We start from the raw sequence: 72089 nt of genomic DNA, 5'->3' as shown, positions 1-72089 counted from the left end.
CAGTCTCATGAACTTTGACAAGAACAGTTTGTCTTTAGCTCACATTAAGTGGGTCGTGGCGCTTGTTCAGTTGTCCCAAGGTCTCAAACTGAAACTGGTTACGTGAGGAGTTGTAAGGATGCTGCTCACGCGATGAGATCTAGTCCAACTTACAGAAGACACCAGATAGGACCCCACATGCTTCTCTATTGCATGCAACCTACTGTATAAAGGTCCCTAAAGGGGACTTAAGGCTGATTTATACTTCTGTGTCGAACCTACGCCGTAGCCTACGCATAGACACACATCCTAAACTGTAGCCTACGCCGTAGCCTTACGTGCACCTCTTCAAAAATCTAACAGCGCATCAATTCTATGTGGACCGCAAAAGCTGTGATTGGTCTGCTAGAACACCCATAGACTCGGTTGACAAAGCAGAACTATAAATAAAAAATGACGCATAGCCTGTGGCCTAAAGGCTACAGTGTAGGACTGATGCAGAAAAATCAACCACCTTGAAGCCTACTCTTACACTCTTAAAATTAAAGCTTCCAGAAGGGGGTTTTCACTGATGCCACTGAAGAACCATTTTGGGTTCACAAAATTACTTTTCAGTTAACAGTTCTTAAAAGAACCATTATCTTCTTAGTGTGAAGAACATTTAAATAATCTGTAAAAAAAATTCCGCTAAGAACTTTTTTTTGTGCAATGGAAAAGTTCCATGAATATTAATCATTGATGCCTACTCTTAGGTAGGATGTTTAACAGCATCAATGGATCCATGAAGAACTTTAACATCCATGGATACTTTCCACGGCACAAAATGTTCTTCCTAGTGGAAAACTGGCAAACTGTTCTTTAGATTATTAAAATGTTCTTCACACTAAGTAAACTAGTTATTTTAAGAACTGTTTACTGTAATGTTCTCTGAAATGGTTCTATAACATAGATATATATTGGAACCTATATGTTTAATGTTTTAGTGTATTAATGCCTGAAAATCGCATAGTACACCTTTGCAACCACTTAGCAATGCCCTGGAAATCATCCATAGCACGTGATGGCAACTTCTGCATGACAAGCACAACAGATCTCATCTAGTTTAATGCAATGAATAATTTCTTCTGTAAGCAGGGGGTTGGGTGGGGAGAGAGAGAGAGAGAGAGAGAGAGAGAAGAAAAGAGCAAATTAACTCGTCTTGTCTGTGTCAAGCCCGAACAGAGCAGATTTACAATAGTTCTTGATGACAGTAGCACTCTAACGAGAGTGTTTGATGATTCTTTTGTTCTTATCTAAATTCAATTGTACATTCATTAAAGTTATCTTAATTAGCCATTCGGCTCTGTTATCTTAATTTGTCTCCCCAACATATTCTGCATTTAGGTAATGAAGTATTCATAATGAACTCATGGTTTGCTTAATTAAGATATCTTTCCAATTGTTTTTGAAAAACCTTGAGCTTAACTTTGAACACGTCTGTAACCACTTTCTCTAAAATGACAACACTTTTAAGAGCCTTGTACTCTGCTGATAACCCCATATCTTATCTGAATTGACAACTAAGTGAATCCTGCAAATAGATTTTTTTTTTTAAGCTACATTTAAAATGTCTGATTCAATTGCATTAAAAAATTGCACTTTTATTGAACATTCTAGTTGATAACCTTAAAGGTCTAACAGTGATTTCTAATAGTGGAGTCAGTTCAACTGAAGACTTTCACTTCAACAACAACAACCTTTTTCCACTTAAAATAATATTTTGTGCGATTCTTGAAACATCAATGCCAGCAAAGAACCTTTACAGGTTCTTCAGATCATTAAAAAGTTCTCCAAACTTCTGTCTTTTATCACATAAAATGGTTCTTTCATAAACTTTTCACTGAAAAGTTAATTGGAAAACCAAAAATGGTACTTACTTCTATGGCATTTGTTTCAAAAACCCACTTTTGGATCCTGACAGTCACAAAGTGTCTATATATATATTTTTTTAACTATATGAGTGGAATATTTAACTATATTGTTCCGAAAGAGCATGGCTGAGCAGATGCAAAAGTGATCGATTCCACCATAGCTGGTGGAAGAAATGCTGACAAACAGTTTTATAATAGCTCAACTAACATTTCCGGATCAGGTGCAGAGACCAAAAGGAGGAGACCGGAGGTCATTTAGGGTGATGGCAGACACACAGAGTCAGAATGCAGCTTTGACACAGGCTTTGGAAGGCATTCACCCCCAGCTAACCTGATCTGTCCAGATGTGAGGACCCATGGAGGTGGGCTGCACATCGCCGGAACCAGTCAGCCGCTCCACGCTTACTGCATTCTGTCAAAGAGGAATCTGATACTCGCACACAGTTTGCAAACAAAGCAGGGTCAGAACGGGGGCTACCTGCAGGGTAACGCATGTGCTATATCACTCAGACACAGAGGGGGAGACAGAATGAGAAAAGACGAAAGGAATTATATACTAAATGAACAATATTATATATCTATACTATTCTGATTAAATACATTTGTGACCAAAAATACAAAGCACTACATGAAACACAATTATTAATATACAGTATGAAAAATATTCATTTTAAAAATCGAGTAATTATTACATATAACAGTGTCTACTCATTTTAAGATTATTTTTTTTTAAGATTATCTTTAAAGTGAGTGTTTAATGGTGGCGAAATGAATAAAAAAATAAATAAAAAAAGGAGAAATTAGCACGAACAATTACATATTCTATATCGGCTGATATAAATAATATTTAAATATTGCATCCTTATATAGCATTTATGGAAATACATGCATCACAAATTTAACAACATTTCAAACTTAAAAGTACATTAATTAATAATATAACATGCCACTGACATGTTGCCAGTTACTTTATGTTTTATACATGTCAGGTAAATGCCATACTACAATAACATGTGAAAAAATATAATATAAGTAAAAAATACTAAATCAAAAGGTAAAAAATGCAATATTTATTGCAGACTAAAGAAGACTGCTGTGAAACCCCATTCATTTCAGTTAATTACCATTATATATATTACTAAAATCACTCTAGATCATCTCATACTAATTTAAAAGCTTTTAGGGCTGGTATTTTAAGTGCCAGTCTTATTAAAATGCTAAAAAGAGCTAATCCTATCACAAAAAAAAAAAAAAAAACAATTCATGGTGCTTGATGTACTTTAAGTCCTTAGTATTCCACATGTAGGTTATCTGTGCTCACCAGTATGGCTGCATTTGGTGGAGTGTTTAGGATCTGTGGGGCGAGCGGGTAGGCAGTGTTTTAAAGGAAGTCATTTATTCAGGCAAACTGGAAATGTGGAAGAATGGAAACCTGAGCATTCTCTTAAGATGACCTTGTAGATAGAAAGACCTAAAAGCTCAACAATGGCTAAGCTTGTGTTTTTAATGGCACACGTGTGCAGAGGAAATACTTTTATTGAGCTTTGGGAAAACTCTCATGAAGCTGACACAAAAATACAAAGAAATAGAAATGTTCCCAATGAAAAGTGAACCCATAGAAAAGAACCCATTAGGCCACAAATGCGCCGAAAACAAAACAAAGCATCAGTGAAACATATTAAACAGTTTAAGCTTAATTAATTGCATCATCTAATATTTAGCGTTTAAAACAATCCCTAACAAGAAGGCATTTCTGCCTTCCTAGCACTGTAATAAATGTCAGTTTAAATCTAGAAACCATTTATAAGCGAAGGCAAGAGCCTAATTACCTTATTTCTTTAGCCTAACCACAAATCACTACACAAAAGACTACAGTAACATTAAATGTAAAAAAAAATATACATATGTAAAGCAGGCTAGAATAATTAAATTATTTAATGTGAGACAGAGACGCTGCTTACACAAAGGCTCAATTAGGAACTGAATCTCAAGCACATGGAACGCAATGCTCAGCTGTCAGCAACCATTTCAAAGCAATCCTCTATCCTGACAGAAACCACTGTGGTCATTAGCTCACTGTTCAGTTCCACAAATGTTCAGTTTCAGCGCGGGGAGACAGGCAGCATACTTTCTACTAAAATACTTTTTCTGTCTTTTCCTGTCACAAATCAATTAGCCATGTGTGCAACTACTCATATACCATTTAAGAAAAGTGGAAGCAATTACATAGAATAGTTTAAGTGACTCCATGCGTACAGCATCCATGAATAATATTAATAAACCCTGCAAAGGCCACATTGTAAATGGCTCCCTGAATTCCGCTGTTATGAATATGTCTTTCATGGGACTTAATTTAAGTAAAGTTAGCAAGAGATTATTCTGATTGATCAACAGATTGAACAAAGGTTTCTGAATGTCCACAGAACACCAAAAATGGCAAGAGCTTTTGAAAACTGACTGAAATCTGATTGGACAGCTAATTCTCAGGAACCATCCCAAATGCCACCCACTTGCAGTCCTCCAAGTCTAAACTTCTGTGAGATAACGTACAAATTAGGTAATCTTACATTTTATGAATCAATATTGCCATGTGTAAATTAACCAGCCATCCTTGAAATCCAAACACAAGATTACCTCTGTAAGGATTTTTTTTTTTTTTTTTTTTTTTACTTTGGTTTTTGATTGCCTCCTTCCTCAAAAGCAATCCAATTTTACAAGTAGCTCTCTGGAGCTGTGTCCAATGTGAGCCACTCGTGGCCAAATGTTAGCGGCCAGCTCCAGCTTATGAAAGGTGTAACGTTACATTATAAATCTACACATGGAAAATACAAGCACTGCATCTGAATTCTGCGGTGAAAGGACATCTGTCTAACGTTCACTATATCCACTCCTAATCTTTGTGCACTGAAGCTAAACAATAAATTAACAAATGTCTAACACAAACGCAATGGTTTCATCTGAGCAACATTCTAAAAGTAAAATAAAAAAAGAACAAAAAGGAAACACTCAGAACCTTAGCAACCCCTTAACAACCAACAACAATGATCTACAAGTTCCATAGAAACTATGAATAATCCTAGCAACCCCCACAGATCTTTAGAAACTCCTTAATCTACAATGTTCTAGTAGCTCCCTAGAAACTATGCAGCACCTAAGCAACTGCCTAATATTTTAGAAACTCCTTAGCAACTACCCACAACCCTCTAGCAATGTCTTGGAAACATGTTAACTAATCTGTTTTGTATAAGGGGGCGTGTCCTACAAAGCATTTTTAGCCACCTGAAAAAAAGGCTAGTTGTGAGCTTTGGCTGCTGATATGGAATATCCGAGGAAGTGTAGCATCTGATTTTGCAGTAGTTTATTTCTGAATATGAAACTGTCGACACAGGGTAAAGCACTGTTTTATTATTATTTTGTTTCATTGTTGTGCTTCTTCTTGTCATCTGTTGCTGTTGTACAAGCAGGATGTGGCAGTTGGTCGGTGTTGTATTTGTCCCACCCCTCCCCCAATGTGATTGGACGGCAAATGATGAGCATTGTGTTGTGTTCTCAAATTGGAACGTTCTTCAACTTCAACGCTTGGCTAATGTGAAAAAAAAAAGACGCAAAAACATCTGGAAAAATATGTTAGCATCAGCAAAAAACGCTTTGGTGGACACACTGCCTAATTCTACTGTACAGTTTAACATATTTAAAATAATGTTGAATTATAGAATAGGGCAAAAATAAAATTCCTATAGATAATATTTATATCTTCAGTGATACTGTTCTGTATTTAATCAGTTTTGTTATCTTAATTCAATGCATGCTGTTCTGTAAAGCAATAGTTGTGTAGCCCTAGCTGCTTCTGTTAAAAGCGTGAGTCTATGTGAAGTCTTTGAAAGCAGAACAGTCGAAATCCCCTGATAGCTATCTGCCAGAGCAGCACTTTTCAGACAGAGGTGAATGGGACATTCGTCAACATTAAACCCTCAGGAAGAAAGGTCATACATATCTCCACAGAGCTACTAACAACCCTCTTTCACTCTTAATTAAGAAATCCACAAAGGGAATAGTGGACATTAAAACTGTGCAGTGACACACATTCAAACATCTGAACAGCTGGTAGATATGTATTTCTACTTAATGGCCCAGAATTTAGCCAGCAGGCATGAGTGAGCACACTCACCCTTAACTAGTCCCTCTGGAATAATATGACCACATGGAACCATCCTACTGTCTGTCAGCAAAACCATCCCTCAATGAGATAATCACCAATGCATTTATATTACGATTCAGTATGCGTGATGGCTGATCAAAGTCCTGCTGTATTCCAATCACACGATATGAATATTGCAATTATCTTAAAACTATAGAAAGCATCTAAGAAAGATGGTCTCATACATATGCATGGAGAGCAGTATGTTAATTTTTTATTTCACTTTTTTCATTCAATTAAAGAGGTAAAGTACATAAATTTACCATAAATATATGAACAAAAAATAAAAATGCATCGATCAAATGATTAAATGAAACATGGAAAAATGTATGAATTTTGGGATATACTGGGAACATACATAATATGGTTCAGTTTGTTAACATTAATTAATGCATTAGGTATAATGAACTAACAATAAAAAATAATTATTCTGCATTAATATAATGTTAATTTCCACATAATACATATTCATTTGTTATTATTATTTTTTTGTTATTTTGTTTTTTGTTATTCATTATTATTTCAAGTTGTATAAATAAATAAATGAATAAAACTTTAGTTAATACTTTATGAACAACTATCATGAAGCAGCCACCTTTGATAAATTAACACTAACCTAGATAAAAAGAAAATTAAAAACCTGTTAGAAATAAATATATTTTATTTTACCATCTAACATTATAAAGTTTGTTAGTTAATGGTATATTAAACATATGTTATTTAATGTATAAGGAACAAATAAGAATGAACAATAAACAACGTTTTTCATAAATTGACTTTATTAACATTAAGCTAGATTAGTAAATGCCATTCAAATGTTAATTGTTCATTAAAAAAAATGCATTAAGGTTAACAAATGTAATGTTTATGTAAATAATTACTCATTTACTAAAAATAAAATAAAATCTCAGTATCCCTGGTGAAAGATTTTCTTAATTTCTTCTCAATTAAAAAAAAAAAACAGCTTTTACAATGTGTGCTACGTACATAGATTACGGCTTTCCTGTATAAGCTTCTGGGATCAATTCTTGTTTCTCAGTAATGTCTTGAATTTACAAATTTTCATAGGATTCGACATCAATGTCTGTTAAAACATAGAAAATGCTCTTTCTCACTGATAGTACAAACACTATCATTGTATTTCTTTTTCACCTGAGCCATGATATTACACATGGGCATAACTTACTATTATTTCAGGTCTCAGAGCACATCTACTCACGCTTGTTTGGCCTGAAGGGCTTGTGTCAGGATATCCCTGCGTCATCCAATTTCATAACAGCTGGATTCACCAAATTATATTGTCTGTACGTTCAACATCTGCAGCCATCCATCACAGCCTCAATACCAGGGCAATAAACCTGATGAAGACAAATAAAGCTAAAAGAACCTAACATAAGCCAAACAAACAGCAAAAACATTATAAATTACAGGAAAACAAAGGGTTTTAACTCACAGTTAATGTTGGCAGAGAAGTCTTGAGACCTGGGATACACCATCCAATATCCTGTGAGACAGAGACATGGACCTGGATGAGAGTAAAGCCCATGAAATTGTGTGTCTGATGTTAGTTGTATATGCCACACCCATTCCCGATTTCACACACACACACACACACACACACACACACACACACACACACACACACTCAAACACACACAAATACACACACACGCACAAACACAAAAGATGAGGGGACCCTCCTAGTTACAGCTCTAATTTAGGCTCAAGGCTGCAGGTCTCATGGGCTGATGATGGTTTAGCCCCACCTGAGTACATGCTGACGTCAAGATGCTCTTGAACTTGGGATTAATGTCAAACCCTCAGTGTATTTATGCATGAAAAAAGAGGAGGTGCAAATTGAGCTCTGCAGAAATGTGTGCATATGTTCCCATGAAATAATGTGATACATCACATATGCAATAATGGCACTTCATGCGAGAGATTGCAATCCCTCTAACTCTAGTAACCACTCGGAACACTTTAGCCCTAGAAACCACCGACATTGTTCTAGTATTATTTTCCCTTGTGCAGAACCACAACATTCTCTAATAACTTCCTAGAAACCAGTCGGAACACATTGGCAACCACCCATAACAATCTAGCATTCTAACATCTTAGCATAGAACCCTAGCAACCCTCTAGAAACCACCAACATTCCAACAACTCTGTAGAAACCACTCAAAACACTTTATTAACCTCCTAGTAACCATCCACAATGCTGTAGTAACCCAGAAACTATGCACAACCTCAGCAACCACCCACAACATTCTAGAAGTTCCCCAGACAACACTCAAACCACCTTAGCAACAACCTAGCAACCACCCACAACACTCTAGTAATGCCCCAGAAATTCATCTGAAAATGTCAAAATCTAATTTATTTCAATAGTACAGTTTTACACATTTAAAACAACTTGAATTATAAAACAGGGCATACTTTGTTACAACTAACATGGATGTGTTCAGTGCTATTATTAACGATGCTTCCTGTGAGAGAGTGGAATGTCTGTGATGTTAGCCAGACTCTGCAGGTGAGTGCTCGTCTGGACGGCCAGTCTGCATGCGGGGGGTGGGGTGTAAGGAAATATGCAGTGATTAGCATGAAAGTCAGACAGAGAGGGTCCAGCTGACTGTGTCCATATGGGTGTGTTTTATCCATTTTCAAGATTTGCAATAAATGTATTCCACAGATCGCAGGGTCCTTCATCTGGACTGTTACTCAGAATGGTGTTCGGTTCCAAGAGCGGAGCGGCATCCAAGTTAATCATTCCTATCACGCAGAACACAAAAGTATTTTATTGCTTGAGCACGATCAGTACAAGAGAGACCACATTTAAATGACGTGACCTTTATATATTCTTAATGCAATTTATATTATTTAAAAAAAACTGCATTGTATGAAGAAAAAAAGTGAATAATGAAATAACTGCCCACTTCTCATTGCCATAACTAATACACACTGTGTTCCAGTATAATCAATGCAACTTATATATTGACAATCATCATAATTTTGATTTATTTAAATGTCTTCTTTGGGAACACATAGCAACACTTAAACATGTAAGAGATCCTTTTTAGTTCACCAAAAAACAACACTTTATTACATTTTGGTCTGTTTGTCATTTGGCTTCAGAAGACTTGTACTTTTTTATGTGTTTATTTCTATTTCTATTTTATTTTATTTTTACATTCTACCAAACATCTTATATTGTGTCTCATAGCAGAATAAAATATCGCATGCATTTTAAACAATATGGGAGTAAGCAAATTATTACAGAACTCTTATTTTGGGTAAAATAACCAAAGTAGGACAACAGTTATTCAAAGTTTTGGTATTGCAGTTATGTAATTTTGACTGTTAAAATTACAATAATTGTGCTGTAACTGGAAATTGTGTGTTTAATAATGAATGACTGAGGTTCATGCATTTTCATAAATACACCATGTTATTTAAATAGCATGAATGGAATTGTTTCCCCATGCTTTAATTTATTTTTCACATAAGCATGCATGGCTACTGAAATGTAGGCTTGTGGAAAGGTTTAAGCTGCTGATTAATATCCAATCTTTGGACCTGATCCTTTTAATCAATGCAAGCTCATTTGAATTTTATAAAAAATGAATATGCACGAAAAAAATTTAAATAAATAAATAATTTAATAGACTGTTCATTTCTCATTATAGCAACTGGGTGAAACAATTTTCTTCAGGAAATGTTTACTAAGAAAAATATACTGAGGTTACCACATTTAGCCACAGTAAACAAACACATCATCATCTACCCCACCGTTTTTATGGAGTGGTGGAACAGTCTATTGCAAAAATTGCAGAGCTAGTCTATGGAATATCATTAAAGCATTATTAAACAGATTACTCCTGGAAATAAGAAAAAGAGATCTGGCTGGAAGCCATTTATAAAAGTAAAACCGAACTGAGTTTTATGTATAGTTTAATCAAACGCACATATGGTCTATATACAAACACGTGACCTCTCATGCGGCTCTCCTAATGAAGGATGAAAAAACAAGCAGGAAATCATTTTTCTGATTGAAAATGCTTGGAATTTTTCACCACCCTTGCAATATTAATATGAATTAGTCCGGTGACACTAAATGAACGTGAATATGCAATTTTTTCAACCCATAAACGTCAATCATTCCTGTGGTAGACCCTGTAACCTTGACTTGTAAACAGGCAAAAAAAATTATAACAAGCTTTGCTCTACTGAAAGCCATCCTGATTCTAATTTGAAGGTCATTTTTATGCACAAGCAGCGTAACCCGGGGTCATTCTATTTGGATTTCTTTAAAAAGCTGTCAGCCTTTGAGGAAATGCATTTTCTTTTTTTAATGGATCATATCTGCAGTCTAAAATGTATGTGTCCTTCTCCGCCCTTAACTTTTAACCTTTATGAAACATTCAACAGGAATTTAAATTTAGTTTCAATTTAAGGTTTGCCTGCAATGGCATTCTCCTCATGATTCCATGGCAATTATCATGACTCACAGAAAGCGCTCCCAAATTCTGTCATCATTTACTCACCCCCACGTCATTCCGAACTTGCATGACTTTCTTCTTTGGAACACAAAAGACGAAAAAAGAGGAAAAGCCATTGAATATGTGAAAATGTATTTTTGAGTGGACTATCCCTTTTATCACTGGGTGAATTAATGTTTTGTTGTCCTTTAAGTTTTTCAAGGAATAAGAACGCTAGATATTTGTACTAGATATCTGTCCATATGTGAGTGATCACACAAAAACAGCATATGAAAAGAAAAACAAAAAGCCCCGACATCCTCCTATATTCCATCCGGAGTTATTGCTCTGTTTATTATTGCAGGAAGTCAGGCAATCAATGATGGGAAATAAGAGCTGCTTCAGGACTGCATTGTCCAATAACATAGCATAGGCCTAATAAGGCACCGTCATTGCGATGTGTATTTATGTGAATGCATGTCCTGAGATCAGCAGCTCTTGTGGCTATATCTGATGAACAAGAATTATTTCACAAATAACTTCACAAAAATAAAGGACAAGTAACACATTGAATTAAATGTGAAATTTTGGAGTACAAAAAAAATGAAAAGGCATTTTCTTGTAAATGTGCATTTCTTGGAGTATTCTTTGTTTAACTTTTAAAAAAAAACAGCAATAACTTTTCTTGCAATTATCACAATACATGTACATCTTTCAATTCAGACTTCTTAGAATGATCTATATTATCATACGTTTATATCTCACAAAAAGATATGAACTCAGAATGCTAGAACAATTGTGAGATAGAAGGTCACAAAAAATAAACAAAGAAATTAATAAAAAAATAAAAATAAAATAATATATATATATATATATTGATGGGAAGTTTAAAAAGGGTACCTTCTGCAGAAAAATGAAGGGATTCCCCGGTCCCTTCACCTCAGCCACAGGATATCCTAACACAGGAAGAGGCTAAATGTTGCCATGACAACAGTAGCAAGAGTCACCAGGGTTACGGTGGTATCTTCCTGTACCAGACCAACAGGCTTCAGTCGATGACCTTTTATCCACGGAATAGCATGATGGCCTGTGCTGTCTTTTCTTGTTCCTTCTGCTGGCACAGGCTGGACATCTGAAAGTATTCAGTATTTAAATGATATTTGCTCAGCATTTTTGATGTTATAGAGTCTATTAAAAACTAAAGGAAATTACAGTTTATTGTAAAAAAGTTCAAGGACAGCATGGAAGAGGAAGTCAAGTCAAGGAAATGAGAGGGAGGAGGAAAAGTGATGCTGTGACAGCAGTTAAATGAACCCTTTTGCTGGAAAGGAAGGCAAGGGTGAACAATAATGGGTCTGATGTGATCAGTTCATGAACACCATCGACCATAGGAGTACATTTGACATCTGACGTAAATCAGTCACATTAGATAACCAAAACAGAAAGATCTGTCTCTCAACAGAACATCTCCCTGTTTCTGACCTCTGACCAAGTGCCTGCATGGAAAAAAGTAGGTACAACTACTTAAAAGTCTCTAATAATTTAAACTTTACTTTCCTCAAAACACTGTGATCAGGTCATTGATACATGAATGAACACAATAAAAAAGTGCCACTGGTATGTAAAATGTAGTATTGCTTTCGCCAAAAAAGTTATGACGAAATATTGTAGTCAACGAACCTAAATGCTGCAATCCACCTGTCACTCAAGTGGCCACGCCCTTAATTATGCAGAACTTTAAGTCTAAATATAACTTAAACGGATGAGTTATAAAAAAAATCACCCCCCTCAAAATTAGGCAAAATTAGCTATCATCAATTTTGCACCAGGGTGTAAACGTGTTTTTTTCTTCTGTAACGTTGGGCATTTTATCATGGGGAGTCTATGGGACTGACTCTCTTTTGCAGCCAGCCTCAAGCAGCCAGTCGATGAATTGCAGTTTTAGTCACTTCCATATTGGCCTCACGAGAGAGAGCGGGAGGCAGTACACTGACTTCTAATAAAGTGAGTGTCTTTTGTTTCTTCCCCACTTACCCACCAAATGTATGTGTTACAAGGAGTATGAAATTCTGTGAAAAGGTTCTTTACAGCAGCAACAAATGCACATGCAAAACTATCCACTGTAATTACGACAGTGACATTTTTGTGACAGTAAGTTCAACTGAGCCCAAAAGTCGAAAAAATACATAGAGTTCTTTTAAATACTTTTGATATAAGGCCTAACCCCTAACCTAACACACAGTTACCATCGTGGAAATATTAGAAATATTCTTGTAAATCTAAATCTAACTTTGTGTAACTATTGACACTTTCATATAATAATGAAAAAGATGCTTTAAAAAAAAGATGCCTAAAATCAAGAAATAGATGCTAAAAATCATTACGGAGCTGACAATTATATTCATATTAGGTGTACAAAACATATTAGGTGTAAAAAGAGTTGACGATGAAACAAACGCGGAGAAAGTTCATTGGAACTCTAGAGCTCATAACTGAATGGCAAATTAGTGGAACGAGCCGTGGGAGATGGAAAATCTGTCCCTGGATACAAAAAAAAAAAATGTTATTGTTTTTAGATCAGTGAGGTGTTAAATGAGGGAGGAGTACGACTACTGTATCTCTTCCTCTTTCTCTCTTGCGAAAGTGGTGGTATATTGCACAGGTGGCAGTAGTTAACAGCAGGGGTGAGCTGCTCTGTTTTTACACACTCTTTCTGTTTGTCTTTCTGCCTTTCACCTCATCTACACTGCTAGTGATGCAACAAACGACACACTTCAGGCCATAATCAGTTGAGCTTTAAAATGAAATGCATGCTGGGAACATTAAAACTCTTAAGAACATTGTTCATTATGAAACTAATATAGGCTACTTTTTCTTAGGTGCTTGTTATACAGTGCCCATCAAGTAACAAGAGAGAGGACAAAAACTACTACTTCGGACAACTGTGTAAGCAATTGCCTTTCAAGCAGGTGTTGTGCTGATGATTTGCACAGACAGGGGAACACTGATTACTCTGTCCATCAGGAAAAACATCAGCGGCAGGAGTGGTAAAACTATTACATGTAGGTCAATGTGTGTTTGAGAGGGGGTAAAGCTGGACTAACGTTATTCTAACAGCTCTCAGGTCATTAGCGCTCTGTGGGGAAACCAGCGGGGGAGCATTTCACAAGACCAACCTCAGGACAGACACCTGAACTCGTACCCATGAAGAGTCATGGATAGCTGTCTGACCAGTGGCCCATGGATCTCTGTGTGAGAACAGGTCAGGCTTATATGGAGTTTCCATTTGATTGTCTCATCTGATAAAGACAGAAGCACACAGATGTATATATACATCATTCTGAGGTTTCAAGTCCTATAGCTGTTCTATACCTATACCTAACCCTAACCCTAACCCTAACCCCTAACCCTAAAAACAGAAAATTTAACTTTGAATAAATGCTAAATTACTATCCAATGCTGATCAGCAAATCATACTTAGTATTTTAAAGGAATAGTTCATCCAAGCATAAAATTATTTCAGATTAATATTTACCTTCCCCCATGGGATTCCAAACCTACGGTTTTATTTTTTTCCATGAATCAAAAGGAGATATTTTGAAAAATATTTTATCTTTTTTTTATATATATATATACATGCTAAAATAATAATAATAGGCATAAAAGCACCATAAAACTGCATAGAACTTTTGTGCTCTATTCAAAAAAAGTATTTTAAAGCCATAGAACAGCTGTTGTGTAACTGAAAATTCAGTAGTTATTAACTGAAAATTAAGAAAAGTCTCAAAAAATCAATGTATCATCACGAGTCGCAGGGTTTAATTTTAATTTGTCTGTGCATGTTTTTTTTTTTTTTACTCTAATAGATTCTGTTACCATTTGGCATGCATTCTATGTCTGAGAGACTAAGATGACTGAAGCTAAAAATCATAATTTGTGCTCTACCGAAGAAACAAAGTCACCTACATCTTGGATGCCCTGGGGGTTAGCAGATAAACATCAAATTTTCATTTTTGGGTGAACTATCCCTTTAAGCCTGCATTCATTCCAGGCGTATGTTAAATAAACACTACAGGTTAAAGAACATTCCAGAACATTGCTCCTACAGCATCTGGATTGTTCAGTTGGATAGGTTTCAGTCATTTAAGGCAAGACAAACTGAGCTCCAGCACAATGGTGCCTGTCTCTTGAACCACAAGCGCTCGGACAGAACGTTTCCCTGACATTGACCATTCTCCTCACTTCCTGCACGTATGCATGATTTCATCCGTCACGCCTGGGCCCTGCCACCAACATCTGCAGTCCTGCGGGAGCTGCAAACACAATATAAACCTTTCTGGAGCACAGCTCTCTGGGGACGGGCTACACTTTTGTCCATCAGACCCAGTTTCCTGAGGAGAAATCTTGAGCCTGGCCACTGAAACCCAATCCAAGTGTCAGCGAAGTACAGAGTGTCTCCACCTTCTCTCCCATGAGACGCTTTTTTCACTGGAGTTTAGCTAGATGTCAACATTCGGAACTGCTCTTAACCTTTTGAGAATGAGAAAGGAGAAACCTCATCACAAAACAAAAGCCTATGGTGCACATCAGAATAGGGTGATTCTTCATTTAGGGGTGATTTGTGAAATATAAAAATGTAATAATAAAAAAAAAAAACTTTAAAAAAGGTTTTCAAATAATTTGTTCCTCTGTGTTAAAACATGAACCGCATTACCAAAATTTATTTTATTTTATTTTATTTTATTTTTATGGCCATAACAATTGATCTTTTATATATATAAGATCAAATGTTATGGCCATAAAAAAAAAATTAAAAAAAATAAAGAACATTTCTAGCAAACACCACAAAATTCATATTTTTACAATAAATGTCAATAAATTCAATAAAAGGCTTTGTTTTTGAAAAGGCAAAAAATATATAGTTTTTAAGAAATTATTGGCCATTGAAGATGCAAGAACAAAATTAAACTTATTTAAGCTCGCTAGACATACATACAATAGTATCACTAAGTAACGCGAATGCCAAGCCATACTAAGAAAGAACCTTGGGAGCAGAAATATACAAATATCTAGTGGAGATGACCTTTCCAAACTTAGAAATGCTATAATAGCAACAGCCAAGATAATGTAGAACATACAAACATCTTAAAACAGAGCTACCAACCAGCTGCAGACTAGAAGCTTCACGGATCAAAGCACTCTGGAAAAAAGATCAAGGAGTCGCACCTTTATGAAGGGTCAACATATGAACCAATATACAGCCTTAAAACCCTTTAAATGGGAAAAGTTACTCAGGGCATCAAAAGAATCCAAAAGTCACAAATTTTACTGTGTAGACAGACTATTGGCTGCTGGCTCATGTTCACATACAGACAGTGTGTCTTCAGAGTTGGTAGGTTGGGAATAGCTCTGTCACACTAGTGAGAATATACAACTTAGTTTAGGTTACTGGCACTAAAACCAGTCTGCCTATAATAAGAGCCAGCAATAACACATTTTGTCAGATAATCACTGTATGTAATATTGTCATAGACAATGACATGAAATAGCTTGGGAGAATAAACAAAGTAATAACGGCAATGCAATTTTGGTCCATATTGCATCAGGACAGTAGTGTATATCACAAAAATACATTTAAAATTGTAAAAAAAAAACACAAGAGCAAATTATTAATCATAATAGCTTTTAGTGACATTTTAAATATAAGTATAATTTAAAATAAATAAATTAAATCTATTTTTTTTAATTGTATAATAGCATTACTCCACCATATACAAGAAAATGAATACATAAAGTTTTAGAGAATTTATGACTAAAATAAACTTAGATTTAATGTAATCCTACATTTAGTATTATTATTATTACACATACATATAATAAAGTCCATAGTACTCAAGCTGCATTTGAAGAATCATTTTCTCGATGTTCGATTTTTTTGCCAAGTAACACTCACTACACATGCTTGTAATTGTAATGCTGTATGAATAAAACACTAAAGATGTTTTGATAAATTAAAAGCTCAATGTTTCTCTTGGTTTTCTGGCATTTGTTTTGTTGCTTTGTCATAACCGCAGGGTCTTGTATTACACATTATTGTTGCTTGAGGCAATATATACTGGTATCTTTGGCATATTTGACCCCTCTCGATGGGTACATGCCCCTTCTGAAGATGGCTCTCGTCAAGCTGACACACTGGATGTGTCGTCTTAAAAAAACATATTAATTACCAACCAGACTCCTGAGTTCTGTTATTCAATACCTTCATCTCTCATCATGAAACCGTCAGCCATACACACACACACACAGTGTAGCTTAACTACAGCCAAAAGCCAAGCATTTCCATTACTCCATGACCTTTCCTAAAATACCATAATGGAAACCACAGGCTGTTTAGCATTTGCATACTAGACCAACATAAGTTCAGCCAAGAGCCTGTAACCTAAACACCAAACCTATACCTAGCCACCATGGAAAACTCTACAGTAATTACCAAAACCAAATACAAACCGTGAAGGAGACGGGAATCAGTTTAATATGGGACTGATGTTCTCAAGTAAACAAGTTACCACCGTGATACCAATCTACTTTATCCAGGTCTCGGTAATCCTGAGGCCAGGCAGCTTTATACTGGACAATACTACCACAAATCTGTTATTATTCTTCATGGTCTTCGGAGAGAAATTAAAAAATAAATTCACATTTAAAGGTAAAATTGAGCCAGGACGATCCTGCCCTGTGAGGACGAAAAGAAAACAACAACGTTACGAATAAAAAGCCAAGAAAAAAGTACAGTCACCTCCACATGTGAATCAAGAAAATATAAACATCAAAATGACAAAATGTCTTCTTAGTCAAGCTGAGGGCTAGAAATCGCAAGGTTGAAGGTTCAAATCCCACGTGGGATGACTGTGACCTGAAATGTCCTTGAACAAGATACCTAAGGATGTTCCAAGTCACTTTGGATAAAAGCATCAGTTGAATTACTTCACCCCCAATGACACATATCATCACGGCAATAGGACATGTCTTCACTCGTAACACAGGTCATCAAGACAGCAGAGGGAGGAAAACACCTGTATGTTTTGATGTTAAAAGGAGCTGGATCTGGATTCTGGTGTTTGAAGTTCAAGTAGAGGCGAGCGGTACAGATAGTGGAGTTGATTTTGGCCTGGTTAAACTCTGACGGCAAGAGAAAAAACAACTTTGGGTGTTTACCCAAACCAGGGTATGTTTGGATTGGATTGCCCTTCACTGTGAGCCTCCAGACAACTGGAGTTTCCCCTAGTCAGTTTCCTCGTCCTCTATCGTGTAGCGGGAACGATCTGCCAAGATTTTGTTTTTCTACAGTGAATCGTGGACGTCCAAACAAGCCGGAGTGTAATTCATTATTTGCTATCTATAAAACGCCACATGCATGGACACAAGAACAGGACAGGCTGTGGGTCTTGCCCTGGCCCAGTTTTTCAGGGTGCCTGAATGTGTTAGACATGCGTGTGTAGCATTAGTGAGATGCTTGCTCTCCGTGTGGTCTGTAAGATTAGACGAGCTTGTATGGGTCATACAGTACGTGCCTGATTTGGTTTCCCATGGATCTACTGATACTACACCCAGAGTTCCTTTAGGGAGCTAATGACCAATCAGCACTTTCATTCAGCTTTTGTTCTGTGAGTAGCCTACACTGTAAACCCTAATGTTGTCTTGACTTAAAAAATCAAGTAATGTTGACTAAACATTACTTAAAATTTTGCATTTTGGCCCTTTCACTTAAAAATATGAGTTCATTTAACTTATTTACCTTCAAAATGCATAAACTTAAGATTTGAAGTGTTGTGAGCTCAAAATCATGAGTAATCCTTTGGAAAAACTCAACATCACTCTGTTCTTCCTTTAATGTGATTGGCCATAGGAGGAATTCTGCCTAGCAACAAGAGAACAAAAGCACTGATTGGTGGATTGGTGGACATATTTTGGCTCTCTCTGTAAATTAAAAGAGAAAGCAGTATATTTCACAGTCTGTGAATAGCTAAAACATTACAACCATTAATAAATATCAAATTAAAAGAAAGTACTGAAATCTGTTCCACAGACACCCTGGTCACTCTCATGAGGCGTGGGTTACTTTAAATATGCAAACACATGGACACAAGCTCCTCCATTACCCCAAAGGCATTGTGTGCGAGGACGGTGTCGACAGTATCACACTAACTGCTGATTGGATGTCTTCGTGTCAGCATAGTTTTCATGTCTGTGTGTCTTCAGTGTGTCTGTTTCCACTGACGAAGAAGGTTGGAGTGTATATGTCTGACCACTTATTTTTATTAGATGTAAACAGTATGAGTGACGTTCTAGTCAGTTATCTCTAAGCTTGAGCGAGGCTCTGAAGATGGACGGGTTAATTAGTCGGGTCAGGGTCTCTCCTCAACATTCCTAAGGTGACATCCATACTGCACAGGGTTAAAACTTCACCTCAGGGCTGATATACTTTTAAAGTGACACGTGCAGAGTGTCATCTCAAGGTTTGAGTCTCTACAGCGCAAGTCTGTTTGTCTGTAATTGTATTCAAAAGAATAAAGGGATGTGATGCAGGAAAGTGATTGGATCTGCTCCAATCGGCTGTCTGAAGCCAAACACAACTGATGTCCGGTCTTCAAAGGTGATTTGTTTTCATTCTTTGTGTTTTATTACCTCGCACAATCCTAAAAATTAAAATAACATCTGGAGCAATAGATAAAATTTAATCAATTCATAAATGTTAATTGTTTTCATCTTATTAATCCATTGGGAAATAAACATACTGTATTAGGCATTAAATGTTTGTTTGGTGGTCTCTAAAGTGCACTTTGTTTTAGATCATTAGATTTGACATTATGGTTCCTTGGAAGCATGTCTGAAATGGTGTCCTTAGAAAACCTTAAAATTTTTAAAATAAATAAATAAAAAAACAAAATAAGTAACATTTAACTGATATCTGAAATTTCTAAAAGAAAAAATAGTTACATATTTGAAACTATAATAATTTGGCTGTGAAGTCACTTTCTGAGCCATAAGACACAAAAATGTAAAGCTAAAAATCAAATATTAAGCAAAACATATTGGACAAATATATAAATATTTGACCTACAACATTGCTGTAAAGTCACTTACTGACTGAGCTGTAAGGCACATTGCGTGTGTGTGTGTGTGTGATTGCCAAGTACATTAGCGTTAAGTGTGTGTAGGTGTTGCGTGTTTGAGAGTGAATTATGTGATAGTATGTCTCCTAGAGTCGCAGTAGCCAATTATCTCGAGCTATCAGCATGTGTATGTGTATGCTTAAAAGCAAAGTCCTGTATCCCATCTGCAGCTCTTATATAAAGTGGTTGATGGCGTCTTTCAATGACCAGACATGACATGAGATGGACACACAACCCTGCCGTGTGTTTGTGTGTGTAAGAGAGAGCCAGAGAGTGAGAGGGGTTGATTAATGGACAGACTCCGGCTCAGATGTCACTCAGGATGCAGGTGTGAGTCTGATAAGTTGACCGCATCCACTGCAAAGCCCTCTCATTATCCTCTTGAAAGAATGAGATGGAAGATGTGGAGGGAGCTACTTCAAATGAACTGGACAATCTGTATGCCAGTTTCTTAACAATAAAGAAATTCAGTTAGGAAAGGAATAGTTAAGACAAAAATGTTGTCATCATTTAGCGATTTTGTTATAAGTTATACTGTATCACTGAAATAAGTCAGAAAAACAGCACTAATGATAGTTTCCTAAATTAAATCTACATAGCGTGACAAATAGCCTAATATTATTTTATTTTATTTTATTTTATTTTAACAAGAACAAACATTTGTGGAGGAAAAACACTACCACCCTGAAGCAAAAACTTTTTATTTTTTTTGCAATCCACATTCAAATATGAGCAACACCTTTGCCAGACGTTATGGCATCACCTGAATAAACATACTAAAACAACAGGTGTAAAGACACATTTTAAAAGTCCTGATGGTTGCCAGCTAAAGGGTCACTAAGAAAGTAAACTTTTAAGAAAGTCAAATCACAAAACAGGTCTCTTTAAAACAACAACAGCAACAATATAATCTCCAACATTGATATTCAAGTCCAAATGATCTAAGGCAGGCCATCCACTTTTGTTTTCTTAATGCATGGCAACAACTGAGAAAAAGGATTTTTTCTTTTGAAAAAACATTTTCTTCTGAAAACTAATTTTAAATTACTCTGAGTTTAGCAGAACAGTGGGGTAGAACATCAGGTTTTTCTCCATTTCGGTCTCACTGTCCTTCAAAACGCACAACATCAGCTTTAACAATAAAAAGGCAATTCACTTTTGAGCTTGTCACAATGATAATTTCCTGCCAAGTACATCCTGTTGTCTGCTCAGCCAATGAAACAAGACGTTAGAAGTCACGTTTCAAGGATCAAGCTCCAATAAACCCCACAAGTTACATTTCTATGTGATATTCTCAGAACGCCGACATCAAGTGAAAGAAAAAAAGCGATGATGATTGTGCCGACTAATCGTTTTTTGCATCTTAGCGTAACCATGAAGGGCAGACAAACTGTTTAACGCCATTCATCTGTGAGGTATTTGGCACAGACGTGGACTGGAAAGTCTCTGCTATGACTGTGATTGTATCCTTCATGCTTTCTAAAGTATGAAATGACACTTTAGCCTCTGTCAGATTAAAGCAAAAGCAGAAGATGGGTTTGATAACCTTTAACTATAATGAAAACTTTGCTCACATTCAATGTTTTTTGCCCTTCTGAATGTCCATTTCCCAATTTATGCAGCATCTGGCCCAGTGTTAATTTCGTTGACTAAATATTTTCGTCATTATTTTCGTCACGAATATATTTTTGCGGACGAAAACGAAACGAAAACTAAAATAGAAGGCACTGATGGAGACTAAAACTATGACTAAATTGATTGACATTATCGTCAACGAATAAAGGACGAGACGAAAATAGACTGTGACGAAAATCAAATCAGCAGACGGGAGAGATGCGAGGAATGAGCAAAAGAACCGGCAAAACAGAACAGACTTCATGAGAGAAGAGAACCAATCAGAGCCTGACTTATTGAGACGTGAAGCGAAGGTTTTCAGTTTTTAAATGAGCTCCCGGGAAGTCGGCATTCGAAGAGGTGATGTCTAAAAGAGCGACAAAATGTCCACAGCTCACTTCAAGTTTGACGACAAACAAAACAAAACAAAGCGTAAAGCACGCGGAGCGCTCATTCGTGGCAAGAACACAACCAATTTGAAAAGACATTTACAGACGAGCCACCCGGACATTTTCTCAAATGTAATTTCACAACGATGTTCTTTTGTTTATTGAGCTAAGCAAAATTGGAATAGTGCAGTGCGTAGATGTTGTAGCATTAAATATTACGAACTGAAAAGTACTGTAAAATAGCCCCTTCTTCAAATTAGATGAGAGCACAATACTAATACGTAATATCATGATAAATACATTTGATTAATACTAATGTTTAGTATATTTTATAATGTTCTACTTGTTGACAATATCACAAATATTTCTATATTAGTCATGTGAAACATGAATGTTCACATCCTATCATTATACATACAAATCTAGCAATATTGTAGTATTTAAAACATACAATATTGCTAGACAAATTAATACCTTATAAAATCTTGTTACTTTTTTTATCCACCTAGCTGCCAACTTATTAAATATTTACTTTAAATGTATGCACTTATTGTTCAGCTCAGCTGTAAGCTTTAAGGTCCTGGACCTAACGTTATTTTTCTTTTATTGATGGTCATTTGGCAGCTAGTTATTGTTTACATTATCATGACAGTGTTTGTTGCTGCATAAAAGCTTTTGAATCGAAATAAAGACACAGTTGTGTTGAAATAAAGTTGAATTTGTGTTTTATATATTTTGGTTAAGTTTGTTTCCTATACCAGCTGTAAAATCTGTTATTGGTCTTATTTTAGTCGACTAAAATACCAAGCAATTTTAGTCGACTAAAATACCAAGCAATTTTAGTCGACTAAAATAAGACTAAAATTAAAACAAATCAGATGACTAAAACTTGACTAAAACTAAAAAGAATTATAGTCAAAAGACTAAGACTAAAACTAAATTAAAATTTCGTGTCAAAATTAACACTGATCTGGCCTTTAAATAGGCTTTGGATCTGCATTGCTTGACTGGAAGGGCTGCGTTTGGCTTCAGTCCCAGAATGCATAGCGCTCTGCACAGACTGTGCCAATGAGGACGTGTTTGTTTTAAACAACCTAATATCGTAGGTCAACTCCTGACACTAATTTACCATATTCTAAGGCTAAAAGAAGTTTTTAATGGAGATGTTCCAGGAAAAATGCAGGTTAATGCAGGACTAAAATAACATAGGTCTGGACAAGCTTTCCTGTTATGCTAATACGGTTCTTTTAGTTAGAATAGTGACTCCTGATTATATTAAACACAACATGTTGGTTATACAGCACGGTTAGATCTTTAATCACGGCTGACACACTGGACGGGTTTTTCTAGACCTGATTAGCGCTCACGGTTTTGACTCATCCTTCAGAGTAAGTTATTTTGGTCATTTTGCACAATGGTTATTTAGCTCTTCTGGCAGGTTAGGCCTCTGTGTGGCGTCTGGATCCCTCACGGCTCAGGCGCTGAAGAGCGGAGCGGTGATGACCATCTGCAGGGACTTCAAACAAACTGCCATCTGCTTCAGATTACCGCAAATAAAGCGGCCCACCAATAAACCAGCCAGAGAGAGAGAGAGAGAGAGAAAGGTGGCATGTGTACGGCTCTCATCAATCACTTTCACTTCTTCTTACAATCTAAACAGATTCTCAAAACTCTCTCCCATCTGTGTTGTGGCCGCAGTTGCTAATTTAATTCTATTTTACTTGTTGGCACTCGGAGTGGAATAAATGCCTTTAGTTGAATGTGCTATTGTTTAAAAGTATGGAAACAACTAAAAGTAATATACAGTATCTATCAGTCTGCTTGGACTCATATTTATCTCAGTGAAGGTTCTCTCAACACTTACACGGCAAATGGTTGTTCTGGTGCCATTTTAGGTATGGTAATGGAAATGAAAACATGTGTTCGCTCTCAGACATTCATTAGCGGTGATAAATTAGTGGTTAGCGAGCTCCTCAGAGATGAGATGTCTCATTCTACCATCTCCACAGACATCAGAGTCGTTGCTTACTGACTATGATCCTGGAGCATAATGAGGCCAACAAGTTCATCAAAATTACCCAGTGTGAGGAATGAAACAAGCCTCAGATCAGACAAATACACTCTTCTCTTGCTTCTGTACACTGTATTTGTCATACACTACAGTAAGTTTTGACTCCATGTGCCAAATTACACACGTGACATGGACTATGGACTTTGTGAAGTCCACAATCATAGTTTGTCTCGTTTGTCAATTTGATCATTCACAAGGCTACTCTATAGTGCCCCTATTGTGCACTTTTATCAAACTTCATATTTTGATTAAATGCAAATAGATCTTTTTTTATTATTATTTATTATTTATTAAAATGGATGCTTCTATTCAATAACGATGCATTAAGATGACCAAAAGTTAGGGTAGTCTTTTACAAAAACAGTTGTTGTTTTTTAAATCATTACTATTCTTAATAATAAAAAAAGCTATTTTAAATTGTTGTTGTTTTGTTTTTTACTTTGTAAATATAATCCTGGTTTTCACAACAAAAAAAAATTGCTAAGCAACACAACTATTTTTAACATTAATAGTAGTAGTAATAATAATAATAAAATGTTTCTTGAGCAGAAAATCAGCATATTAGAATGATCTCTAAAGTATCATGTGACACTGAAGACTGGAGTAATGACTGCATCATAGAAATTATTGTTTGAATATATATATTCAAATAGAAAACAGTTCTTTTGATCAAATAAATGCAGCTTTGGTGAGCAAAAGAGACTTTAATAAAAATAAAAGTAAAAATTAAAGCCTGTAAAAAAAAAAAAAAAAAAAAAAAAAAAAACTTGAAAAGTATTATTCTATAAATTCACTATAAATATAATCACATAATTTACAAAAAAAACTACATCAGTAAATCACACCAAAGCTGCAGGACCGTGAAAGCAACTCATTTATTTGTTTTCCACCAAGGAGCGTTTACCTGATTAAACAATACATTTCTTTTGGCATTGTTAGCTCTAGTTTAATCAGCTGGGGTTATTCTCTTCTGTAACATTCATGCAAATTCCACCACACAGTAGATTTAAAACGTTTTTTATTGTTTATTTTTTTAAAGGGCTTTTTGGAAGCTTTCCTCAATAAAACAGAACAGGTCTTTGTTTTAAAAGTTAAATGAAATTCACCTACTTCTCATTATTTGTTTTTACAGCATTATGCATGCAGACACATATACCCAAACATAACATTAAAGAGCTAAATTTAAGTTTCATGTCCATGCCTTTCTATAGCTTCGATACTCAAAACTAATAATGCACTCTATATTAAATGAGAAGGTTTGATTAAAACGCACCTAACAGCACTGACGTGTGGAGGTGTTTTATATAGAGTGTGACTCAGCAGTACAGGTTTAATTGTCTGGGGTTTGGAACTTAAAATAATTGCAGAGATAAAACATCTGAACAAAAAGTCTTGACCCTTATCAGCTGACTAACAATACATCCAGCGATCAGCCTGCCTTGTGCTGTCTGATTTCATTACACTGACAAAATATGAATGCAACTATTCATGCCTGCCTCATGAGCAAACCTGCTGGATTATATCAGCAAAAATAATCAGAATAAATCAGAGCCTCAAAGAAAAAAGAAAAGAAAAAAAAAAAACCCGCCTCACTAAGAAGCACATACCCATGATTCTCCCCAGTGGGAAAACATACAGTATCAAAATAAAAGTCTTTACATTAGATAAAAGTAAATTAAATGACCCTTTATAGTCATACCCGGATTAAGGGGAAACATTACTGATTCCAGTACTTCTGAATCAGTTTTCAGATAGGATTTATTGTCAGCAACACACACCATCGTCCAAGGATAGATAGATATGGTGAAAGGAAGAACACTGCATGTAGAGGAAAAGTAAGGGATATTGTAAAAGACAATCTGACACCAGTTTTGCGGTGTTCTTCAGAAACTTGCTACCAGTCAACGTGCTTTTAATTCCTGCAGGGTGAACCTGATCTCTGTCTTGGCTCTGGCCTCGGCCCACAGTGAGTGGGTGAGAGAGTGTATCAGTGATCAATAGAGCACAAGAACACACTTACAGGGGTTTACTCAAACACACTCTAGAAGCTGTCACAGAAAACCTGTGTCTTATGATGTCTTAAGATTTATAATTGCTGTTTTTGTGTAGTGTTTCAGTACTTCTTTAACTTAAGATATATGAATCTGACTATATTTACATATCTAGAAATGAGGTTTCCACATTCCATATTTCCACATTTAAAGTCAAAATCAAATGACAAACAAACTGTATTTTTCTGTCACATGTTTTTGGATTTTTCTCTTTCTTTTTTTCCAGACTGACAGCTTTCAGCAAAAGCTTCTGCTCTATTATTCGCTTCACAAAAAAGAGAGCCTTCTTTAGCAAGGCCAAAAAATACAAATGATATTGTGACTGTATTCAATTATCAGCATGGGAAACCGAATGATTATGATAGCAAGAGGTTTGAATGAAATGATCTCTGACATGCACTGAGAGGTTCATTGTGGTTTCCAGATCGCAGCCATGAGAAGTCGCCCAAAACCTGTCACACTGCACTAGTCTTCCACAAGCTAATGTTCCTAGAGTTAAATCTGGGACAGAGTTTATACACTCTGCACAGCTTTAAATCGTGTTAGTAGTTGATGTAATATTTTTTCATTATGTCAACATGCTTGCTGAACTGCATCAAATTATAATCTTATGCAATTCTGTCTACGGATGAGTCAGGCCATCTAGACAGGCTAAAATGCCTTAATGTAGGATTTGTTTTGTTACAAACAAAGTTTTTCACTCCACAAGACATTCAATTATGTCATGTGGATTACTTGTGGATAATTGTGATGTTTTTATGAGCTGTTTGGACTCTCAAATGATTCATACTTTGGACTCTCATCTCATTTGGACGGCACCCATTCACTGCAGAGGATTCATTGGTGAGCAAGTACTGTAATGTGAAATTTCTCATTCAAAAAAATCTGTTTGAATGAAGAAACAAACTCATCTACATCTTTTATTTATTTTTTCAGGTTACATTAGATTAGTGTTATTGCAGATGTCATTGTTTCTCTGTGTTGAGTGATCCTTGAAAATGTTGTGTTGCCCTGCCACAACCTTTTACCCACAAACCCTGGGAGCACAGGGTTAAAGGTCAGGTTGATGGTTTGTGAGTGGAGTTGATTGTCAAGTTATTCAAAATATGCGAGTAAATTAAGTAAAAAAATAAAATAAAACCCCAAATCAGTCACAAAGAGCCAAAGTATTTGATGTCAGCGACACAAGCGGATTTCCCAGAGTTCCTACTGACCCTACATCAACAAACGTTTAGCCTTCCGCATGCTCAAGACGGGGCAGAACTGAACGCAGATGAGTCCATGCAGGAGCTTTAACTCAATCCCCGTCCATCTGACCCTTGAATTAAAAAAAAAACCCCATCAGCTAAATCAGTTCAGCTAATTATGAGTTCAATACTGAGAGATTAGTTGCTCTTTATTGAGGATTTAGCATTTTAAACAAATGTGAATGTCTTACCTAATTTATCTATTCATAATGTAAAACTGTATTTTTTCCCGCTGTAATCACATTTTTGAACAGTGTCTTAATTTTCTCTCTCTGTTTTGTACTGCAAAAACCTGTAAAATGTATGTTTTTTAAAGTAAAACAAAATAAATATTGATGAGAAAAAAACATATACTTTTATAGTATTGTTCAAATTAGTTTTTATTTATGACCCACCTTATAAATTTATGGAAAACAGTATTTGGAAGTTTCAAATGTGATTATATTTTATACATTTTGAACAAAATATTATTATTATTATTAGTTATGTCCATTACGTGCTTTGTGTTACATTTTATTGCATACTTTAATGTTGCGTGTTGATGTTTTTTTCTGGTTTTTGAACAGTATAATATTTCCTGTATACAGTATTTTACTGTAAAAATTTGTACAATATATGTTTTTTTTTAAGTAAAAAGGTTGAATTGGCATACAATTCACAGTTTAAATCTATATAATTTTTAGCAAGAAAATATGTCTACTTTTACAGGAAATTGTGTTTAAATATATGGTAAATATATGTCACAGCCACACCTTCTACACTCCCGGAATCGGACACTTACGCCACACCCACTCGTCCCCAATCACCCGAATTCTGAACTCCTGTGCATCATCACCAGAACCACATATAAAGCCATCAGTCACCATCACTCATCGTCTGGTCTTGCACCGATCTCCTCACTTGCCTGAACGCCATTATTAAACCTACCTGAACTCTTGAAACCTCTTCATCCTCGTCAGTCCTCCTGTCCCCATCGTCTTCATCTGAGCACCATCTGGATCACCGTTCACCATAAGGGAAGTTGTGTTGTCACCGTTCTATCCACGTGTCAAGATTCACCTGTGTCTGAAACCTCTGATTCACATTAAACTACCTTATCACTGAATCCTCTGTGTCCTCGTCTGTGTCTGACAGAAGACCAGACCGCATGCAGAGCTCTTCGGACACGGGCGAGGACCGCACCGCGGATCCCTTCACGCAACTGGTTCACGCTGTACGGTCCTCACTGATGCAACAAACTCCCCCTTCTTCACCGGCTGTCAACAACTCAAACACCGCTACAACTCCGGTCACTTCTTCAGTTGCCCCTGCGAGTCCCATGGCCAAACCAGCGACATACAGCGGCACGGCGGAGGATTGCAGCGGGTTCCTGCTACAGTGTTCCCTCTATATGGAATCCAACTCTCATTTATTCACCTCCGAACGCAGTCGAGTAGCCTTCATCATCAACCTACTCTCAGGTAAGGCCCTCCAATGGGCTGAATCTCTCTGGGACTCGAACTCACCTGCCCTTGGATCCGTCACTAACTTCTGTTCCCAGTTAAAATCCGTCTTTGGCCATCAAACTTCTGCATTGTCTGTCCATGACCAATTATTTACCATTCACCAACAGAGAGATGAATCTGTGAGTGATTATGCCATACGCTTCCGTACTCTCGCTTACATAAGCGGCTGGAATGAAACTGCCTTAATTACAGCATATCGCCACGGATTGAATGACAAGATACAAAGTTTGATAGTTGTGTACGAAGACTCACTAGGACTAGAGAATCTCATTCAGAAATCCATTCGAGTTGCCCAGAGACTCACTGCCTGTCATCCGCTCACTCCCGCTGTACTTCCTCCGCCCGCTATACCATCTGTCGCTCCTCCAGCACCTGAACCCATGCAAGTGGACTCTCACCATCTGTCCACATCGGAACGTCAGCGGAGGATCAACGCCGGGCTATGTCTCTATTGTGGGGGAGATGGACACCTCTTACCATCCTGTCCAGTTCGACCTCCACGCCCAGCGGTGAGTACCATCCATATACCTCCTCAAACTGCTCATCTAACTAAGACCTGGGTTACTCTAAGACACCTTTGCTCTTCTGTTTCAGTACAAGCCCTCATCGACTCCGGTTCGGCGGGGAACTTCATCAACCGGCAAACCTTAACTCGTCTCAACGCCAAACATCACCGAAGCCCTGTCGAACTCAAAGTAACCACCATACAGGGAAAGCCGCTGGGCAAGGGTCGTGTCCACTATTTCTCCCCCACAATCATCCTCCACGTGGGACTCCTGCACGAAGAAGACATCACGTTCATGGTGCTGGAGGAATCCACCGCAGGCATCATCCTGGGACGCCCCTGGCTTAACCTCCACCAACCTCACATCCATTGGCACACTGGCCTCAACCCGGCTCCATAAAAGAACTTCAACGCTTCCTGGGCTTTGCCAACTTTTATCGAAGATTCATCAAGGACTACAGTTTACTCAGCTCCCCTCTAACTTCTCTCCTCCGGAACCGGCCCAAGTCTCTGTCCTGGAACCCCGAGGCCACTGAAGCTTTCCACCTGCTCAAACAAGCCTTCAAGACCGCTCCAATCCTCATCCACCCTGATCCCAGCCACCAGTTCATCGTGGAAGTGGACGCCTCATCCACCGGGGTCGGAGCAGTCCTCTCCCAGCGGCAGGGGAATCCACCACGACTCCATCCATGTGCCTTCTTCTCGAAGAAGCTATCCCCGGCGGAGCAGAATTATGACATCGGTAACCGTGAACTACTGGCCATTAAGCTGGCTCTGGAAGAATGGCGTCACTGGCTGGAGGGAGCCCAGTTCCCTTTCGAGGTGGTAACCGACCACCGGAACCTGGAATACCTCCGTGAAGCCAAAAGACTGAATCATCGCCAAGCTAGATGGGCCTTGTTCTTCACGAGATTCAACTTCAAGGTCACCTATCGCCCTGGCTCCCAGAACAATAGAGCCGACGCCCTCTCCCGTCTTCATCAAGCAGATCCTGAACCCGAATCTCCAGAACCAATCCTCCCTCCAGCCATGATAGTTAGTCCTATCCAGTGGAGTATTGATCATCTGATTGCACAGGAAAACCTTCAACACCCTGCTCCGCCGGGAGGTCCAGAAGGGAAACTCTTCGTCCCCCCTCAACATCGGATTACCCTCCTGGACTTAGCTCACACCTCTCCGGGCTCTGGACACCCAGGCAGGAGGCGGACCCTCTCGCTCCTACAACAGCGTTACTGGTGGCCATCGATGGCTCTGGATACGGTCCGCTACCTCAAAGGATGCTCCGTCTGCGCCATAGCAGACACCCCTAGAAGACTCCCGGAAGGTAAACTGGTGCCTCTGCCCATTCCTGAACGTCCATGGACCCATATCGGCATTGATTTCATGACTGACCTCCCTCTCTCTCAAGGCTACACCTGTGTACTGGTAGTGGTCGACAGGTTTTCAAAATCATGTAAACTCATCCCTCTCAAAGGACTCCCCACTGCGTTCGAAGCGGCAGAGGCACTATTCCACAACGTCTTCCGTCACTTTGGCATCCCAGAAGATATCGTCTCCGACAGAGGCCCCCAATTCATCTCTAGAGTCTGGTCAGCTTTCTTCCGTCTTCTAGGGGTGTCCGTCAGTCTCTCCTCGGGATACCATCCTCAGACCAACGGCCAGACGGAGCGTAAGATTCAGGAGCTGGGGAGGTTCCTGAGGATTTACTGCCACCGTAACCAGGACTGTTGGAGCCAGTACCTACCCTGGGCCGAATACGCTCAGAACTCCCTCCAGCAATCTACCACCGGGCTCACCCCCTTCCAATGTGTCCTTGGATACCAACCTCCGCTCTTCCCATGGTCAGGTGAGCCCTCGCAGGTCCCAGCGGTAGATCACTGGTTCCGACAGAGCGAGAGGGTCTGGGACTCGGCTCACGTGCATCTCCAGCGGGCAGTGCGGAGGCATAAGGAGCAAGCGGACGCTCGTCGAGGACCCACGCCGCAATACCAACCTGGACAACAAGTCTGGCTCTCGACGAGGGACATCCGCCTCCGACTGCCCTGCCGTAAGCTGAGTCCCCGATACATCGGACCATTCACTATTGAACGGCAACTGAACGAAGTGACCTATAGACTCCAACTCCCTGCACAGTACCGTATCTCACCTTCATTCCATGTCTCACTCCTCAAACCCTTCACTGAACCTTTGTCTCCTCCATCCACAGAACCTGGTGATGATGCCGTACCTCCTCCTCCGGCCATCGAAGACGACAACGACATCTTCCGGGTGAGAGCTATCCTCGACTCTCGACGACGGGGTCCTCAACTGGAGTACCTTGTGGACTGGGAAAACTACGGCCCGGAGGAGCGTTGCTGGGTTAATCGTAATGACATCCTGGACCCCAGCCTTCTCACTGACTTTCATCAAGACCATCCAGACCGCCCCGCTCCCCGTGGCCGAGGTAGACCCCGTCGTCGCACAAGATCCCAGCCGTCAGGAGCCGCCCGTGGAGGAGGGGGTACTGTCACAGCCACACCTTCTACACTCCCGGAATCGGACACTTACGCCACACCCACTCGTCCCCAATCACCCGAATTCTGAACTCCTGTGCATCATCACCAGAACCACATATAAAGCCATCAGTCACCATCACTCATCGTCTGGTCTTGCACCGATCTCCTCACTTGCCTGAACGCCATTATTAAACCTACCTGAACTCTTGAAACCTCTTCATCCTCGTCAGTCCTCCTGTCCCCATCGTCTTCATCTGAGCACCATCTGGATCACCGTTCACCATAAGGGAAGTTGTGTTGTCACCGTTCTATCCACGTGTCAAGATTCACCTGTGTCTGAAACCTCTGATTCACATTAAACTACCTTATCACTGAATCCTCTGTGTCCTCGTCTGTGTCTGACAATATATGGGTCACCGTATAATTTTTGTATGTTTATAGTTAATTTAAATGTTTTATTATTGTTGTTTTATTAGTTATGTGAATTATGGTGGTTTGTGTTTTTTTGGGTTTTTTTTTTTTAGTTAATGTTTATTGCGTAATTTTAGTGCCATGTGTGTTAACCTGATTATTTTTGGTCTGTTATGCTGTAAACATGTTTTTGATTTTTTTTCTCTACAATTTTACTGTAAATCTACACACACACACACACACACACACACACAGACACATATAAGGGCTCTTTTCCTGTTTTGTGTGACATTTAATGTTCTAATGTTAATTGCATTAGTTTAGAGTAATTTTGTTACCCTAAGGGTGACTTTTAAACGTTATCATGGTGGAATAACAGGAATTATCTTTATCTACAGCCACATAATGTTCTGATCTTAAACCAGCTGCTATTTGTAATGTCAGAGATGGTGGTACATGGAAAATGAAGATGTTTTCTAAACACACAGACAGACAAATGTTTCCTGTGTATGAAGCCATCACTCCACAGGTGTGAGTGTGTGTGTGTGTTCAGCGTGTCGTGGCAACGCTCAGGTGAGGAGATACCAGGCATAAATCAGGTGTGAGAAGCACAGGTAGTCATTACCCCCTCAGAGGTAACAACTGTTTCTCTCTCCTTCATACATTCCTCCTTTCATTCTTCCCTCAGGACACTATCAATATTCCTCCCTTGTCACTGGCTTAAAGGAAGCTGCTCTCTCTGTCTTTCAGTCTGTCAGCACTGCCGTACACATCTGGAGCAGCATAATTGCCCTGTAATATTCTGCCAAACACACCTTCTGCCTTCTTGATATCTCAATTCTCTACTTTTTTTCCCCATGACATTTGTTTTAAGAGGTCAGATTTATCAGCTCCTGCAGTTAAACTTAAGATATCTTAAAATATCTTTAGATAAATCATTCAAATCAAGCATTGTTCAAAGAATTAGGTCCGCTACATTTATTACACTAGACTGGAGTAATGCTGAAAATTCAGCTTTGCATCACAGCAATCAATTATATTTTAAAATATAATAAAATACAATTTAAAACAGCAATTTAAAATGGTAATTTTTCATAATTTTACAGTTTTTTTTTAATTTTTGATCAAATTGATGTAGCCCAGGTAACTTGCAAACACATTTTTTGATTCTTTTTTACTATTTTCTATTTATTTATACTATTTATTTAATAATTTGATTATTTTTATATACACATATTTATTGAATTTCTCTCAATGAATTCCACTTCCTGTCATTCCCATATAACTTCTGGTAGGGAAGTATGCCCATTTAAGATTCACTTTGTTTTTCATGTATCCACTTCCATTGATATTTGTTACTTAGATTAGTGTATGTGTATATCGATTGACAATAGACTTAATATTATTTTGAAAAGAGTTACATTTAGGAGCAAGAATAACAACTGGCCTCTAGTTTTTCACTGGTTTCTTTTGATAGGTGCTCTAGTTTGTTCTTGGTATTAAATAAACCATGACGCTTCAAAAACTCTCAAACACATGATCTGAAATATTCATCAGCTTTGTTAACAAAGAGAGAGCGAAAGAGCAAGCGTTCTTATAAACTCAGCAACAGAGCCGAGAATGATAGATAAGAAACCAACACAATGTTTTACTGCTCATTTCTCCATTTTCAACATGCAAAATACTCAATTAATTCAAACAGAATATTGTAGACCATCCATTCCGCATGAAGATCATATAATTATCTGTTTCCGACTTTTCTGCTCTGCACAGGCTTTTGGAAAACCGCAGGCTTGCCGTAAGGAATGCATGAACCCTGTGTGCCGGATTCACCGTGGGAGAGAATCACCCAAAAACACTGAATGCAACTACTGATGATACAACCAAAGATTCCTCAAATACTCAGATCTCAGCTGGAGCTGAAGCAGCTTTATATCATTATGATAACGCTGCTTGAAATGGTTTGTGGTTTTGCTCCAGGACTCATGAATCATCTTTTTGTTTTTGTACTGTAGAGGACACAGTCATCATGTGTCCACTGGGAGAGTGTAGGATACATTAGATATGTTTTCACTCATATATGCAAACATGCACTTTCTGGGATCAAGAGTGGACTGCCCCACAGAAGTGTCTGCTCAGATAGTCGATTAATTCTACCACTATATAATGACAGTGTCATGGATCACATAACTTTAGTTGCACATATTAATGTCTACAAAACTGTTCAGCATCATATGCATATACTCAATATATGGAATTATACTCAACTTTGCATGAAGAAAGTACTGCTAAATGACTTTAAATGCACTAAGCACATTCCAACTGGTTTTGTGTTAAAGCACCAGCTTACTGTGTTTTCACAGAAAATATGATGCTGTAATGACGAAATGAGCAGTAAGCATCCACAGATAGGAAAGGATTATAAAACATTTCAGATCACAGTACAATCTCTATTTTCAGAAGTTGGCAGCCGACATTGGTAAAATATGCAAAATCAGAGCCAAGTGATAAATAAGTTATCCTATGAGTCCATAAACAGTCATTTCCCCTTCATTGCAGTCCACATGTGGTCATCACTGGCGTCTGTGGCTGTGCCACGAATCAGACAGAAAGGCCTTGTTGTTGATCCCAGAGTAAAGACGGTTTTCTGGCATGATTTGGTTCATTTAGGACTTGTTTACTTGTGTCAAATTATTATTTGGCTTATAAAAGATTAAACTGTTGTGTATTTTCTACCTTAAAGATGTTAAGAAATGTAAAGAGTTTGTGCTAGTAGATTTCTGTGTGCGACCTACTGACCTTGACTTCCTCAGCAGGGCACCGCATGCTCTAATGACCAAATGATGGAGTAGATGAGAAATCCTGATAGGAGAGGAGCCCTGACCTTGAAAACACAAGCACACACTCTTCAGGCGGTGGGGTTATCTGAGGTCACGCTCTATTGTAAAGTATGTGTGAAGAGTTCACTCCCTCTCTAACCTGATCTGAGGCAGCTTGGCTTCAGGAAAAAGGCCGTCTAGCCATGAACTCTCCGATCAATCATAATGGCAGTGCTGCGTGCCTCTTGTTCAGATGTGAAGTCATGGGATATAAGATACAACTGTGCTTTGAGTGTGTGTGTGTGTGTAAACATTCTAGGCAGAGATATGGGGTCAGGTTGTTTAATATATATTGCATCACATGTCTTGAATAAACTCTGGTATCAAGACTCCATCTTCATTTAAATATAAAATCACAAGATATAAACTATAATATTAAAAATTAAAAGCAATGTTTTGAAAATGATTTATGTTCTATTTGATGTGGTAATAGCAAATAATTGTCTGTGGTATTTTGTGAAAAAAAAAAAAGTTACATTATATCATAAAATGTTGAATTGAGGACAATTAACTCAATATATTATATCTTGCTGCCAGTGTCATAGCAAATCAATGATTACTTGTTGTCTACTTACAACATACTCTTTTACGTTTTCATATACCTTCAGAAGTCTAGAATATAGTGCACAAGTCATATAGACTCCATTTATGACACTCTTTTTGGAGTTTAACAAGGCCATGGTCAACATTAACTGCCACTGTATGGAAAAGAAGCTTGGACGTTGTGCTAAATCTCCTTTTGTGTTCACCTGGAGGATAAAAATCATGCTTGGTTTGAGCAACATTGATAGAGGAAGACAGAACTATTGTGTGAACCATTTCTTTAAATAATAAAGTAATTGTCTTTTCTTGGTTGTACAGTTAAGTAGTTATGAAACAGTTTATTTCAACATCATTGTCAATTTTAAATAACGGCATATGTCGTAAACAAATTACCTATGGTAAGACACATTGCAAAAATACAAAAATAATGTATTTTATTCAGTGAAACTTAAATGCTTGATTAAAACTGTAATCTCTAAAGAGAGTTCTATGTAAATAATCCTAAAGCATGCACAATCTCATGTACAAATAATATAAATATTTACATACATTCAACATGAATGCAATTTTATTCTTGGTTAAAATTAATGCGTTGTTTTGTAAAGCTTCCTCAATCCAGATATTTTTAGACCAAAAAAAAATCTTTGTTTTGATCATAGTTTATAGATTAATAGATATATAATTTTAGAATACCATACCTTTCCCTAAGGGGCTTTAACAAAACTAATAGATTCTGATGTATTTTCAAGAATAGTCAAGATGACTGGTGTTAAATAAGGTATTTTTTCAAAAGGTTAGAGAATCAGTGGAATCATTGGGTCACTTTTGAGGGACTTGACAAAACAAAAACAGGATTCATCTGTTGTTTCACTGCTATTTCTGAAAGTTTTTTTTTTTTTTTTTTTTTTTTTGGGTTGAATGGAGATTATTAATTTATGCCTTAGTATTTGGTTTAGAGTCCATTTAATCCACATCTAGATGCTCTAAGGGCATTGTGACCCTTCTAACATCACACTCGAATCCAGGCCTCACTGGTGCCTCTAGTGGTGGCGTCGGTTCCTGCTCTTGCGGAGCTCTTGAACGTGTTTCCATTTGCCCTTCTGTTTTTGCTTCTTCTCTTTGTGCCAAAGTGTTTCGCAGTACTCATCCAGAGAACGCAGGGGGTCGCTCAACATGCGCACGTAGTCCTTATAGCGCTGGCGGGGTTCTGTCATGGACGGATTTTCTGATGATTCCCGTATAGCAGGTTGGTGTGCGTGGATCTGTCCACGTTCCAGTATGTGAAGAGAGAGGTGGAGGAGGGTACGGGTGAAGCTGTGCTCCTGGGAGGTGCAGAAGTACGAACCTGCATCACTACGCTGGAGCCAACGAATCAGCAAACCTCGCTCGGTTATCAGCACACGCTCGTCCGGTTTGATCTGCGACAAAAACACAATTACTGATTCTTTCATAAAAATCAACCACATCAACAAATACTTTCTTGGACACATGACAGCTTAAAGAAAAACGCCACAGTTTTTCCATATTCCACTATGTTCTTCCCTTAACTTAGACAAGCTGATACCTAACACTCCCGCCTCAGTTCGTGCACTTAATCGCTGTAGAGCTCGGTGCCACTATGTTAGCGTTTAGCTTAGCTGCATTCATTCCTTAGGATCCAAACAGGAATTAATTTTAGAAGCTACCAAACACTTCCATGTTTCCATATTTAAATACGTTCCATGACTAATTACACGAGTAATTATGGTGAAACAAAATAAACAGTGCCGATTTCCTAAGCGGATAACAATGATGACTGTAATGTATGGCGGAAGAGCACCTCGCATCACTTCGACCTCACACAGTTTTATCATCACTCCTGAAAACTCTTCCTCCAACCTTTCCCTCTAACTTCCTTTAATCACAACCAAACTGTGAATTTATGCGTCACTTCGGGTTTATTCTCATAAATCATTCTGCCCAGAAGCCCACAGTGAGACTTTCTCAAGGTCAGAGATCAGTCTTTAACCTCAGTGCTTCACTTCCTGCTGACCTCACATTATGCCATCTGATTGATCATTAGAATGTAATTAGACAAGCCGACCACATGTTAATAGGGATGCACCGAAATGAAAATTGTTGGCCGATACCGAAAACCGAAAAAGAGAAAACCAAGGCCGAAAACCGAAACCGAAACACCGAAAGAAATTATGCCAATTATTAGTACCATTGCATTTATTGCTATGACCGTGTACTAACTTTACTAAAATTAAGACATTGCAATTGGATAAATTAATATTAAAGTTTCAAATATAATTACAATTTAATAACTTATTTAAAAAAAAAACATAAAAATACATAATTACAAATGATGCAAATATTTATTAAGCACATTGCAACAATGCACAGTATAAAATAAAATTCAAACCAAAAATGTATCCCACTCATGTGTATATTTAATAATAATGTACAGGCCTACTGGCCTGCAGAAAGGTTTTAAAATGAACAGTTCTCTCATAAAAACAAAGTGCATTTAGGTGAAGTGCATTTGAAATTGTTCTCTGTAGGACTAGAAAAAGTGCATCACTTCTCCAGTATAGGCAAGAGGGTGGTCACTTCTGGGGATGGGGACTTCAGACAGTTAACCATCTAGCTGTTGTGTGTGTGTGTGTGTGTGTGTGTGTGTGTGTGTGTGTGTATATATATATATATATATGTATGTATGTATGTATGTATGTATGTATGTATGTATATGTATATATGTATATATATATGTATGTATGTATGTATGTATGTATGTATATATGTATATATATATATATATATATATATATATATATATATATATATATATATATATATATAAATATATATATATATATATATATATATATATATATATATATGTATATATATATATATATATATATATATATATATATATATATATGTATATATATATATATATATATATATATATGTATATATATATATATATATATATATATAGTAGCCTAAGAACAAAATAGCCAACGTATTATTATTATTTGAGGCACTTTCTTGCAGAATTTCACTTAACATATCAGACAACGAGGGTGCATGCCCCTCATCTGGTGCAGAGACGAGTCTTTTCTGCGCTCTGATCTGTCTCCTGCGCTTGGCGCTTCTCTGTCTCCACGCGGGTTCTCCGCATCCAGCGCAGCCTGGATCATTTCTCGTGCGCGCTGCCTTATTTCCGCATCCAAGTAATGGTTTTATAACGCGGATCAAGCACATTCGCGATGAAGTGCAGAGGATCCGAGAAGATCTCAGTGAGACGTGTGCTAACAGACCCTATAAGACTGTACTTTTCTTTGTTTTTACTTCGTGGTCCGTCTTAATCTCTTTGTTAGGAGACGTTTTAGTGCTGCGAATAAAGGAATACGAAGAGAGAGAATGTTCTCACTGGTGTTAAGTGAATGTTGCGTGGAGCTCGTGGTCTGCGCTATGCAGGTGCACGTTCAGGTCGCGGTTTCTGTTTGCGTCATCACAACATTTCGGCCGTGTTGTTTCGGTGGTAAAAGTCTATCGGCCGAAAACCGAAAAAGCCATTTTCGGCTGGAAATTTTCGGTGGCCGAAATTTCGGTGCATCCCTACATGTTAATGTTAATGAGACAGAAAGACAGAGAAAAAGGGGGGCAAAGTAGTGTTATGCCCTTGGTCTTGTGATTTCAGGGTCTACTTTCAACTTAAGGTGTTTGCGTGATCTATTGCAGTGTTATTTTTCCATCTTTCTGGTGACTCTGACATAAGAAATGCTCTGTGTGTTCAGTGAATACAAACCTGTTTGTGACCATACACACTTCACAGATATTTAAAAAATCTGATTAATTTGAATGATACAAAAAAAAATGATTCTTCACTTTTATTTATTTGATTCATTATTTATCACTTAGTCCCTGTGTGGTATTTCTGTTTTGATAATAATAATCAGAGTGCATATATAATAATAATATATAATAATAATATTAATAATAATAATAAAAATAATAAACAAAAACTTTTCCAAATCATGTCTTTACTCATATATGATAAACCAATAAATGCAATTTAGATTTTAGAAGAATCAGGACAGAATTCACAGTAAAATTCTAATGATTTGCAATACATCTGTGTAACACCACTTTCCTACTAGACAAGTAGCTCAGGCTATGGGTAGCATGAAGCTGAAAGTTTGCTATCATAATAAACAAGAAAAAATCAATAATTGTGACCCATACATTGTATTTTTGGCTTTTTTTACAAATATACCCCAGCGACTTAAGACTGCTTTTGTGGTCCAGGGTCACTTTTTTCTGTTATCTGTGTCTTTGAGCCTGCTGATTTCTCCTGCTAGTCAAGCTATTGTCTTGGAGTAAATCAGTACAGCTGTGCAGCACTGAGAGGAGGGAAAGAAAGCTTCAAAGCATACCGAAACCCTGTAAAACACAAACTGCTCACTGCTGCATTGACTTGTGCTAATCTTTGTGCAATCTAAAGGATGCTGCAGGGAAATGTAATAGTCATGACTGCACTAAACAACTCTTTATACTTTCAAATGTATACTCTTTATACTCTTCTACTTTATATTTGCTTTTTAAAATGAAACATATCTGGAATGATAGGAAATAGGGTGGTTTTGCAGCACCTGTAACAGATGGAACTATAATATAAAGGCTAAGGGCACAAGAGTGTCAAGATGAAACGCATGTGTATGTCATGGAGATGTTCTGGTGTGTGGGTGAGTTGTAAAGTGAACGTGTGTGTCTGTGTTTCGTATCTTGGCAATATATCATGGCGTGTAACTCCTGCTGAAGGTTTTACTGGGGGGCAGGAGGAAACTGGCCTCTGATCACAGACGCAGGTTTAAGCACAGCACTGGTCTCAGTGCCAGATCAAAGGCATTAAAACCACGATACAAGGCCTCTGTCTGTCTGTGGCCCCTCCGCACACCCCTGGGTCTGGCTGTGGGATTTAAAAAAGAGAGAAAGAGGGCCCGGAACCTTCAGTGCAGGATCTGTCTCACATCTCAAATATGAGCTGGCCTGCTGGTGACCCTCAGTCCTATGGGAAAATATATAGAGGGTAGTGTAGAGTGTGGAAAATTAGGTAGAGGGGTGGAGTGAAAAAGAGGGACAGAAAGCATGAAGTAGCGAGTCCTGTTTAGGGTTGGGAATCGATAAAAAGGTTCTTATTTAGATTTTTAAACAATGCTGGCAAGACTTTGATGATGTTTTCAGCATTATTCCACCACCATGTCTGGAGCATGATAAAATATGATGCATATAAGAATATAAAACTTTGCTGCTGTCATGTCGGCCTTTTTATCTAATTGATTTCATTTAAGTTATATTTTCAAAATGTATTTATTCTAATTTCTTAGAATCAGCATACCGTAAATCTGTTTATAGTGAAAACAATTAAACTGAATTAGTTTAATATGGTTCAAATATGGCTAACTATAAGTGCCTATATAAAAAGCCTTTAGAATTTTTTTATATATATATATAAAATTAATCCATGGTGCAAGTTTAGGCATGTGCATTTTTTTAAGTATTACGTAAAAACAAGTAAATTGTTTTAATGGGCTTGTTAAGGAACTGAAATTCAAATTGCAACCAGAATAAAAACATTCTATAATTCCCATCCCATAATTCTTTTGCTATGTTCTCAGCTATGTTGAGGGGTCCATTCTGTTATTGCAACCAGATATCTGTTTACTCTGATTCGATACATTTTCACACAAACAAGCAGGCGCTGTTTTCTCTTCTATCATTTATTGTTGTCTTTTACGAGGTGAAGTGAGGGCTGATATCTTTAAGATTGTGCATGTGTTGCAGGTGTTTTGGGCAGCTGTGTGGTAGGGAGTTGTTTTGTGCTGTGGGAAAGACAGGGGAAAGAAAGGAGGAGAAGAAAAGCAGGAAGGGAAACTAAAATAAATCAAATGCATCATAGCAGGACTAATGTTTACTTGAGAAGTGGGACTGCAGGATATTTCTTAAAGCAGGAAACAGCACATTTCTTCGTGAATTGCATCTAGCCTGTGACATGCTGTGATTTGACCTCCTGTCATGCCTCCTCATACGTGTCTTCAACTCTCTCTCTCTCACACACACACACACACACACACACACACACACACATTCCTGTTGGGATTCATTGTTGTGGAGATGGATCAATAAAAGGGTATGCTGATCTACCACTCCAGAGTCGGGTCTTGACCCTCGTCTATTCATCACAGATAATAAAGACAAGACACACCCACAACACAAGGTTAAAATGACCTCTGTTTCTGCACTATACTGCTGTTCACATATACCGCATAAAATCTGTTTTAGAAGATAGCACAATTACACTCCCTCGGGCAGTTTAAAGGGACAAAGATATCTGAAAGACAGATGTATTTGTATGTGTTTCTAAAGTAAGAAAGGAACAGTTAGTATGTATGTCAACCAGGTGCATGACACCTAATCGACAGCAGTGAAGATGAGATTAAATGTGTAGGTGTAAAACACAGAATAAGAGAGATGAATCCACCAGTGAAGGTCACTTCTTGACGGTACTGCTGTGTTCTGTATCTCTGTTTGTGTTATCTCAGTTTCTGAGCCTCAGGCCATCTTTAAGATTACCAACAGAAATGTTCTAGTTCTCTTTTTCTCAGTTACAACACATTGTTTAGTAAGACGATCTTCAGAATTATGCAACATTTATTTCATCTAAGCATCAGGGGGTTGAGAGTTGCTGTAAATCAGTTTCTAGATTGTGTCCAACCATAAAAAGCCTGTGATGCCAAAATATTTTGTTATGAAAAAGAAATTATGGCTGGAATATGCCCAGGCTATACTTCATACATTTATGCTAATTGACTAATTTACTTTGAAACAAAACAGTACCGCTTACTGTTTATGTTTTATGGCACAACCTTTCATTTTAGTGACTTAACATAATTGACTTGACATAATTAAACAATTAATTTTTTAAAATAAAAAAATTCAAGAGCTAATTTTATTACTTGCTTTTGGATTTGCATTCTCTGTGAAATACTTATATAAATATAAATATTAAATACTTATTAAATGTTGAATTTTGTAGCATAGCTTACTACTTACTGTCATGATTCTGCCCTCGTGTCCTTGATTTTTTTTCCTAGTCTTGAGGCAGGATCATGGCAGACCCGTGTTTTGTGTTCAAGCACATGGCCTTGTCTTTGGGCCATGTGCTTGTGTTGTCTCGTTCCCTTGCCCCGCCCCCCTTGTTATCCTAGTCGTGTCGTGATTGCTATCTGTGTCACCTGTCGTGTCTTAATTGTTCCCCCTATTTAGATCTCCTAGTGTGCTCTGTCTTGCGTCGGTTCATTGTGATTTGTGACTGTTCATCACTTGTGATTGTACCACATTTGTGATTGTTCCTGAAGAAGTGTTTTGTATTTCCGTGAGTGTTGGTTTATAGTTAGTGTTCCCGTGCTTTGAGTCTTTGTTTATCTCGTTAACTCAGTCCTGTTCAGTTATTTTGTATTTCCCTAGTCAGTGTTTTCCCCCTCGTGGGTTTTTGTTTTCCCTTTTTGTTAAATAAATCCTGTGTTTTCGTTACTTCCTGTCTGCACCTGAGTTCCTCCCTTACCAAAACCCTGACAGAATGAACCGACCAAAGAGGAACTCAGCAGGCAGGAGGTCCTCCGAGCTCCAACACCTGTTGGAGTTCCGGAGGCAGTGCTGGATGTCATCCCCCACCGACAGGAAGGGGGTCACCCTCCCATACTCGCCCGAGGGGGAGTGGATCCTCCAGAATTATGCCCGGCTGTGGGAGAGCCTCTCCCAGGAGGAGCCACAGAGGTCCCCTCCACCTACCCAGCTGCCAACGATCCCAGAGGGTCGTGTCCTGGCCGTGGCAACCCTGGGGGATCAGGCAAGTCCCTCCCAGAATCCTGAGGCACCTCCCACTACCTTCAGTCTCCCCAACAAGCGAGGGAGACGGTTTTCATGGGAGTCAGCCTCGGAATCATCGGCGTCAGAGTCCGCCCTGCCTGAGGCCGAACTTCCCCAACCCGTCTCTGTCCCAGCTGTGACCTCTGCACCGCGGCCTAGGAGGAAGAGGAAGAAAAAGGGGCCTGCCGGTCCTGTGACCCTGTCTCCGCCCGAGCCAGCAGCGGAGAGCGCTGGCGTGCCCGAGCCAGCAGCGGTGAGCGTGCCCGAGCCAGCAGCGGTGAGCGCTGGCGTGCCCGAGCCGGCAAAGAAGAGAGCTGTATGCAAGTCTGCAGTCGTGAGAGCGGAGGAGAGAGCCGCGGCCGACTCTGCAGCAAAAACTCTAGTACAGTCTGTCTCATCTCGTAAGGAGATGCCAATTATCCTAGCTGCTAAAGCCTTCTCAGATTATTTGTCTCGTCTTGTCCAGATCCTAGAAGTCCCCGTCAGTCCTGTCTTGTCCCCTGACCCAGTCCCCAGAAATCCCGAGTGTCCAGCCGTCGTCTCCCCGTGTCCCGTAGATGCCGTCTCCCCGTGTCCCGTAGATGCCGTGTCCCGTGAGTGTTGCCCCGTGTCCAGTGAGTGTTGCCCCGTGTCCCGTAGATGTCCCGTGTCCTGTTGTCTCCCCGTGTCCAGTAGATGTTGTCCCCCCTTGTCCAGCTGATGTTGTCATGTGTCCTGTTGTCCCCCCGCGTCCCGTTGATATAGTCGTCCCTCGTCCAGCTGTTGTCGTCCCTCGTCCAGCTGTTGTTGCCCCGCGTCCCGTAAGTGTTGCCCCGCGTCCCGTAAGTGTTGCCCCGTGTCCTGTATCTGCTCCTGTCATGTCCTCTGTCAGTTGTCCCGAGTCCCCCCCCCCCACCCCTCACCACCCAGACCTGCCCGGACCCCTCGTCGTCAGCCTCCGTCCCGTCCTCCTAAGACTCCTGCCCCTCCCACCCACCCTGGTCTGTCCCCCATGAACTTTGTGGTCCCGCCTCCTCCCCTTCCCTGTTTGTTTTTTTTGATTTGTCACCCTAACCCTGCCGTGGTGTATTCATGTTTGCCTTTGTTATTATTTGTCATGTCTTGTTGGTTTGTGTCTGTGTCCCAGTCTGTCATGTCAGTCATGTCCCGTGTTTGATGTTCCCTTGAGGAGCGTCTGGAAGCCGCTCCTTAAGGGAGGGGTTCTGTCATGATTCTGCCCTCGTGTCCTTGATTTTTTTTTTTCCTAGTCTTGAGGCAGGATCATGGCAGACCCGTGTTTTGTGTTCAAGCACATGGCCTTGTCTTTGGGCCATGTGCTTGTGTTGTCTCGTTCCCTTGCCCCGCCCCCCTTGTTATCCTAGTCGTGTCGTGATTGCTATCTGTGTCACCTGTCGTGTCTTAATTGTTCCCCCTATTTAGATCTCCTAGTGTGCTCTGTCTTGCGTCGGTTCATTGTGATTTGTGACTGTTCATCACTTGTGATTGTACCACATTTGTGATTGTTCCTGAAGAAGTGTTTTGTATTTCCGTGAGTGTTTGTTTATAGTTAGTGTTCCCGTGCTTTGAGTCTTTGTTTATCTCGTTAACTCAGTCCTGTTCAGTTATTTTGTATTTCCCTAGTCAGTGTTTTCCCCCTCGTGGGTTTTTGTTTTCCCTTTTTGTTAAATAAATCCTGTGTTTTCGTTACTTCCTGTCTGCACCTGAGTTCCTCCCTTACCAAAACCCTGACAACTTACCAACTGTCACACAAGGCAGAGCTAGAAAAATGGGTGAATAATACACACACACACAATGAGACAAATGTTTGTTGACTATACCTCTTGACGGTGGTCCGCTCCTGGCTTCAGTACGAACCAGCGGACCAATGCCTGCTGGGATTGTGAAACACACTCGAGAAAAGAGGAGTTACTCTCTACGCCATACAACACCTTCTCCTCAACATTCCTCCCCAACACTGCCAAACAGAGAGAGAGAGAGTGATCACCATATAAGAAAAACAGTAAAGTATTTTTGGGGTTAGTGTAGAGATCCATTAGGTGAGCCCCACAGGACAATGCAGCATCTTAAAACAAAACAGAGCTTTTAGTGCTTTTATGCCCCATATGCACACACACACCCTCATATGCCTCCTTACCATCCTCTGTGTCCCAACAATTGCTGGATGGGTCTCCATGCTTGATATCTTGCCTTCTGGCCCTTCTGTAAGAACACATGAAAAGGCTTTTTTTTGGATTCAGATTTATTTTGATCACATTTTTTAAACATTAAAAGAGCCGCCAATCAAATTAAGACAAATACATCTTGAGTTTTTAATATTGTTAAGCATCCAATCATTTTTCATCCTTGCTGTGTGTAAAAAGTATTTTTAATTTATCGTTGTGGAAATGGAGGGGTGGGGGGTCAAAAGGCTGAGAACCACTGGATAAATCAATCATAAATTAAAAATAGCCAAAGCAATTACAACAAATACCCATCAAAACATAACTGGCTAATCTAAAGTGTAATCTTCAGAGCAAAAAAAGAAAAAATTAATTAATCTTAATGATGCCACAAAGCGTGTTTCAAACAGAGGCCTTTGACAGCCAAAATAATCTCCAAAATAAACTAAAATCTCTCTGTGTGTCTCCTTATCTCTCGCTCGCTCTCTCTGCAGGATGACCTGGCCTCCTTGCGTCAGTGGCAGACTGGAGAGCCGGGAGAGAAAGGGCAAGAAAACTTCTCTGGCAGCTCACATACATCATCTCAACAACAAAGCAACTTTAATCAATTTGCCTGTCCAGTCCAGTCCCACTACACCCTATGGCACAGGAAAAATCAAATATTTATCATTTTCTTCTCTGTGCTGAACTCCAGGAAACAACTCACCCTGGAGAAATAGGTCAGAAAGAGGGCACCACAAAGCCCTCTCTCTATTTTAACTTTCTGCTATCCCAAAAACCTCAGCGCACCAAACTGCACACGGTGCACATCTCAGGGATATCGTAGGACACGTGGCTTTGCGTTTTTTGTCTGTGTCGATCAGAAGACCGTTAGACAGAAGTGCTGACTCTGTGAATCAATGTCAAGGCTTTGCATCGACTTGTATTTGGGACAATGACTTTATCGGTTCATGTTGTGTGTGTGTTTGTGTGTGTGTTACCTCTTGGAAGCTGGAATGTATCTGGAGCACTGGATGCCGTCCCAAGCACAGTAGGGGTCTCTAGCCAGGCAGCATTCTGCACAGCCCTGCCCATAAATATGACACCTGTGCAGGGACACCTGCACCAACCCGTCGCTTCCTCCAACAAACAGCTGCTGCTGCACACACACACACACACACACATACACAAAGTACTACACCAGGTGCAATTTAAAAAAAAAATGCTTACTGGAGCAAACGCTCTAACAGAGTTATCAATCCGCATAATACGTCTTTTTCTAAATAAAGAAAGTGTACATGTGACTCAGAGAAAAAAGTTAAACATGACTACAACAACAATACACAGAATAAAGTTATGGTGCCATTGCTTTTCTCTCAGCATAAGTCTGGCCGTCACAGCAGGCCTTCCCATATAACACCCTTTTAAAAGCAAATGTTGTTCAGGAACTTATTTGAAGCCATAGTGATTTCAAGTGGTAGCATTCACTATAGATAATTAGAGGCAGAAGTAAAATGTTGATGATATAATGACACAAAGTTTCAATCCAACCCTGTATTCTTCATATAATTTATTATCAATACTCTATTATCCTTTGCTATTAAAAAGAAAAAGAATGGCCAAGAAACTGAAGAAACAGACTTTTCTTTGAGACTCTGATAAAACAGTACAAAACATTGGAGGCCATAAAAAGTCTATTATGAGACCAAGGCCTGATAACATTTATTTGCTGTTGCTTAAATATGACAAAGAGTCCTGTAGAACCTCTGAAACAAAAACATCTTGCTGATGAATGTTCTTTAAATAATGTATAAAATTATTTGTTTTTGCTTCCTTAATCCCAAGCTAAAGATTTAGTTTACTAGAACCAAGTTTAAACTTCAGTTCTTACCTGTTTTGAGGAGATTTCCATGTTGAGGATTGGTGAGGGACTCTGGAAAAATAAATGCACCAGTGATGTTATCAGATGAACTTATCATTATGTTTTCTTTACTAGTGTTTGTTTATTGTATTTATTGTTGTTGTTTTTTTTTTTTTTATTCATCCATACACGTTTCATTTTTGCATGTTTGCTACGTTTACCTTGAACACCTGAAGCTCCTCTAAGATGATCTCCTCTGTGTACCAGTTTTCTTGAGTGATGCTGACAACCTTTAAAACTGATCCCATATCTGTACAGAAACACACACACACACACACAAACACACAGACACACACAATTACATCTTCTTAGCTCTACTGCCATCTGCTGGCTGATAAAAATGAAAGCTACTTAAATAGCTTATGTATACGCTGCAAATAAACATTATTTTTTTAGTTATGAATAAAATAAAAGCTATTGGATAATGTATAAAAAGAAAATAATATTTCAGTTTTAATACCTAAAAATTGCGGAATGTTTTATTTTTTTTGTGAATTTAATAGCAAATAAAATTCCAAAAAGTATGTAGAATTAGGCAAAATGCCTCTTTTTTTTTCACTAGGTCATCAAAACTTTTTTAAAATACCAAAATAAAAATGCATCACATGTTCTTAACTCTCCCCAAATACAATATCATATCTAGTTGTTACAAATCACTAGTAACATTTGTATTGTTTTTCTTACCTGTGCCCAGGAACATAACAGCATACTGTCCGTCTTCAGCTGCCACGCGGTCCACTACAATCTGAGTGAGCCGGTACTCCGTATTGATACGAGTGAAAATTGGTCGGCCCGTCATTGGGTGCACAAAATGGTACATTAGCGGGTGCAGCCGTATAAAACTGATGACTTCATCTGGAAAATCTTTTGTCGTTTTTATATGAGGATCATATGTCTGACTGGGGCACTATGAAAGAAAAATAAGATATTTAGTTATATAATTAGAATATATTTACATTTTTGGCCATCCTAGTAAAAAGTGTGGGCACCTCTGATGTAAGCAGGATTTTGAAGTATAATTATTAGGTATAGGTACAGTATAATGTTATGTCTCCCTCTAGTGGTAATGTATAAAATTCATCAAAGTGTCAGTGACTGAAAGTGAGACAAAAAATAAAAAAGCACTGAAACTGTAGTGTTACTAACAGTGCCTGGTCGTGGGTAGGGGATTCTGCCTTCATATTCCACCCAGCGATGGTCCGGTCCCTCTTTATGAGCATACGGTCCATTAAACACAGCACGGATGTCTTCCATGTTATAGACACAAACTGCTGATCCTCTAAAGATGGAACTGAGCCCAAAAATGCACATTAAAAAACAACATCCTGACTGCCACAGTAAACGAAAAGTTATTACAAATGCGCAACTTTTTACAAATATATATTTTTTTAATTGCTATATTAATCTATAAAATAATTTTCCACTCATTTTATTTAACATCAACAATTACACATTTCAGAATGGATTTCAAGCCACAGTACCCAGACCAAGAGCAATGAAATATTGATATGCTCTCTTGTAGGAGCTCTTGTCTCACCTGGTGGTGGTGAACACGCCGTACACCATTGGATTTCTTTCATCTCTTCTAGGGAGGAAAAAGATGTCCTCTGTAACACACACACAATGGAAAAAAAAAAGTGCACAGTGAACAATTTTTAAATGCCAAAAAGTATGATAAAACTGAAATACAGAAGCGGGAAGCGGGGGCACTTACGTAACTCATCAAAGTGTGTGTCCACCCCATCTGGTCCAGGAATGGAGCACACAAGTCTTGCTTTGAGGAATGTTGTCCACTTGTTGGTAAGACTTCTCAAACCTCCAACATCATTCTGCATGCAAACACAAGGGCATATAGGGTCTCTTAATTCTGCCGTGCTGAAAGCATGTTAATCATTTAAATCCTTCATTTTATAGACTTTATAATAAAAATGAAAAACAGCATTTGCTTCTGATTATAGTAGCTTATTAAGCATGAGACTGCAGAAAACCACAAACCAACCCCTCAGTTACACACAAACTTAAGAGGTACACAAACACACACAAGAGGGATAAAGAAAGAGAGTTTAAGAAATCGAGAAGAGCAAGCGAGGGAGTTTATAATGGGAAAATAACGACCTTCTCTGTGAATTTACCAAGAGCAGGTTTCTGTCTTTAGATGCACAATAGAGCACTGAGAGGTCTTAGACTGAAAAGACATGTTGAGAACACTTAAATGAATCTCCTCATTATAGCCAGAAGGGTTTAATCAAAGGACTCCAATGATTTCACCTACACCAACTTAAAGCAGCAAACATATTCCTGCTCTGCCATTATCCCTCTGGAATAACACACACTTGAGAAAAAGAGGGGAAAGACCTAAAAGAGGTTTTGGAGTGGCGTTTTCCAAATTCTTTCATCTTCAAAGATGCCCTCTCTAGTGTTAGGCCAGTTATCCAGTGAGGAATCTGGCCTCAGATAGTTTTACAGCTCACTCCTAAAGCTATAAAAACCCACCCGCTTCAGTCTAAGAATTCTGCAATAGAGCTAGGAATTTTTATAGCACACAGCCCGGGAGGATAAGTCTCCAGCATTAAGGAAACTGATTTAAATCATTTACTTTTTATAATTGCAGGCTGACAGGTGACTTGCATGGACAATTACTTAAAATGACCACAGAACTCTCTACGATATTTGATCCTAATTGGTCAACTGCAGCATTCTGCATTAAATACTGTTGCATAACAACAACCATTTTCAACATTCAGTATAAACTACTGTTCAAAGTTTGGGGTCGGTAAGATTTTTTTATTGTTTCTGAAAGAACTCTCCTACAATATGTTCACCAATGTTGCATTTATTTGATGGAAAATACAGTAAATATTAGTAATTATTAATTCATTCCTGTGATGCAAAGCTGAATTTTCAGTGGCCATTACGCTAGTCTGCAGTGTAAAATAAAATAAAATAAATATATACATACAAATTTTCCTAACCCAACTGTACCATTACTAACTGTACCATTTGAAAGGTACTGTACCTGTATAAGTGTTGGTTTTATGTCTCTTGTACTCATGGTCACTCATGGTTGTATTACTATGTTTGCTCTTTCTTCTCAAATATTACAATAAGTTAAACTCAAAGCAATATTTAATAAGCAGTATAATGTACTGTCACACAATACATCATTTTCTTCATAAATGAAAAAAATGTCTTTGTGTTTTCATGACAGCCTTGTGGAAGAGACGTTTGTGAAGGGAATCAATTACTCACTTTCTTTAGGGAACAACCTTGGGAACAGAGTTAATTTCCCACAGTACCCTCCATGGATATAAAGATGACGCATTTTTTGGTCAGTGGGATGTTTGATCTGTCGTTCCACATAGTTTAGCTTGACTTCAGATGAACGCATATCTGACTTTTTTATGGTTGTTTTTGTGTAATATCCCCAGCCTTCATAATGAACTCTGGTTAGGGGATGGGCAGAGCACAATGTGACAATGAAGTCACTGAGCACACATATTTTGCTACGCAAAGGACTTCCAAATGTCATTATAAACAACGACTTAGGCCGCAATTACATGGCCAGACCTCTGCTATGATTTACCCCGCCTAACAACAGTGGTTTGGTCCGCATTCAGCAGATCACATCAAGGGGGAACTTACCAGGAAGCTTCCCCTCCCAGGGGAAGCACATTTAATCTTATGTGCTTAGAAAGGATAAGAGTGATGAGGTGAGTTCCTCTCTGATCAGGCAGAGTGAGGACAAGTCTTACCTGGCAGATCCGGGCGACACGAGACAGCACAGTCTTGTCCATAGTGCTCCCATCACGAGACGCTTCGCGGAAAAAGAAGTAAATCTTGTCATCGTCAGGGTTGTATGTGTCCGCGATGGGATAAGCGGAAATAAACTTGCCCTCTGTGGGGACAAAAGAGAGAAAAGCTGGTCAGCTTTAATTTATTTATGTGATGCTAATCCACCAATCACTTTATCAGACTTACAAGAAAGTGTGGAGTCCTATTAAAAGAGCTAAGACCCACTGTTTGTGTGTGTGACAGAGTATAAAGACTGTATCCTACTGTTTAGTGTAAATGCTATGCATTTCCTTTTAGACGCACAGCAGACTGTTAAATTGGTATTTAGGGTTGGAAAATAGACGGTGTGGGTTTAATCTCCATTAAATTGCATCAACGTTCAGCTCTAAAATTCAGAAGAAAACCAAAGGTGGAAGAAAGACAGTCATTAACTCAGTGAGAAGACAAAGGCTATATTATGTTGGACTTTCCGCAAATGACTAAGACCCAGATAGAGAGGAAAGAAGATGAAAGTGCCAGCAGTTGGTAACTCAGAGGATGTCTATAAATGATTGATGTGTTACTCTCAGAGTTACTCAGAGTCCAAGCAGAAGATAATACTTTAACACATTTAGTTTTTCAAAATAGATTTTTAAGATATTCAAAATGCATACTTTTATCTATGTATCACTTTTATGGGCATATCAAAAAGCCCTGAGTTGAGTTAATTACAGCAAATGCAAGTTTGAAGACACTGACAACTCACACATACCTGACTATCAGTAAACATATTCTGTGCTGGTTGATTTGACTCATCGTTTCTTATGATTTAAGGATCTTTTCTAGTAAATTACATAAGTTATATGTCATAGACACACAGGCAACACGCCTCAAATGTGGCATCTTTTAATGCGTAATAACTTTTCCACATACTGTGAGAAAAGATCAGTTTGTGGTATCCGTATATTAATGACTGCGCCTTTTCTATTTTCTGTGGTTTTGGTTTTTCTCAATCTGTCACTTATGCTTTATATGTGTGTTAGCATGAGTGTGGGCTTGTGTGTGGCCAAAAAGCTGTTTTTATATGCACTATCATTCAAAAATTTGGGATAAGTATTTATTTTTTATTTTTATTTTTTTTTTCTCAGAATGGATGCATTAAATTGATCAAAAGTGACAGTAAAGACATTTTTCAAATAGATCCTTTTGAACTTTTTATTCAAACGATCCTTATAAAGATATACTATATTACGATTTCCACAAAAACATTAAGCAGCACAACTGTTGTCAGCACTGCTTAAAGTAAAACCAAAAATAAAAAATCTAATTTGCAAAACTTAGTTTGGATTTTAACTTAAACTTTTGATTATAGTCCATTTGCACAAAAGGCTGGATGACTTTTATTATGATTTTATGACTTGTTTTTTTGGAGCTTATCACAAATTTTTTTCATTGTATTCTTCAAAACTCCTTTTGTGTTAGATGCAAGTCAATCTTTGAATGAACATGAGGATAAGTAAATGATGACAATTTTAACTTTTATGTATTTTTTTTTTTTTACTTTTTATGATTTCCACAAAAACCATTAAGCAGCACAACTGTTGTAATGCTTCTTGAGCACCAAATCAGCATAATAAAATTATTTCTGATGGATCATTATATGACAATGAAGACTAGATTAATGGCTGGCAATTGCCAACAAAAGAATAAATTACATTTAAAAAAAATATATAATAATTATACACTTTTAAATGGAATACTCTTATTTTAAATTGAGTGCTGGTATGAGTGTATTGAACTGGACTGGTGGGGAGCACTGACCATTGATCCAGTAGTCCTCAGAGATGTCTGTGCGAATGTAATGCTGATCCGGGGGCGGGCCAAGAGAGCGACTAAACGTGCTGTCCTTGCCCAGGAAATCAGACGTTGTGCCAGCATAGAGATACTGATCTGAAAACAGAAAGGGATAAACAAAACAAACACTGAGCTGTGGTCAGTCAGGCTGCAGACATTAATCATCAGCATCAGCATTCTCTTGTTTTCTTTTCCTCACACGTGTGATATACAAGCCCAACTGAGATATTACAGTATGTTCCATAAATACAGTCTCAATAACATCCATGGCAGCTAAAATGGGTATATGGATTATGTTTTTAAAATCACTCAGCGATTTCTATCTGAGTTATCATTTGGTGTTTGGGCCTCCACCCTACCTCACCCATCTCTCTAAGTATGTGGTTTGGAGCAAATCTCGATGACATCAAGGAGAATGTGCTCTGTGTTCTCCCAGAGTTGTTCCCTGTTGCTTATGCCTGTCCGTGTAAATAAACACCCTCAACCACACTGTTGGAGGAGATCAACCAAAAGTAAAAAATCTCATTTGCAATACTTACTTTGGATTTTAACTTAAACTTTTGATTATAGTCCATTTGCACATAAGGCTGGATGACTTTTATTAAAATTTTATGACTTTTTTTTTTTTTGGAGCTTGTCACAAAATGTTTCCATTGCATTCTTCAAAACTCCTTTTGTGTTTCATGCAAGTTAGCCTTGATGAACATGAGGATGAGTAAATGATGACAATTTAACTTTTGTGTATTTTTTTTTTTTTACTTTCCTAATTCTGGTCTTTTATGAAAATTAAATTTTAGCAATCCAATTTCTGTTAAGAAAGAAGTATCTGTGATGACTTGTGGCCATAATTAATCAAAATTTGTTCAGCTAGAAAAATTCAGGCTTCAATACAACCCACAAAAATGGAACACAAGAAAAGAAAAAGGAAACATTGGAAATTGTACAGCTGGTATTCTTGACAGGGTGTGACGTTTCTCTGCAGTCCTTCATTGCAAACATAAGGGGCCGTTTAACTTGAAGCCAAAAACAAATGAATGACAGACAGTACAGAGGAGCCAGATTTTTCTTTGGTGAAAGCCTATCACGTGCAAAGAGTAAAATGCTCTTTATATCAGGTTTGTGTCTTTTAGATTCATGCTCACCTGTGAGTACTGAAGCAAAAGGCTGGAGTGGATCAAAAGGACATTTCATTCGGCCGGATTCCACAGTGTTGCTGTGAATGTGCAACCAGGTGTCCTGCAATCATTACACCAAACACTCACCATTAATATTTACCATACAGGAGAAATTACTTTATAATGCTTTAATACTCTTTCAAGATTACCAATAAATAAAACAGAAAACCTCGAAAAACTCAATATAATCAATATGTGTGGAAACAGTCAATAATTGAATTCCTTGCCTCTTTGTGACCTTTGACTTCTAAGAAAGCACAGGTGGGGTGGAACGCTCCAGTTCCACAGGTGTAGACATGGGTCCGGTTATAGATGTGCAAAACTCGAATGAAATTAGCACATTCGGTCTGAGGTAGAAAGAGAAAGAGAGAGAATGTGAGCATGTGCAGTGGCCTCATAAACTGTTTGGACACATTTAATGTATGGATGTCATTGCATTAAATAGCATAATATCTAACAAACTGTCTTTATCAAGAAAGATATCGTAAGCATACTTTTTAATCATTCCACAAAATGAAGTTTGTAAGATTTCAGATGAAAAAACAAACAATATTCTTTGAAAAAATCAAGTGATATAATATACACTACTGTTTAAAGGGTAACGCTTTAAAATAATGGTCCGTTGTTAATAAGTAGCTACGCAGGAAGTAATAGGTAGTACTACATTAACACTTAACTTAATACTATTAACTAATATAGAAGCAAGATTAACTAAGCAGTAAGTAATAGCTCATTTAGGACATAGGTAGTTCCTTATTAGTTATTTGATAATTACTAAAGAAAAATATCGTCATTGAGAACTACTTTGGAACTATGGCCAACTAATGAAGAATAACCAATTAATTACTAATCACAACAGCTACGTCTATAAAGTGAACAATTAGCTTCTTTATGGAAACGTATATATATATATATATACGTTTCCATAAAGAAGCTAATTGTATATAGCCTATCCATATGATATATTTAATGAGCTCCACTAAGTTCAATGTCTCCAACTCTAATAACTTTAACGTTAGTGATATCATGCTGGGGAGGGCTTCTCTTCAGGAAGTGACAATAAATAATGATGTTCTCTTGTCAAAACATATTTGCATCCTTCATGAAAACATTGACTGCATTTATAGTGTTAAGCACAAAACAACATCTTCCAGATTACAATGTGTCTGGTAGAATATCACTAGTTCCTCACAGAAATATATGGCTGTACAGTATGTGTCAGATAATTTTATTGTAAATTACTTGTGAAATCCATGACTCGAGTGTTCAATGTGATCTCATGAGAATACGTGTGTATTTTTATGTTAAATGTGGTTCTATCACACGTATATTTACATACGTTTTCATGCACATAGAAACATACAATTTATGAGTTTGTGAAAATTGTGAACCATGCAGGGAAGTCCGCAATCTTTTACTAGACAGGTTTGAGTTAAAGAGGACAGGCTGTGTATTGAAATGGTCATTCAACAGACATATATGCTGAGTGAAACTTACGAGAGGGTTTTTGCCAGCCAGTATACACATATCCACCCTGTCTCTTGGAGCTGGCCAGCTCAGCTGCAAGTGAGAAACACACACACACACACACACATACAAAGCAAGTAAATTCAAGTAAAAATACAAGCAAAAAATACCTTCTAATTTAAATTGTCAGCATATGTGATTACAATTGTCTCTCAGGGAATTGTTTTTAGAAAGGTAATTCAACAAAAGCTTTGATTTAGTCTCAGATCAAGTCGAGACTCAAAGTAGGACTTTAAACAAAGTTTAATCCATTGTATATATAACAGATGAAAAGCTGTACACATGAAATACTGTACAAACATGAGTTCTGGGTTAAGCCCACGAGAGGGAGGATGACGTACAGATAAAGAGTGATGAAGGGGCTTCTGGCCCTGTCTCTGCACTCGTGTTATTAAAAGCTTAAGCGCTTATCACACACAGGCCTGACCTTTGACACTGACCTACAAGAACCGTCTCTACAAGTAGTAGACAATTCATAAGTACACATGCTCGTGAGATGACTTTACATGATGATACTTTGAAGATTGTCATGCCTACTGCAAATCAGTGGGCTCAATCAGTGAAATAACTAAGCACTTGGAATTGAAATTATGAAGTGAACTAGAGGAAATCTTGAGGCAGAAACACACAGACACACATAAACATACTTGAACACCCACTACCATGAATGTATTCATAAGCTAAACATATCCAGAAACTCCGACACCTTGCTATCAGGCATTTTTGTGAGATTATAAAGGTATAAACAGTTTTGATTTGTACTTGGTTTAACTCAGATTATGTTTTCTAAGTATAGGAGTATTATCAGTCGACAAGTTAACAGTTTTATAGAAAAAATTTAAAAATATTTTTTGCTCTCCCAATAAAACATGCACCTGTTTGACAAAAGGCAGGCAAACATCAAATTTATCAAATGAAGTGACCACCTACGAACACTGCCAAGCACATTTTTTCTTCAGACAATATACAGGATCTAGTTTATATTCAATGTTTCACACAAAACATATATTTTATATAATTCTACTCACCAAATGACAAAAAAGGGGGTTATTTATAAGAACAAGAACAGAACAAAAAATAATTACAAAACAGTTCTAAACTGATTGGACGAAACAACATGTTCAATCAAAAAACAATATGTAATTCTCACATCTTTTAAAAACAGTTTTTCTAAATTGAAGAAATATGTCAACCAGTCTGAGAGTGAGTGAATGCACTTCTAAATGATTCTATGGAAAAGTTTTCCTCCAGACCACACATAGTGTAAAGTCTTCACTTGCCTTTTCACTGAGACCTGATTCTGCATGTCTGCAGGTTTGAGTCCTTTAATGTGTATGTATTTACCTTTTTGGGGTGTTTATTGATGTTGTCTGGGTCCAGTAGGTAGATGTGGTCTTTGGCTCCCAGCAGTAATCTGCTTTTTTCTTCATCCAATAGGACTGTCTGAAACCGCAGTCCCTCGCTGGAACCCACAAACGGCACCACACTTCGAGAATGAATCAGCTCTGAAAAAGTTAAATGAGGGTGAATACATATATGAAAGCACATGGCATGTACTATATGCACAAACATACTAAATAACTTGTGTATCAGAACAGTGACTTGTGCAAGCATATAAGAGCTTTATGTGTGAATATGTGCACAGGTGTGCATTTGTCTAAGCATTGCAGTGTAGCAATAAATTGGAAATTGTATCATTGCACAGCTATTGTTCTTTCTTCCAAATCTCTCACTCTTCTAATATACTGAGAGGCACCATTACCTTTACAGTCCATATTATCTACAGTAACAATAGCTTTGGGGCTATCTGTCATCTATGTGTTCAGATTCCATTCTGATAAGGTTTCATCCTCTATGTAACATCAGCCCATCTACTAATCCTCCTTCCTCTAGCCCTTACTTCACCTGCTGAACATGAACCAAAAGGCTCTGAGCTGTCGGAGAATTCAGCTGGAATCAGCTACTCGTTCCACCTATCAATTCTCACGTCGAACAATGGAAGATTAGCTTGATGGTTCATTTGCAGTAGGTTTCATATTCCATTTCTCCTCTCTGAGGGAGCAATGACATATTCTGTTATTCTCACTGAAGAATTGGTATGTACAAGCGGAACTCTCTAGATACATAATTCTTGAGATATTTTTGAAACACGTAATTGCATTTGACCAAAGCACGCAGTTTTAGTAGACTTGGATATAATCCTAACATTTCTCCACCCAGTTGTTATGCTCTGCATGCACACATAAATAACCATCTGCCAGCAGCCTCAAAGCAAGAAAACCTGGCAGTGTGCACTTAAACACTATAGAAAGCAGGTTTGTAGATTTTTTTTTTTTTCTGATATTCTTTTACTTATATTTGAATTCAGAATTTCACATATACATATCATTCCTTATTCATTCTTTCCATCTCTCATTTCAGCTACCTTCCTACATGTCTGACATGTATGCACATCGTCTAAACATCCACGTTAGGGTCGGGTCATGGGTTTAGAGCATCAACAAGCTGAATAAATCCTAGGACTTAACTATTAATTCTCTGGGGTGCAGGGTCGAGGATGGGTCATTTCGGTTCAGTATTTATAAGACAAAAAAATCCTCTTCAAAATAAAACCCCATTCATGCTAATGCCTGACTAGCTGACGCTAATCTACTCTGCAAACAGTTTTAGGTCAGAGCCCTGCTGAAAGATTCCTGCTTTGAAATTAGGTCTAGAGAGATTTATCTGGAGTTCTGGAGTATTATCTTGACCCCTCATGGGAATAAATTCTCACTTTCTTTCATAGCAGTAGTCTGTAAATTACAGCTAGACAACGTTGTTTGAGGATATTTAAAATGTGCATTGACAAATTCATTAGAAAGATTGAATGCTCTTTCCTAAGTAATACCAGAGACAATATAATGAGGAGAAGATGGATCTCATGTCTTAAAAGGGATAAAGTTCAAACCTATATGATTTCTTCTATATGGAAGGAGACATTTTGCAGAATGTTTAAGCTGCTTGTTTCCATTCAACAGAAGGAGATGGAAACCAATGTTTGTCAAGCTCCAAAAAGGACAAAAAATGAAAACTAATCAAAGTAAAAGTAAAACTCAAATATGCATATTTAAGTCATTATTCAACAAATATATGTCTTACAGCTGTGTTCACCATTCGCTTTCATTGTATGAATAAGGAAATCGTAGATATTTTTGTATAAATAGTTGACATATCTTTGTAATTTCCCTGTTTTGAAATATTTTGAAACATAAGCTTGCATGGCAAAACAGTTTAATAATATTCCAGTTCAAGTACAAAGAAGCCATACTTCCATGACTAGAAGGAACATTGCCAAGGCTCCAACGAGAATTTCAAATTTTATAAGTTTGCAGCGTAATGCTACACTTCTGTGGTTTGCTGACCGTAGTGGGTTAATAATTATTTTCATGAGAAATGCAGACTCCTTGTGGAAACATAAAGAAAGTATTGTCCATTCAGTTCAATATACATTTTGCTGTGCAGCTCAATCTTTACAGAGCAAGCTATTTCAGCCCTACAGGTACATCATTTATCTTCAGGCAACAGCAAAGCATAAAGATCGATGAGTGAAATACAAACCTATGAAGCAATGGACAATCTTAGGGGTTGACAAATCAAGGTATACTCAGTTATTTGCCAGGAACTGGACCACACATTTAAAGCTAATGTCACAGAGCAAAACTTCTTTTAAGATTTCTCACATGGTAAAGGATTATACTCTTAGGTGTAAAAAAATATCCTGCCTGTGGTTTGGGAAGAGAGCCAAACTAGTGGAAACTAGTGTAACTCTGTGTAAAGAACATTAGGAAGACTCGTAGCCATATTTATGACCTGCTTGTTTTACATCTGTTTAGGGAGCCATACAGTTGTAAATTCATTGAATACTATACTGTGAGTTCTTAAATTGCTGTTTTCCTATTGCAAAACAAGGATTTGTGTTTGCATGGTTCACGTTAATATCTATACCATCATGCATGTACACTTTAAGGAGGAGTCTTTAATAGAAATATTTACACAACCTGAAGATAATATTTTGATGCGTTTCACTGGACATTATCAGCTAGGAGTGATGTTAGCGACAAGCAAGAATATTGTTTACTTGACTCCAGAGAACATTATGAGATGTACTATATCTAACACAGATCAGATGTTCCCCTTTTAGCCTTCCTTTAAGGGAAAAACAAGAGTAACTTACTGCTGCTCGTCCTTGAGGTGTGCGCGCAGGCCTGCATTCTTCTATATAATGACACACTCTGTTTTAAAGGACTGCAGTGATACAGATATTGTGCAATGTTTTTATGAGACCATCTGCTCAGATGATGGATTGTAAAAGACTGTACTTCTGCATCCTCTCCAACAGGACCAAACATGGAGCGGAACAGCAAGTTTTAAGATCAAACAGACCCACTCAGTGCAGCTTTAAGGATTAGAAAATCTTGTAAAAAAGCCCAACAGAAACCTATATATTATACATAAATGTATAGGATTTTGTTTGTTGTTTTTTCCTTAACTAGTACTTATTAAATTTTAGATTTCTGCTTTAAGAAAATGAAAAGAATGGCAATGGGTTAAGAAAAAGAAAAAATCAAGAAAATCTCTTCAAGAGCTGGGTCACTGCATGCACAAATCATAATCAAAGTCAGGCAGCTGTCTGTTCTCCCCTCTCTTTTACATCATTCTCGTTCTCGCCAAGCACAGCGGCTTGGCGATATATGGCAATGGCAAACTGACACACAGCATGTCGGATTTTTATGCTACAGAAACTGAAAATAAACAGACGCCCCTGCACAGTCACTCATATTTTTATTGGGGTGAGTTTCCTGACATGGATGAAGGTCTGGTTCAGTAGTGCTGGCATGCTGTGTGTCAGTTTTTAAGGATCTATAACTTTTATTTCCCTCAGTGGCATAAAACAAACACTGCATTCACTTCCTTCCACAAATCGAGGCAGGGATTGAACACAGAAGAGAATGGAAGAGAGAGAAAGAAAAGAAACAAATTAAGAAAAATACTTTTATCACTTCTTAAAAAAAAAAAACATTAATATCTAAAGTATATTTTGTCACTTGTCAGCACTATCAAAAACATGTTCTGGAACAAACTGGTATCTAATCAAAGTTGCTACTGCTGTTGTAAAGCTTGTGTAGTTTTATCATACGTGTAGGTCATTTAATAATCCATGTCTAATTAAGTAAGGACACATTGTTACTTTTAACAGTTGTTTCTTTTAAGCCTCACTCATTTTATATCAACATACATGTATCTTTCCCTGAACTCGCGCCCATAATATTCACAGCATGTGTGTGTGTGTGTGTGTGTGTGTGTTTGAGCGTGTAGCACTGCTACGATGTTGTCAGGATAACTCCAGTGATAATCTAAAATGTGCTGTGCTTGTGGGATCACTGTTGCGAACAGAGTTAACGCCTTATTGACTTATCAAACCTTTGAAGCCACAGCTGCAGTCGAGCGATCACACACAACCACAGGTAGAGGGAGGGAGGGTGATCACAGCATGGACCAGTGGTTAGCAAATACCGCAAGAGATGCAGACAGTTACAGTGAGGTACTGGGTAAAATCCCAGACCTTAGTAGTCATGGCCTTATTTAACCTCTCATTATGAAATGGTCATTTTGTCCTAAAACTTCTGACGCAGCAAAATACAGAGCACTCTATAAACAAACAAATGCAGGTGTACTGTACATGTAATGCATATTTACTGATCCAGATTTTTACATGTGAGATGTAGGGGTGGGTGATATGATCCAAATCTTAAATAGAGATATGATTAATTTTATCTCATGAAAAAAATATATATATCATGACATAATTATTGGGTTGGAACGATATGAAAATGTAAAATACAATTAAAATGTTACAATTCTTATATATATAGAAGGCATTTATCAAAAGTTTAAGAACAAAAGTGGCAGATTACTGGGGACATTTGGGGCTGCATAATTGAAAAAATTATGTAGCACATTACTTATATACACTCAGTCAGTCAGAAATGCATTCTAAATATAGACCTGATACAACTGAGTTGTAAAACTCTCCTCACTTCCCTACATGTGATTCAAAATGTATTCTTTCAAAATGACAAATGCTCAAGCAGATGTTTCAAATAAATATAAGGAAATTTAGCAAATCACTAAAGATTTAATAGATCGTCTTAGAAAGAAATCATCTACACAGAGCAACAGACAAACATTACCTTTGTAGCTGAGTTTAACTCTTGGCATGCTCTCCTTCATAGACTTCACCTCTGGCAGATAAAAGTAGAGCATCACAAATGTACACCACCAGAAACTGGAGAACCACCCCATCTGGAGACACTGGTGTCTGCTCCTCTGTCTCTGTTTGTCTGGTTCCTCGGCAGACTTCATGATGGGAGAGGAGCGTTCTGCTGCTGTGGACCTGTGATGGAGTGGACAGTTAGAAGGAGTCATCTAAGGGAGTGGTTGAGCATCACTGTGGGAGGTGTGTGTTTGAGGTCTTGTTAAATCCCAAGCTAAAGTTCAGCTGCTTTACTAGGGACTCTTTCAGGCATGTCTATGCATTTTAGCAGCTCTGGATCAGCTGCTGCTCTATTCAAGTCCTTTCTTTTGTCCACCAACATGCATTCTTTCTTCCTCTCCTTCTAAATCTGTTTGTCTCTAAACAAAAGGTCAGCTTAATGAGGGCAGACACTTTCAGCCTTATTTCAAATGCATTTCTTTTATTTTCTCACACCATCCTTAATCTGCCCTGTCTCCGTCTCCCTTTCTCTCTTCTTCAACAAACAGTATTCTAAATACTAGGGAGACAATCATGTCTGAATCTGCTTCATTAGAGTGGCAAGAAATTGTGGGAGAGAGTGAGAAAACTGTAGTAGTATCCTTCAGCAGGGGATATTAGAACAAGGATTCACACACTTCACAGTAAGGGCTCTCAAAACAGTCCTATTATTTTGAATGAAGGAACAAGGGACAGGATGAATGAAAAAGAGGAATGAAGGGACTTATACTATGTTGTCAAACATCCAACTAGTGAATTTACATGGATCATTACCAGTGTTGCTTTAAGGGACATGAATTAAGAGACTTCTCAGCGAGGGTTTGAGCATGCTGACAGTGTGCTGTGCTTTGGCATGCTGACAGTAAAATCCTCCCTGAGAAGTTTCGTCTCTAAATTCATCTTTTAAAGCCCTTTTTCCCCCTAAATCAATCAATTTTGGAAGAAATTCACGATTACTGACAATAAAATTCAAGAATTACTGTAAGACTTCAAATCACTTACTGACCAATGTTGCTATTATTATGCAGTATATCTCTAAATATTTTGAGGACTATGACTGTTCAGTGCAATAAACAGTTATATACTCTAAAAACCATTGGGTTATTTGATTAGACACAATTTGAGTTGATAATAATCATTTATAATCAATAACCAAACTGTGCTGGGTTGGAAATGTTTTCAGTGCTTATTACAGGCTTCCTATACAGTATGTTTGCTAGTGGCACTCAAAGCCTAATCTATTTTGGTTGGTGGAAGACAAAATAAGCCAAATAACTGTTCAAATTTATTCAATAAGTTATTCAATATTTATTCAGCAGTGTTCACTGATGTCATGAACTGACACGAATTTATTAAAGTTTATTTATTAAAGGGGTAATAAAGGGGAGTTTATTAAAGGGGTAATCCACAAACATAACCCAAAGGCAAGCAAAGGTCATACACAAACAGGCAATCCAAAGCAACAACAGAGCAAGGGGATGAGAAAAACAGATTAATCCAGAAACCAATAGAAAAAAAAAGTCCAGGAACAAGACAAGGGAGAACCAGGATACGCCAGGTTCACACATACTCTGTATTTGCAGTGTGTATGCAGTCTATGTGGTGCAGAAGCAGCATTCAATGTAATTTCAATGACCTACTGCAACCCAAACACATCTACTAAGCTAAACAGTACATAAACAGAGTGTATCTAGCTTTTAAACATTTGTAAAAGACATACATGTATATTGTCAATAAGGAATGTTTCTTTAATACTGAACATTTACCAACAGCAGACAATCCTATCTCTAACTCTAACTTAAAGATAAGTCAGATTTGTCTGTTTATTTAAAGAACAAGGCGACATCACAGATAGCTTTGATCATGATGGATGATACTGCATTCATGAAATGTAGAGCAGATTTAAAGGGGTTGAGAAAGCTATCTCAGAGAGCACAAGGATATCAGCACAGGGGCTCTTGGGTAATGCATGAGTCTTGTAAGTTCATATCAAACAATAGAACTTCTTTCAAAAGTGTATATATATATATATATATATATATATATATATATATATATATATATATATATATATATATATATATATATATATATATATATAAAATAAAAATAAAAATATTATTATTATTTTTTATTCCTCCTACACAAAGACACTTTTTTTTATGTTTTCTTCCTCCTCCACAAAGACACATTTTTCTTCTCCTTTGACATTTCAGCAAACATCTCCTGGACGGCTTCCTACACATACCACAGAAATTGTTCACGACATTATTTAATCTTTCAGCTTTACAAAAGGTCAGTCCAAGTTCATTATTATGAGCTCAGGTTACATATTTTTGTTATCCCTGGCAGGGGTCAATCTTCTCGCTGTGGTCATAGTCGGGTGTAAGGGTTACCCCTACCTCTGTGTTAAAAATAATGTTCATAATATAAGCACACACAGACATCAAGGCCATGTTATGTTTTCATAATTATAACATACAATGAAAATTTGTCATCATTGCATTATGAGTACTTTGTATCATGTTCAAAGTGATGGTTGGACTCTGTAAGCCCAAAATGTAAAAAAAAAAAAAAAAACTATATCCTATCATTTGACCCTCATATTTTTCTGTCTTTTATTTTATATAACCCAGTCACATTATATCATACCCACATCTTAGAATTGCAGCTCCCATGGCTTCAAGCTGTACAGCTACTGTTTTGTTCAATAAGACTGAACAATTTGAAAGCTTAAAAAAAAGTATTGTTATAAGAAGCAGAAATATGGTTTTGTTGCTGCCAGACAAAAAAGGTCTGATTGAAATGAGTCTAAATTAGATTGGCATTATTAATTTATAATTTCACATGACTCTCATTAATGACCGAAGTTGACTTATAAATAAAGCAAAAGTTATGTATACTAAGTGTAAGAAAAAACAGAAACTGAGTCTAATTAGTAGATGCTGTTTGTTATAAATAAAAAAAAACAAATTTCTTTACAAGACTGTAAGTGCAAATAGTGAGAGATTCTACTCACACATTGTGTAAATGCTTTTGTTTGATGGGGCTTTTTTTGTCCCAGTGGTCTTGGACTTCATACTGACACCGACTGGTGCAAAAGTAAATGTTTTACTATTCATATTTCTATTATGATTGAAAACAGTTGTACTGTAGTAGTAACAGCTGTGATCATGTGACCTCGACATTGCACTAGTCCTACAAAGAAGCCTATTCTAGAAGACTGACTGGAAAAATCAGTTCAAATTATAACTATGCTAAGTATTTTTAGTGAATAAATAAATGTAATGACATTTCGACGGTATGCATTTACTCACTCAGACTGATATAAAAAGGTGTCCAGTTATATTCCAGTAATAACTCCACAAAAATCTGTGTATACGTGATTCTGTGACCTGGTAATATATCCCATCTCAATACCTATAATGAAAACTTTGTAAAATATGATTTCCCTCATTAGTTAATACATTATATTTGCCTCGGGGCATTACTGAATGACTGACAGCTTAAATTTGCAGTGAAAGGAAAAGAAGGCCTTTACTTGAACTTGCTGAATAGTTTTCATGTGACATTTTGGACAGTCCTTCTGCCTCGAACTAAATGCCCAATCGCACAGCACGAAAGCAGACACATAGGCGGTGTCATTACGATTCAGTCTAAAATGTAATTTCTAATCCTCAACAACTGTTTCCTGCAGTCTGTAAGTTTGACTTAAGGCGACCGCAAATATCACCGCATTGTTAGACGGGAAAAAGTACAGTAAAAAAAATATGTTCTGCAAACTTTTAAAAGGGTGAAACTCTGTATTTAGTCCTGCCTGTCTGAGCCAAGTCCATGTTTAATGATATGTTTTTAATCCCCCTTCTCATCTTTAAAGGAGGAAACGTTTTAGCTTTCATACCTGCACTTAGCTGAGAGAGAGCCAGGTGCATATCTAATGACAGAGAGCAAAAAGAGAGCGGTGAAGAAATTCCTCTCTGCCAACATTCCCTATCCTCATTATATGCCTGGAATACCTGACACTCTGTCTGTCTGTCTGTCTGTGAGTGACAGGTTTAGGGAATTATGGGTAATTCAATACGTCCTGAGAGGAACCTCCATAGCCGTAATGGAGAGCAGACAAAGTGCTCAGCTAATGTCTCCTGTCGATTAGCTGTGTTTGGAGTGAGCGCATTAAAATCCGCACTGTTCGAACATACAGGTGAAGAGGGGGCAGATGGTGTAAGCTTAAGGCCGTGTGAAGGTAGGATAAAGATGAGGTGTTTGACATTGTTCTGTGTTTTTATCAAGGTTGTTCAAGTGTGTAGTGCCGCTGACAGGAGCCCTTTGAGGGAGACAAGGCTGAACGCAACATGTCAGTCAATCATTTTAAGATACAAACATTCACACACTTAGTGAAAAACAGGAACTCAGGTAACACCATTTAGAGGTGTGGTCTGAACAAAGGTCTGCTTTTCTTTTGGAACAGAACTGTGATAAAAAACAGAATACATAAAGATTTCACAACTGCAAAACTATACTTACATTGCATTCAGGCTAACAATTTTTCCTAACATGTGTTCCCTGGGATTCGAACGCCCAACCCCCTAACACAATGCTCTACCACTTGAACTACAGGAACACTAATGGAAGTTGCTGTGTTTTCTTGCCTTGTAAATTTGTTTCAGCTCATGATATGTTTTAGCAAAGAAGTAAACTCTAAACTTACTCTGAAACTGAGCTTTGAGTTCTGAGTTTCTTCAACTAGCTTAGTGTAACAGGCCACTACTGAAGTGGCTCCCTAAATGATACTTTAAATAGTGAGGTGTGCCATTCATTTTCTAAACAATCAGATGATTTTCATATGGTGGATGATTAAAAAGAGATTTACACTGAAGAGCAACACTGAGAAACCAAAATAAAATAGACATGGTTCAACCACACCCTAGCAACCACCTGGCAATGCCACAGCAACCACTTAGAACACTGTGTCAACCATGTGGCAATCATCCTATCATGATGGATACTTGTGCACAACAAACACCACTTCTTCTTCAAAAAACTAAAAAATTACATACCTTTTTTTATTTTCTTTCCTGCACTTTATTTTCTTTCTGCCTTTTAAATGAGACAAGAAAACTGAGATAAAAAAATAAATAAAATAAAAAAAATTCTAGGTTGGTTTGTCTTACTGGCTCATATACTGCTGATGTAGTGAGGAGAGACAGTGAGGTGGGGCAGACGAAGAGAAAATGTATGACAGAGAGAGACATAAGACTATATAATCAGTTGCACTTCTGTGTTAGAGCCTTTTAACACCAAGGCGGCACTATGCTCCACTGGACATATTAAAAACACTTAGGACAAGGACTCATACACACACACACACAAACACAGCAACAGAATCCATCACTCTTGAAATCCAGCTCCCCACCCTCTCTGGTATGATGTTTTCCTCTCCAAATATATATCAGAGGTCCAGTTTGCTGAATTAAGCAATGCAAAATATTTTATTGAGAACACAGGTACAACTATACTTTACGGCATGTGTGCCTATCCATGCGAATTAAATAAAAACAACTACACTCATGTTATACCATTAAAGTTTATTTTTTATTTTTTTTTTTCAATACAGATACATTAACTGCTAATATTTATTTGAATCAATCCTTAATAAAACACACACACACACACACACACATAGTGTGTTAAGTGTGTATACGACATCTGTGGCTTATGACTGAGACTTTCTCTTGGTCTCACCCCATAAAGCCATGGGTGTGAGAGCGAGAGTTTCCATAAAGTCTGTGTGCATCACAGAGAGGTATTATCCTGCCCATTAACACAGGGCAAATGCTGCTGGGAGAGAAAGAGCCCCCTCTACTCCACTCAAGTACTATGTTCTGGCTTGCTTTCGGCCTCTTACTCTTCTGAAGAAGAACAGAGTCAACAGTTAATGCCAATCCCAGCTCAGCTGTTGGCGCAGATGTGTGAGGAGGACCAGAGGGAGACTGAGAATCTCCCATCTTTCATTTCTTGACAGACACCACAGACACACTTTACTCCCATTTAACATTCCGCACCAGCAAATCTGGCCCACCGTTTGAAAATAAACCTTATCTGCTTTCATAACCTTATTAATCTTTTCCTTAATTTAAAGTCGCTTTTGAGGCCTTCAATATGCTAGAAAGCTGATACAAATGAGCAGATTTATGCATTTAAAACTTGTAAATAAAACCTACTGTACTCACATGAGGTAAATGTTCTCTAGAATAAGATTGAACTGTGCCAAATGACACCCTAAGCCTCTTTGGTCATCTTCTGAATCCATACTTTGCTGACATAATGCCACATAGACTGTCGGGCAGTAGCCTGTCCTAAAAACTGAATCAATATGCACTTTTCTGAAACTTAATAATATTACATCTTACTCCCATCACAAGTCTCTAGTCCTCTAATACTACCTGGCTCTGACTAGAAATTCCAAAATTTAATCGTGATTCAAAGCTGTGAAGAAAACCTAAGACAATTTGCTATTAAATAAAACTGCAATGGCCATATTGTGTGTGTGTATATATATATATATATATATATACATACACACACACACACACACACACACACACACACTACATACATTGTGTATACGGTAGAATAAAAAAGAATCAGCCCCCTTTTTCACATTTTGTTGCTTTGCAGCCTGAAATTATGACGGACACAGTTTTTGTTTTATCCAGCTGTATTTACTCAGTGCAACTTATAACATCCAAGTGAAAGATATAACACCAACATGTCAGAAAAAGAAAACTTTATTACTTAGTTGGAAAAAGGATCACCCGCTTGCCTCAGCACTTTGTAGAAATTCCTTTTGATTTAATTACAGCCTTTAGTCTGTTGGGGTACGTCTCTACTAACTTTACACATCTAGACTTTGCAATATTTGCCCACTCTTCTTTACAGAACTGCTCAAGTTCAGTTCAATTTGATGGCGACCATTTGTGGATGCAGTCTTCAAGTCATTCCACAGATTTCCAATGGGATTTAAGTCTTGGCTCTGACTTGGGCCACGCAAGGCATGCTTTTTCTACTTCAACCACTCTTTGGTCAGTTTTGCTGTGTACTTTGGGTCATTGTCATGTTGGAAGGTTAACCTTTTTCACACTGACAACTTTCTGGCAGAGGGCAGCAGATTTTCTTAAGGAATTTGACTGTATTTTGCCCCATCCATTTTTCCTTCTATGCTGACAAGTGATCCAGTCCCTGCTGCACAGAAACACCCCTATAACAGGATATTTCCACCTCTTTGCTTTACTGGAGGAATGCTGTTATTTGGATGGTGAGATGTATTGGATTTCCGAAAGACATATAATTTGGTGTTGAGGCCAAATAATTCAATTTTAGTCTCATCTGTCTCAGAATCTTCAAGGTGTGTTTTGGCAAAGCTCAGTCAGACTGCAAGGGGCCTTTCTTGAGGAGTCACGTTTTTCTTGCAACCCTCCCATACAAGCACATTTGTGGAGAATGTGATATTGTGGTCACATTCACACAATGACCACTCTTAATCATTAATTCCCACAACTGATTCTTGGTCGCCCTCTGACCAGTTTCCTCCTGGCTCTTTTATCCAGTCTGGAGCAACGTCCTGATCCACAGAGGGTCTGTGTTGTACCAAATACCTTCCACTTATTAATAACAGATTTAACTTTGCTTCTAGGCATTGATAAAGCGTTTGGATTTTTTTGTATCCATCTCCCACACTTATAGCAACAAATATTATTTAAAAGGGGACTGATTCTTTTTTTTTTTTTTTTACCCTCGGTGTGTGTGTGGGGGGGGGGGTGTATGTATAAATTAAAATATGTAAAAAAAAAACATTCAAACACACACACATAGGCCTATATGTATGTATATGTATACACACACACGTATTTATAGTCAATGTACATAAAATATTATAAATTGTAATAAAAATGTTGATATAGATGCGTGCTTTTGTAAAGATGACGTTATACGATGACTCCATGTAATTGTTAAAGTCAAATATTTGCTTTAAACTAACTTGCCAGTGAGGTCTTATTTATTAAAAGCGCAGCTGCGATTGAAATCTTTTGAAATGTAACATGTTTCGTATCACATACAAATCTGAGAAGAATAAAGAAGAGAAAGAAATAAAAGCAGAATTACTTTTACACACTGAAGTCTGTATCGCCCGCAACAGACATGCCACTGTTTTATAACGCTGGTGTATCTTTATTATGGATGTGATAATAATCTAGCCTAATGTTATAATACTATATAACTATCGAAGAACTGTTGCTATCGATTATAGACCGTAATAATTAAAAGATACAATCTCTGTCTTTTATCCTCTTAGTGATGAACCCTTAAACTTACTCAAAATATTTGAACTGTTGAAAGTTGACACTGATGACATTTTAAACGTATCTGTTCAATAGCCACCAATGAAATGCAATAAAATACTGAAATATTAATAATAAAAGGATACCTGTGAGAGTAAGTGTCTGTCGTTATTTTCTGAAAGTCTGGGGCGCAGTTTGACACTTCAAGATCCGTTATTATCCAAAGTCATGCTTGAAATGTCTGCAAGTGTCCACTGTTCCTAAACTAAGCTCTCTTCGACTTAGTGAGGGGAGACACATAAACCGAAAACAAATAAAGACTAAAGAACGGTTCTCTGAGTCAGACTGGACTGTGAATTTGGCTGAGGTCTCCGCGTCTGTGGCGCTCGTGGCTGCTGGCTCGAGCTGAGAGCGCCAATTAGCGCCGCGTGCAGTGAGGGGAGGGGAGCGCGAGAGAGCAGCGCACGCTTCATCCTATTCACACTTTTTTTCCCACGACTTGGAGATACTGTCGTTTGTTCTGAGAATTTTATTTTATTTTATTTTGGAAGAACTATTAATATTGTGAAATAATAATAATAAACTATTTCTATAATGAAGAAATTATTCGATTTTAATAGAACGCTGACTGAACGAGATATTTTTTTTTTCCTTAAGTGAAAATAATGATAGGCAAAGGTATTGAAGTCGGATTAGATCGATGAATCGCGACCACTGCAAGAAGTCTCGATTGATGTAGGCTATAAAGAAGCACTGCTCTTAAGTTTATGATGTATAATATCTATTATAATGTAGCCTATATACTATGAGAATACTTTTTATTTGGTTGGCTGTCAGTTAATGGCTATCTTTAACTGTTTGGTTATCAACATGATCTTTAGAATATCACTTTTTGTGCCCAACAGACAAAAGAAAATCACATGTTTGGAAAAATTATAAATGATGACAGAATTATCAATTTTGGGTGAGTAACATTTTACCCTTAAGAATTTACTTTACTGATGTAGAAAATTAATGGGAAGAATCATTCGGTATCCAGTGCCATCGAAAAAGTGGTGGCTACTGCATTGTACGTTCAAGGTTTGGTTGAGGTCTCAATATATGCTTAATTTCTCTCTGGCTGCCAATGTCATTAATTATAGTTAATGTCATTCATTTTTGCAGTGACTTGCATAGTTCTTTATGAATGCTGACACATTCAATGCATTCAGAAGCCTGTTGCTGTACAGAATGTATTGTACAATTCAGTCATTGTATGAGCCTTTGGCCGGCAAGACTGCCAGAGTGAGAGAGAGCACTGAGAAATGGCATACTTCAATTGATGTGATTTTTCACTTCCACATTTAGAGTAGCATGAGGTTGAAAATGAGCTCTGCTATACTTTTCCCTCCCCATGAATTCATCAAGACACACTGCACTCTAAGAGCTTCAGAATGTGAATCTAAACTCAGCTGCCCTTCTGGGTACATTAATCAAATCCTAGGCCTTTTTGCTAGGGACTGTAACATGCAGTTGTATTATCTGGCAAAATATAGTGTAAGCAACTGAAATATTGTGATTAATCTGGAAGCTCCTAAAAACCAAGGGCAGTGTTGAATGATTACTGACCTTTTTGGGATGTGTTTTGGATAAAATGCAGGACAGTCTGTGTAAAAACAAATGGGTGTTTTTGAGAAAAGTGGCTTGCTGTCCCACAACGCTGCC

The 72089-nt window shown here is 37.8% G+C and overlaps 1 protein-coding gene across 1 annotated transcript; it reads right to left on the bottom strand.

The window, feature by feature from the left end:
* Positions 1–35391: 35391 nt before the first annotated feature.
* LOC127933854 (semaphorin-3D) lies at positions 35392–70771 on the bottom strand. The gene is made up of 18 exons (XM_052530879.1): positions 70532–70771; positions 61985–62187; positions 57099–57259; positions 55725–55787; positions 54455–54574; positions 54195–54288; positions 53020–53148; positions 51180–51322; positions 49142–49256; positions 48965–49034; positions 48574–48718; positions 48112–48334; positions 47589–47677; positions 47398–47439; positions 46508–46665; positions 45503–45567; positions 45186–45322; positions 35392–36863 (listed from the first exon to the last, which is right to left on the bottom strand). The coding sequence occupies exons 2-18, from the start codon at positions 62154–62156 to the stop codon at positions 36486–36488; spliced, it is 2304 nt and encodes a 767-aa protein (XP_052386839.1). The 5' UTR covers positions 62157–62187; positions 70532–70771; the 3' UTR covers positions 35392–36485.
* Between the last annotated feature and the right edge of the window lie 1318 nt (positions 70772–72089).

The sequence above is a fragment of the Carassius gibelio genome, chromosome A18, assembly GCF_023724105.1.
Source record: "Carassius gibelio isolate Cgi1373 ecotype wild population from Czech Republic chromosome A18, carGib1.2-hapl.c, whole genome shotgun sequence".
In the NCBI taxonomy this organism is placed as follows: domain Eukaryota; kingdom Metazoa; phylum Chordata; class Actinopteri; order Cypriniformes; family Cyprinidae; genus Carassius; species Carassius gibelio.
This window is presented reverse-complemented; position numbering and strand designations above follow the sequence as displayed.

Excerpts from the sequence above, each read along its gene's own strand:
- LOC127933854 (XM_052530879.1), bottom strand. The coding sequence starts at position 62,156 with ATGAAGTCTGCCGAGGAACCAGACAAACAGAGACAGAGGAGCAGACAC. Across the intron at positions 45,568-46,507 it reads TACATTCCAGCTTCCAAGAG|AAGGGCCAGAAGGCAAGATA; the intron begins GTAACACACACA and ends GTGTTCTTACAG. Across the intron at positions 45,323-45,502 it reads TTGTTGGGACACAGAGGATG|TGTTGGGGAGGAATGTTGAG; the intron begins GTAAGGAGGCAT and ends TCTGTTTGGCAG.